The sequence below is a fragment of the Boleophthalmus pectinirostris genome, unplaced genomic scaffold, assembly GCF_026225935.1.
Source record: "Boleophthalmus pectinirostris isolate CB_2022bp ecotype Guang Dong unplaced genomic scaffold, ASM2622593v1 HiC_scaffold_23, whole genome shotgun sequence".
Classification (NCBI taxonomy): Eukaryota; Metazoa; Chordata; class Actinopteri; order Gobiiformes; family Gobiidae; genus Boleophthalmus; species Boleophthalmus pectinirostris.
The window spans coordinates 8054377-8126465 of NW_026571207.1; positions in this window are offsets into that span (position 1 = coordinate 8054377).

Sequence of the window (72089 nt, forward strand, 5' to 3'; positions counted from 1 at the left end):
CTCTGGAGGAACCTGTCAACCGTCTCCAGATCTTGATCCATGATTGTTGAAAGGAGTACACAGCTGCAGCCTTCCGTAGAGTATTAAAGGTGCTATACCTGATTTTTAGAGTCTTACAAATGTGAAAGACAGAACTAGTTCATTTTAAAATGGTTTTGCAGCTGTCCAAACTTGTTACTCTCTTTACATTCCTAGCATCCAGTCCCAGCACCGTAATTAACTCACTGCAAGCTTTTCTCAACTTTCAGACACCAGAGCAGAGTTTTGTCATTAGGGTTATGCTAACAACAACAACTAGCATGCCCAAAATGCACTTCCTGGTTCACAAACAACAAACAACGAAAACAAAAAAAAGATGCAGACAGTGCACAGTGGTCTCATTTTGATCCCAAGAGCTGTTTCTCCAATATAGCTGTACTGGGGCAAAAACAAATTATGTCATCTTTTATTATTATTCATTAATAGCCACTGTATGTAATATTTAGCCAAAAAAAAAAAAAGTTTTTTTTTCCCATTTTTGTTGTGTTTATTGCACTGAAATACATGCATTGTTGCTATAAGCAGGCTTGCATCTCCTTTGGAAGTGCAAATGGAAAAGTTGTTGTTATGGCTATAAAATTGTAGACTGATTCATCAGCTGGTTTCACTGTCTGACCTCGCAGCATTAGGATTCGTTCGCTCGACGGTAGGTGGGTACGTTTTGATTTAACCAATCGCTGCTATTTGGTCGTGACGTATGTAATGCACCAAATCCCGTAGGAAGAAGGGCAATAACGTGTTTCCCCTTGATAAAATTCACCAAACATTCTCTTTGTTCCAGCTTTAAATCCTCGATCTCGTGAATAGTTGCCAGCACAGAATGTATGGCTCTTCACTGATTGGCTGGTGCCCAGACTCACACTTCCGGGGTCCTTGCAAACCATCTAGTGTATTCCGATTCCTGACCTAGTTGCTGGAGAGAAATTAAATTGAGCGGAGGCACTAGGTGGTGCCAGCCTGGCTAATAATATTCCACAATATAAAAGTTAGAAAAATATTAATAAGTATGGTTTTAACTCTCTATTTCCATGGAATCATGCAGGTGATGTCCCACATCCAGAAAGTTACTGTACCTAATTTATTATATAATTATGTTTATTTATTTATACTGGAAAAACATCATGTACAACCCGTTTAAGATGGACATAGCAGTATTCCCTTTTAACATCTGATGATCCTCCAAAGAAAAGACCAACTCCCAGATCGGCTCACCGCAGGTGGCACTCTTCTAAGCTTGGGTCTGTGTACCTGTACATGAAGGGCTTCAAGCTGAGGGTGGGGGCCCCGGGTGTAACGTCCCCCAAGGGCCCATGCCTCTCCCTCTGCTGTGTTCGCTCCCCATCGTACGGCTGGCCCCACAGCGTAATACATGCTCAGTCATTTATAATTCAGACCACGGCAATCGGCAGGAGGAGGAGAGGATTACACACGGTGAGAAAGTAGAGCCGCAAGAACCTGGAAAACTATGAAATCTCTGGAAAGAGGAGCGCAAGAACGGAATATGTGGACCTTATTATGTTTGCTGGTTTTGGTTTCGCTGGTTGACTATTACAGAGGGATGTCACAATATCCAAATCTGTCGATATTTTCACGACATACATCTCATCATTTATTGTGATATTTTGTGGTGGCTAATAAAACTGTGAATATGACAAGAGTTAACCCAAAGAACTTAGACTTAAAATTGCGTAAAACAGTTATTTCTTCATGTAGTCTGCACTGAAATGGAGCAAAGGATCATGGTCTATGTAGTTCCCTCTATCTGTATTAGCTATTGTTGCACCATAACAATTAATTTAAGCTACGAGAGTTGTAATTCGATATATTGTGGTGGCCCACGATATTACTGTGAGACCTTTGATGATACGATATCACGATTATTGTTACATCCCTATTATTAAATGGTGAAAATCCAATATGTTTACATAAAGAATTTTAGATTTGATTTATTAACAACATTACATGCTTATCTTGAATAGCACTACATCTGAAAGAGACAAAACATTATAATCACGCAACGACTAACAATAAAACACAAGGATAAAACATAAGGATTTGACTTAAGAGTAAAACAAAAAAGATCAATTTCATCTACATTTAACCAAACACAAGTACCTGTACCTTATGAAGTATAATGTAACATCCAATAACACAAATACGAACTCTTTACAATGTACTTTCAAGTTCAAAAGTTGTAACAATATACAATATGTACAATAAGGCACAATCGGCTTTGAGGGTCGAGGCTGCGGGTGCTCTTACCTGGCGTTCCGTGGCGCTGCGCTGGTGGACTATTTAAGTGCTCCCTTCTCAGTCATTCCCCCTTTTGCTCACACGCTCTTCCGGGCCTCTCCTTGTGGCTGCTCTGTCCTTCAGCTCAGGTAATTTCCATTCGTAAGCTCCCATGCACGTTATATCCAAATTTACAATCACGTCTCCTTTTAGTGCCGCTGCTTGGCCGCTGCTCTGCACCGCATCAGTCCCTCGCTCCTCCAAATCACGGAGCACCTAGTGTGCGCTTTCATCTCTGCCGACAAGGTAATGCACACCCGGTACTCCTCCACTCATTCATCCACACCCAAATTCTTACCGGTGTCTCTCCTTAGCTCCACGGGTGAGCCGAGTGAGTCCCTCGCCCTATTGCGCTTGGCTGTGCGCCACTGTGTCCCCTAAATCACGGCGGCAGGTAACCAAAACTCTACTACAACATGCTACCTGTGCCAACCAACCTTCTAAAGTGTTATGTTTATAGCGTGTGCTGGTCCACATTGTTTGGACCACGTCTGGACGCAGTAGTTCTGCGTAGAGTTGCCTTTTGATACAGCCTCTGTTTGCGCACTGTCTCTTCCAACCGCGGTATGTTATGTAGCCCAGAATCTTGTACTGGAGGCTCAGTTTTTAATTCTAACAATTAACTTTTTAGGTGTCAGTGGGGGCCTGCAGCGGCGTAAGCACACCGCCTCTGCTGTTTTGTTTCACTGCTGTTTTGTTTTGCCTCACTGTTTTTGCTTTGTTTTACTTTGCTTTGCTTTATTTTTGTTTTGTTTCCATTTCGTTTTGTTTCTGGTTTTGGGGTTTTGCTCTATTCTGTTTCAACATTTTGTACAGATTTTTCCCACTGTTGGGTTTTACTGTTTTGCCTATTTTTTTATGGATGTAGCTACTTTTAAACAACCTAAAACTGCCTTTTAAAATAGGAAAAAATAAAGACTGTATAAATGATGGACCCTGGCTCTCTCCCTCATTGATATGCTTACCTGTGTGCCTTACATTTAGACTCTATTTCCCCAAACTAGATTTGGGGTGGTGCTGTTGCAACAATTTATTATAGAATTTAACATACCCAAGTGTTAACCCCTCGCGTTGCCACACTTGTATCTATGGCTCATTTTGACACCCTTCTGAAAGACCTGGAAAAGCAATCATTGGCCTTTTACTGTACCATTTTTGTATTTTATTGTTTTATATGAATTGTGTTGTCTGTGGGTTGTGGTATTGATGCCTCTTGGCCAGGACTCCCTTGAAAAAAAGCTCTTTGAGACTATTTTGTTCCAATATTGTTGGTTCAATTGAATGTTAAGAAAAAGAAATGAGCTGCATGTTAAGTCCAAATAGGCAACTTATCGACACCTTTATTAGCCTGATTCACCACAGCATTAGAATTCACTGGCTCTACTGTAGGTCGGTAGTTTTTTTTATTTAACCAATCGCTGCTATTTGGTCGTGACATTTGTAGTGCACCCTTGACAAAATTCACCAAAGATTCTCTTTGTTCTGGCTTTAAATCCTTGATCTCAGGAATTGTTGCCAACACAGAATATATGGCTCCTTGCTGTTTGGCTGGTGCCCGAACTTGCATTTCTGGGGTTTTTGTGAACCGTCTAGTAGTGTATTCTCATTCTTGACCTAGTCACTGGAGAGAAATGAAATTGAGCGGAGGCACTAGGTGGCGCCAGCCTGGCTAACCTTTTAGTGCTGGTTCAGTTACTGTTTTTCATTGTTTAAAACTTGAGTAATACTAATTGTTCAGAGAGACACGACCTCATTAATGTTCAATAATGGTCAAATCTACCTTTATTTTGTGATTTATCAATATTGTCTATTGACTTGGGTCGTGAAGGTTTGTGACTTTTAAAATATGGGTCCCCAGAAAAAAAGTTTGGGGAACACTGCTCTGACCTACTTGTCTCCCTCGTAAAATAAAGGTTTAATCTAGCTGGTGGTGGCCCCTCGACTGGAAATGTTACGCAGTGCACCTTTTAATTGAGATGGGCGGGGTGAGTCACTACCATGGGAACGTAAACCAAAACCCAACTGACATAGACCCATTAATGTACACAATCTACATGATGTCATTTTATTTACTGTCACTCTGAAATCCATCTTGGGAGCATATTTGATTTGCAGGATTGTGTGGCCCTCTGTATCAGTCTGACGGGAAGCACGCGAATCTGTTTACACCTCGCGCCGTCCCCACGTGCCCCTCTCCTTTTCGCACTTTGGTTCTTTTGGCTTGGGGCACTGTCACGGCTCTTTCCTCCAGCCAAATCCCAACGCCAATACAATGAGCCACTGCTGCCGCCTGTTCCTTAGCTCTTATTTCACTCGGGGAGCTGCTCTGGAGTGGATCTGGGCACGGGCCAAGTGTCGCCGTCTTAATAAAGGGCTAAAGGTACAAGAGTAATGCTGCGCGAGGCTAGTCTGTGTTTACAACATACACTTATGTACACTCCAATAAAACCACAGGCTGTTCAGCTGAGTAAAGAACACCATGGGCTGCTGGATGATTTTTTTTTAAACACAAATGACCTTCAGTACAAATTGCACATTTCCATTTTCCTCTGTATTTGAGCATAATTTGTCTTGCCCCATTACTTATATGTGGTATAAGCAGCTCTTGAGGTCAAATACTTGTTTCTATGGATATGCTATTGGTCTACCTTTAATTTCCACAGTATGACTTTAAACAATTTATTCAGTTACAGGTGAGCGGGGTTGCCTTTCCACAGATCTGACCTGTAACTTGGTCCAATACTTTCGACAGTCCTACAACATAGGCTACGCAGGCTCTTTATTTTTCGTCATCAAATTTCAGGATAAAAGAATGATGCTTAGGGTATTTTTTCTACGACCCGAACAGTATGTAAGGGTTAAAAACTGTCCCACATTTCCTTCCATCCGCCCCACAAGGCTAAGGTAAACAGGTGGGTCTTGAGATTACTATCTGTGACATAATTATTTTTTTTACAACTATCTGGAATCTGGGACACCAACTATCTGGAACTAGTACACAGAAAAAAAAAAAAAAAAAACCCTGAGCAACATCAGCACATACAGTACAACAAAAACACAGTGCAGACATAACGACAAGACTAGTAACAGGGGAGGAGAGGGAAGTGGAGTCAACCCCAAAATACAGACAGGCAGCCTCTAGATGCCGCAGCCAGGGGGCGCTGGGTACAACAGACCCGCCCGCCAATTCAGAGTGAGGCAAAAGCTGTGAAAGCGTAGAGAATGTTGGGGAAAGTTGGGGAGCAGGAGAGCCCCTCTGCCTGCTAGTCCATTAGTCACCACATAGCTGATTATCCCTGAGCAATCTTTCAAACTTTTTTTTGTTTCATAAAGTCTTAAGCGCCACTGTAAAGCATTTTAATGTCCGATAATCAGGACGTGCACGTGTGTGAATGCTAGTTGCTGTTTGCTTTACTGTGGTGGCCAAAGTCTAACCTGGTCTGTGAAAGTGGCAAAGACGAACTTGCAAATTGTTTAAAAAGAATTGCATCAAGTTTTTATTTATCCCAGGTAAAAGAAGTTATATATTTATTTCTGAAAGATTTGAGAATTTAAGAAGAGAGGTCTTTCCGCATTCTAGATACAAATTAACAACTGCGATGCCAAATAGGCTGGTTGGGAGTGGAAGGGCATCCAGAGTAAAAAAAAAAAAAAAAAATCACAATATGGCAGGTTGGAGTGACGCAAATATATTTCCCAGAGCCTAAACGGAGGTGTTGGTGAAGGAGATGGAGAAAATGGAGAGGCAGCCTGATAGTTCAATATTTCAGGGCTGTGCAATTTGTAATTTCTGACCATTCAAATTGTAATTTTAAATTTCAATCCATTTTGATTTGATTGCGGTTCATTTAAAATACTGCAGTGATTCAGGTGAAAATGATTGCTTTAGTGATCAGCTCTCAGTGATTAGTTCTTGGATAAATTGTTATCAGACTAGACTGTTTTATAAATGCATGCGTCTCGATGCCTTCTAAAAATGGCGTAGCAGCAAAGCGGTTTAAAAACAACAGTTGCCTTAGTGATTAACAAGACAATTTAAGTAAAGGAGAATGAACTTTATTATATGCATGACACGTTAGACTACACGTTTCACTAAAACATAGTTAAGACCATTATATTGAAGAATTTATTTAGAATCTTGCCTTGTCTAAACTTTGGCTAAGTTTATAGTTTTCTGGTTAGAAAAGGGCAGCAATTATGACATGTGTAGAGGTAATTCCATAATTTACGTAACAACTGTAATGTTAACATGGGCCATAAGCAAAATTACACAATAGTTATTAAGATTTGACAAAATAAATTGCAACACCTTGACAATATTTTGATATTGTGTGCAATTTGTCGCTGCATTTTGAATGGAATTGATGACATGGGCAGAAGTATTCGATTTGAGAATTCACTGCTACTTCCTGTATTTTCCAACTTTTTGCTTTCCATTTTTCTGAGTTGAGGCATCCAAGAGGCATCTGTTGCCTTTTGGATGCCTCAACTCATGAAGTGTTTTGGGTGCGTCCCATCGGAAGGAGGCCCCGGGGAAGACCCAGGACACGCTGGAGGGACTATATCTCTCAACTGGCCTGGGAACGCCTCGAGGTGCTCCCAGAGCAGCTGGAGGAAGTGTTCAGGGTGAGGGAAGTCGGGAGTCCCTGCTTGGACTGCTGACCCAGCCCCCGGATAAGAAAATGGATGGATATTAATCTGTCAGAAGCACTTTAAAAAGACAATTTCTGGAGTAGAAAGCAGCACCTCACCATGTTAGCGAGTAAATTTGAGGGTCAAGCTCTTCAGATTAGGTAGGTTTACTCATACATGAATGAAACAAAACTACATGAGAATACATTTATAAATACAAACTTCGGTTGTGTGAACTTTTATGTTGTTACTGTTGTTGTCTTTTGTGTCATTCACACATGTTTGAGTAACCCTTTATTGTTAGTCTGTCTACATCTCCAAAGCTGAAAATGCTCTATTGCACCTGACAGTTTTCACATTAGCTCTTTTTATCTTTAGTTCCCTGTAGACTGGCAATTCAAGGACTGAAATGATCCAGATTATTGTAATGAAGGTGTACTGAGTGGAGCATTTGTTGTATTCATCTTGTGATGTCATGTGGTAATACAAGGAGTTTTCAATTTGAGAATAGAAAGAGCTTATATTGTGAAAAAAAATTCTACTAAATCCACTGATTTTATTTTATTTTTTTTACCATCTTCAAAAGGTGAAAAACAGCACTAGTTCATTCTAAACGGTTTGCATCCTAAGCAGTCATGGTAAAGCTAAGAAACATTTACATGCTGACAGCGCACTTCCTGATTCTAGGCTGACAAAACACTTTATAATATATTATTGCATCTAATTATAATCATTGCCCTGCCCTAGCTGTGTTACCCTGGGGTCAGACTAACTCCTGAAGTCTGCTGCAGCACAGGAACTACCCCGCACCCACCGTGACCAGAGCCAACGTGGAGAGAGACGGCGCGTAGCCTAGGTCACATCTGCAGTTTCTCATCCGAACACAAAGATTAACGAGTATACATGTAGCACACAGGCTGATGACAATGCAAAATCTACTGTATATTTATAAAGCGTGTTTGGGGGCTTGGGGATTACTGGTGAGGCATGAAGTGTGAACTGCAGGCTGGCAGAATTCAGCTCAAACAAAAGACCTTCACATGTTGTTGGTGTCCTAAAATCTATTGTGTTGCCAAGCTTTACCAAGAATATTCCATAGTAAAGCAGTAAACATATTTATTTTCATGGAGACAAACAGGATGCGCCACCAGGACGAGTTACATGTCAGATCAGTGGAGAGGCAACGCTGCTCACAGTAAGAATGCATGTTTTTGAACATATCCAATCAGAAATGAAAACACCTGTAATTGAATAAATGCAGCCTAGTAGTTGTCACAATACAAAAATAGAACTTGATTTCAATACTAAGGAATAGACTCCATACTCAAAACCAGTTCTAATACTATGATGATAATATATATAATATAATAATACTCTTTCTTTAGACAATAGAATGTCATTTTCAACATTAAATAAGTGTTTTTCTTTTTATATTCCCATGTGGTCTTACACTTGTTTTGACACAGCTCAAGATCATTCTAAAGATATTCAGGAATGCTTCATTTCTGTCCAGTGAATGTGACTTTTTTAGTATCGATTCCCACTCAAGTGAGTGTCTAGTTTTGTTACTAGTTTCAGTATCGATGAGTTTCTGATTTTCAATACTTTAGACAATCCTACAACATAGGCTGTGTTCAGACTGCAGGGCTTAATGCTAAATTCAGATTGTTTTTTTGTGAAATCAGACTTTTTTTTGCGAGGTCGTTCACATTTCCAATTAAATGTGATTGTATGTATGCTCAGTTTTTATAATAGTTGCCTAAACACTGGGCTTGTCTCCCAAAATATGATCCAGTTCTTTGTAAAATGAACAGGTTACACATCCACAGCCGCTTCGTTTGTTTGAGTCTTTAGCCTCCTTGTGTTTGGCTCGCAGGCTTTTTATTTTTTGTTGACATTGGAGCCAGGACCGCCTGTAGCTGCGCTTGGCCATTTCTTTGGCAATCATTTAAAAAATGGCCGGTTTCGATAAGATCCCTCCAATTTGGCCTGAATACAGCGATCCCCCTCAATATTAATTAACTCAGTTTTAGGAGCACATATCCAAGTGTCCTGGGTCGCATTTGAAGAAAACTATATCTGTGTAAAACTATATCTGTATATCAGTCTGCAGTCTGAACATAGCCATATATTAGTTTAATGCCACACTAAGGTAAATAATTAGACCCAAAATAAAAAGACATTACATCTAGACAATATTTTAAATATCTATTTGTTTTAGATCAGGATACTTTGATGCAAGCTGGCTTTTAAATTTTTTTTTATCTTGACACAAACTGGTATGAAGGTGAATGTACTTTAAAAGCCTGAGGAGCACTTCCTGGTTCACCACAGAATGACATCACAAGGTAGAATTGTTTTTAGCTTTGGAAAGGAATATGGCCCATGTAAACATTCAAGGATTACTCAAATTTAAATGAGAGATCAGAAGGGCTGTTGGTTTGAATCCTGCTCTCACCATGAAAACACCACTGGTTGAGCAGTCAGATCCACTAACCCACATGTTGGCGGTGCAATTCCAGCTCCCACAGATGGTTGCTGTCGTCTCGTTGGACAAGACACTTAACCCACCTTACTCCCAGTGTCTGTGTACATTGGTGTATGAATGTGTGTAAATGTGTGATTGGTTCCTTGTTGTAAAATGCTTTGAGTACCTTGAAGGTGGAAAAGTGTTATATAAAAATGTGACCATTTACATTACTCAATTTAAACCTCTTCCGGGTTAGTTGGAATACTGGCAATAGCGTCGTCGTACTCGAGACCGGTCTTGGTCGTTTGGTAAATGTGCAGAGGCTGGTCAGTATCGCCACGAAATCAATAAGAGAATGAAACTCCAGTTAGGATCTTGAAAAAACAGGTTTAAAAATCGGACCCACTTTCATCACTTTGTTCACAGTTTTCTGTAAAGTGCCGGTGGAAGTTCTCTTAAAGAAGGGATTCTCAAAACTGTGAGTGAGGATCCAAAAAGCGGGCACAGAGTGTTTCAGTGCAGTACAGTTGGCTCATTTTAAGCTTAAATGAACATTTATCAGATAAAATGGAGATAGATGAAATATGTGTGCAAAAATGACTGTAAAATACAAATAAATGTTCAAAATTACAAAGATGGTCTCAGTTTGGTCTCGATGTGCCGCAGTCTCGGTCTAGTCACAGTCTCGACCTTTAAAAGTCTTGGTCTTGTCTTGGTCTCTGCCTTTAAAAGTATTTTTCTTGTCTCGGTCTCGACTGTCAGAGGTGTTGGTCTTGTCTTGGTCTCGGCCTTTAAAAATCTTGGTCTTGTCTCGGTCTCGGCCTTTAAAAGTCTTTTTCTTGTCTCAGTCTCGACTGTCAGATGTCTTGGTCTTGTCTTGGTCTCAGCCTTTAAAAATCTTGGTCTTGTCTCGGTCTCGGCCTTTAAAAGTCTTGGTCTTGTCTTGGTCTCGATTCTTAGAAGTCTTGGTCTTGTCTCGGTCTTGGGACCCTCTGGTCTCGGACTGGTCTTGGTCTCGATTAGTACAGTCTTGACTACAACACTAATTGATGATCATAAAAAATGTGTCATTTTTTTGTCCTTTTTTTTTTTTTTTTTTACAAAGAGTAGTCATATTTTAGATTTAGTAAATAATCAAATATTTATGTTATAACATAGCTAGCTAAAACTCACAAACAGTAAATTTTACAAAATGTAAAACGTACCAGGCTAGCTGGGATTTTTGTGGCCCATTCGACGTTTACATATATTACAACTGCTGTACGTGGCAGTTCCAAACATAATCCATTCCTCACTTCAAATCTAACCAATAAATAATGAAAACAAATTATTAATCACCGCATATTTGCTTTCTGCTCGCCCCATATATTTATACAACCCGGGCTAGCTGCCATGTAAAATTAAGAATTCCCGTTTCTCTGCGCGCCGTACACGCCCAACACTTCATGATTAATCGTCCAATTTTGCGTCTTGTTCCAAATAGGCACTACGGCGAAAAAGTCAATAGAATACTACGTGGTGGGGTCCTGCGCTAGAATAGAGGTACAAAGTCACGGGGAGGACAGGCAAAAGTGGCTGAGGGAGGCAGAAATGAAATAGATGGTTCAACAAAAGCCCTCCCGACTACACAATCCTGGATTAATCTTCTGCGGCTATTAGGCTCCGGACAGGTTATTCTACGCTGTGAATATTTAATGGGGCTTAATTAGGCCCGGGCTGTAATGGGACGTAAGTGGTGTGGGGTGATTGGTCTCGCTTCCTCCTGTAAACGGAAATAGAAGCGAGGAGACGGTTTAGGGTAGGTCTCTTGAAGGTCCAGAATTACGTAAATTTGAGTCTCGTGAGCTTTAGGGGGTAAAACTGGAAGTGAAATGTCAGCATGCTAGTTGTGGTTAGTGTTATCCTGACAGTTTATAAACTCATTGTGGTGGTAGGATGCTCAAAATGTGTAAGACAAGTGAGGAAAAACTGCTAATGGTTTAAAATGAACCAGAACTAGCACTTTTAAGAGCATATTTTGACTGTCTTACTGTAAAATAATATGAATCAAGACAAGTCTACAAAAGTAAAAGACCTTAACTCGCAAGAGTGTGAAACTGAGACTGAACCAGGAGGACTAAACCAGGACTGAACTAGGACTAAAACAGGACTAGGAGTCTTAGGAGTGTCGGGAAGGCTCCGGAGATGTGCCCACGTGAACTGTCGGGTAACCACAGGCAAAAGGACCATGGCTAAGCACAGTCGTTGTCCATTGTCCATTGTCTAATCTTGGACTCTCAATTCCAAGATAAGTCCAGGCTTAGACCTGGTTTAAACCAGCGTCAGTCCTGGTTAGACCTGGTTTAGTTCTGGTTTAGTCCTGGTTCAGTAGTCCTGGTTCAGCAGTCCTGGTTCAGTCCTGGTTTAGTCCTCCTGGTTTAGTCCTGGTTCAGTCCTGGTTCAACCCTGGTTCTGTCCTGGTTTAGTCCTTCTGGTTTAGTCCTCCAGGTTTAGTCCTCCTGGTTTAGACCTTGTTTAGTCCTGGTTTAGTCCTCCTGGTTTAGTCCTGATTCAGTAGTCCTGGTTTAGTCCTCCTGGTTTAGTCCTGGTTCAACCCTGGTTCTGTCCTGGTTTAGTCCTTCTGGTTTAGTCCTCCAGGTTTAGTCCACCTGGTTTAGTCCTCCTGGTTTAGTCCTGATTCAGTCTTGGTTTATTCCTGGTTCAGTCCTGGTTCAGTCTTGGTTTAGTCCTGGTTCAATCCTCCTGGTTCAGTCCTGGTTTAGTCCTTCTGGTTTAGTCCTCCTGGTTTAGTCCTGATTCAGTCTTGGTTTATTCCTGGTTCAGTCCTGGTTCAGTCCTGGTTCAGTCTTGGTTTATTCCTGGTTCAGTCCTGGTTCAGTCTTGGTTTAGTCCTGGTTCAATCCTCCTGGTTCAGTCCTGGTTTAGTCCTGGTTTAGTTCTGGTTCTGTCCTGGTTTAGTCCTTCTGGTTTAGTCCTCCAGGTTTAGTCCACCTGGTTTAGTCCTCCTGGTTTAGACCTTGTTTAGTCCTGGTTTAGTCCTCCTGGTTTAGTCCTGATTCAGTCTTGGTTTATTCCTGGTTCAGTCCTCGTGGTTCAGTCCTGGTTCAGTCCTGGTTCAGTCTTGGTTTAGTCCTGGTTCAATCCTCCTGGTTCAATCCTGGTTTAGTCCTGGTTTAGTTCTGGTTCAGTCCTGGTTTAGTCCTGGTTCAGTCCATATTCATTTAAACACAAAATTAAAAACTGAAAAAGCAAATCATTATCTGTTTTTTTTTTTTTTTTTTTTTCACTTTGGTTTTGGAGACAAATAATGAAGAAATGTGTTTTTTTCATTTTCTTATTTTTAGTTTTATTTAGAACAAAACAAATGAACAAATGACATGCAAATTTATAAGGTCCCTCAGTGTCTCCTGGTCTCCTCCTTCCTAAAGTCAGGTACGGGAGACAGTCTTGTGCTGAACGGCGCAGTCTCACAGTGCAGCGTTAAAATGAGGACACAGCAGGAGGCGGCCAATCACACTCACAGCTCTGTTTAGCTCCACTGCTGAGAAAAAGCCTAAATTTAACATTCACAACACAACGCCTTTTATTGGGCTTTCATGCATTTGCGACGTGAGTCAAACGCATCAAATGGACCAAATACCTTGTCTTCTTCTCTCTCTCTCTCTTTTTTTCTTTTTTTCTGTCTGTGTTTTTGTCGATAAATGGCATTTTTGAACTTGTAAAATGGATCCAATTCTGTTATGTGACTGCCATTTAAGAAACAACTGAAAAGCTTTGTTTGAATAAAAGTTCAAGCATTATGAAAGGTTCAAGGGCAACATCAGACTGAAAATAGTTTTATTACGTTCAATTAAAGGCCATGCATATCGAATTAACCAGTATCATGGAGCCGATGCCAGATCCAGAATATTTTCCTGCAGATTTCTGTTGTGATACAGACCATCATAGTTGGATATTCAACTTTTGGGGTTTTCATTTTGTATATTCATTGCCATACTCTTCAAATACTAGTGTTGTAGTCAAGACCGTACTAATCGAGATCAAGACCTCTGACAGTTGAGACCGAGACAAGACTTTTAAAGGTCAAGGCTGAGGCAAGACCAAGACCAAGGCCCATCGAGACCAAATCAAGACCATGTTATGTCATTTACAAAGTATTTAGATGTATTTGTATTTTAATGTTATTTTGGCGCAAATATATCAATGTTTCTGTAATGTTTTTATAAATCTATCTCCATTTTATCTGATTAATGTTAATTTAGGCCTAACATAAACCACTGAAACACTCTGTGCCCCTTTTTGGACCCTCACCCACAGTTTGAGAACCCCTCCTTTAAGAGAACTTCCACTGCACTTTACAAAAAGCAACTTCGTTAAGTGAATCAAGTGGGTTTATTCAAGTTTATAACATTCACAGTTACATTATTTTACTGGTTTTGCAGTGATATTTCACAGCCTTTGTACATTTACCAGCCATAATAAAATATGATGGCACTCGTCAAGTGTCAGATCTCGAGTCCTAGAAAAAAACGAGACCAAGCTCCTTCAAGACTGAGACAAGACCAAGTCCAAATGCACTCGAGTCCGAGACGAGACCAAGACTGTAGTCGTAGTACTCGAGGCCAAGAACGATGTCAAATATTACTACTAAATGATACTAAAACTAGTGTAACAAGATGGATTATAATGGGTTGTTTAGGTGCTAAGTTCCCCTCACCCCTCTCTCCGTCTCTGTCCCCCACACATCTGTCTTCTTGTTTGAGTGGGCTGTGTCCACAGGTTGCACATTGTCCTCTTCTGGGTGAGCTCCAGACTTAACTTAATTCAGATGTTCATAATCAACATAGCAAACCCTAATGTACATTATCTATAGTGCCGCCATGAAGCAAAGAGCCAAGCGATTCGCCACAGTGCCCTTCCACGTTGTGTTTCGGCCGCCAGCAGTCCTGGGGTCCTTCACTGCAGCCATTGGTCTGGTTGGTTATGTCCCCCACTGGAGTCCCTCATTGAAGTTGGGTACTGGGCTGGTCAGTCAGCGAGTGTCTTGGTCCACTGGGCTTGTGGTTTATTTTCTTCTCGAGTTTATTACTAGATATGGTTTTGAATTATTTGACTAACTCTTTCTTTGCTCTACCTCTGTCTTGTCTTGGAAATAATGTTTTTGTTTTAATCTTGATGTAATGAAGAACGTATGTCATGAACTCTGATTTAAATGGAAAATGTTGGAATGTACTCTATTGCTGGAGCTTTGAACAAAACATGTTTTACTGTAATCGGTCTGAAACAAACCAATTTCAAGCATTTTCCAACACAATAAATGCTAATACATTTATTTAAAAATTTTGCCTCTTGCATCATTCAGTGATCTTACCTATACATTTATTTTTCTGGATTAATTTCCAGTAGCTCTTGTTGGTTTATTTTAGTTTACTATAATAAGTCATTTGTTATATTTACTTTCATCTACCACTTGAATGCCACAATAGTATTGAAACTAGGTATCATATCATATCAGAATCGGTATTGAGTATCGAGTCTAATTTTGTATCGTGACAACACTAGCCCAGATTGTGCAAATGTTTTGGTTTAAGGTCCATCGCCTAATTGTTTCCATGGAGATGTTATTTCTTTATCGGGAATGTTCCATGGTATGGCATTTAATGTATTTATCTCCATGGAGACAAGCAGGTGACCATCAGACCAAGTCACATGCCAGATCTATGAAAAGGCGACATCATTAATAATAGTAATGCATGTGTTTTATGTTATTTTTATGTATTTATTTTGGTTTAATGTTATTTCTGCAAACATATGTAACTGAATAAAAGCAAGAGAGCAATGTTTAAGGCCATACTGTGGAACATTCCAGGCAAAGCGCTAACATCTCCATGGAGACAAGGAGGTATCTGACCCCTAAATAAAACCCACCCCCTTTAACCTTTTTTTTTTAACCCAGAACAAAAACTGTTCGTATCTCTTCTCTCCCTCCATGACACCTCACTGTGACTAACTCTCCTTCTTCACACAAACAGAGAGAAGTGCGCCCAAAGGTGTCATGACACTCATTTACACCAGCGTCGTGTCTAGTAAGGTTGCGCGTCAGAGTGACCATTGTGGGAGGTGGATGGGTGTTGCTCCTTTCTCACAGGTGGGAGCTCGCACTTATCTATCATGTTTCTATTTTGCATATGAAGTGAATGAATAAGCCAAGTGGGGTGCTAAAGTGTCCATTATAGGAGCTGTATGTCGCCTGCGCTGTTACACTTTTATGAAAGGTATTACAGTCAACCTGAACCTGGGCTGCCATGTCTTAACCTGCAGACAGAGGACACTAGGTTTGTCAAAAGTATCAAAAATCAGATACTAATCAATATTAAAACTAGCATAAAAACTAGATACTCATTTAGTATTTTACTAAACAGTATTTTTATCATTGTGGTATTATATATTATAATATAATTTCCACAAGACAAGACAAAAATCAAGACTGGGTCCACAAGATTGAGTCAAGATGGGATTTTGACTATGTATAGTAGATAAATTGCGGGGCTTGATCAGTATCATCTTTTAAGTCACTTCTTAAGACTCTTTTTTTTATCATCTGACCTTCCTTTAACTGGTTTTAGCTTGATTTTATTCCTTATTTATTTTTATTATATTTCCTTTTTTTTTTATTATTATTATTATCATTTATTAGATTTTTTGCATGATATGTTTGTTATTTTGTATTGTTCTTTGCTGCTTGTACAGTACTTTGTAAACCGTCTTTTTAAAAGTGCTTTATAAATTAAGATTTATTTATTATTATTATTATTATTATTATTATTATTATTATTATTATTATTATTATTATTATAGCTCAGTTCACAATTTGTATTTACTTTAATACTTTTGCTGTCATTTTAGCACTGCCATTTGGAACTAAAGCTTATAGGAGGTGTAACTCGCCAGCACTTTTTGTCCAATCAAAATATAAACACGTGAAGGAAAAAACTTTCATAATGTCATTTTTTCCTTTTGAGGTAAATTTGTCTCATGAGGTCTTGTCCTCTATCAGGTTTTTCTCATTCTCAGACCATGCCTCACGTGAAGCTCAAAACCTCCAGAATTCACTCAGTGAGCTGCAGATGCTGCACTAGCACAGATTCCAGATTGGCAGAAGGATCAGAGAGTCCTGTTAGGTTCAAGAGGCTTTCAGCATTGAAGCTGGCAACCCAGCTGAGACTTGTTTGATTTGAAAATGTCCCATAATAACTTATTTTTACCTATCATTTCCTTTATATTGCATTATTCAGTACTTTTGGACACCTTAGAAATTAAATTCTTTATTCATTTTATTTATTGTGAACTGCATAAAGCATTTGATTTGGGTTGAAAACATATGTAAACTGCAAATTCCACCATAGCATTCTGACGTGTCCTCCGGCTTAGTTTTAGTCAATGTTCAGCAGTTACCATAGTGACACAATGCGCACATTAGCAAACACAGCCTGATACGTTTTTAGACTGTCTGAAAACTCAAGATGTGAAAAAGGTAAGAGAGAGACTTGTTTACCAGTACAAATCTGCTCTCGTGCTGTAGTCCAACTGAACCAGATTAAACTCTAACAAAGCCTCAGACAGAGCAGTGCTTACAGTTAGCATCAGCCGCAACTATTGGGATTCTAAAATACTGTGATGTCTCGTAACCGCAGGCTATTTCTATCAGCTCTCCTCACATCCTCTCTATATATATGTGCGGTCATCATGCCCAACGCTCTCCATCCCACTCCAATATGGCCCCCGTTCTGTCGTCCAATCAGAGCGGCCTTTTCCTGCGGAGCCCCGATGATTACACTCCCATTCTTCTTCTCTGCTCTTTGAACAATGGCACAATGATGACTCAGCATTTTCCATCACTGCCACAGCTGTACGAGCATATTGTGTTTCGCTCCTTTGGGGGAAACAGGGGTCCCGTGACAGCTCCCCCCGGTGGACAGAACTAATCGTGGAAAAACGTGACAAAATTACTAAAATTGCTTACATTTTCTTTGACTAAAACTGTGACTAAGCAATACTTTTTTAAGCAATAAAAAATAAACATAAATGACTGAAAGAAGCGAGAGGAGATCAGATCTTAGTTCCCACTCTAGTGCTGCAAGATTAATCGAAATCGAATCGAAATTGCAATTTTCAAAGTGCACTGTGTAACTTTTCTGGTGGAGGGTCCATCAAAAGCTTTTCTCCTTGGAGATGTTATTGCTTCATCTGGAAAGTTTCGCTGTGTGGTATTCAACCTTTCTATCTTCACAGACACCAGACCAAATTACAGGTCAGATCTGTGGAGAGGCGACCCCACTCACAGTCAGAATGCACATTTTTCTAGTTATTTTTGAGCTATAAATTGTAATTGAATAACTGTAAGGCAGAGCTGCTTAATGTCATACTGTGGAACATTTGTGGCGGAGCAACAACATCTCCATAGAAACAAGCAGGTGAGAGACACTGAACTAAAATGTACATAGTTAAATTGTAATGTATGCAATTCACAAAGCCGAGTTTAGATCTGTACAAACATGTTTTGAAATGTGATTCTTGTATTAGTTTGTCAGTTCATCTTTCAGTTGTTTTATCAATTCTTCTGGACACATTTCAAATGCGACCTTTGAACAGAATTTTATTATTAAAATTGCAAATCTAATCGCAATTCTTGTCACAAAAATAGATAAATAAATAAATAATAAATAAATAAATAGATAAAAAATTATCACAAAGACCGTAAACAAAGTGTATGTCCGAGAACATAACTGTAAATGTCCCATTAGGCAACCACATACTATTTATTTAAGAGTTAAATTAAATATATTTTTGCTTTTAAAACTATTACGAATATACCAGTAGTTGAGTAAATGAGCAAGATATTTTATCAGCTAAAACGTATTACACTAAATCTTGAATGGAACAAAATGAATAAAAATATTTTTTTTTGAGCTTATGTCATTCATGCATGTTTGAATAATCTTGTGATCTCTCCCGGGCTCTGTTCGAAACATCCTTATGGTTAGCAGCGCAATCCTGTTCAAGATACCGCCCATAAGCCTATGTCACCCTAGCCAGGCTGGCATCACCTAGTGCCTCCTCTCAATTTCATCTCTCTCTAGCGACTACGTCAGGAATCGAAATGCACTAGACGGTTTGGAAGAAGCCCAGAAGTTGTAGACTATGCACCGACCAATCAGTGAAGAGCTGTGAAGCCAGGATGTCAAACTCAAGCGTCTGTCTGGGTCCCTTTTGTGGTACAACACAACAGTAAACAAAGCGGTCGAGATGGATGTAGACAAAGACAGACATTCTGTGTTGGCAATGATTCCCGAGATCGAGGATTTGAAACTGGGACAAGGAGAATGTTTGGTGAATTTTATCAAGGGGAAAGACGTTATTGCCCTTCTTCCTACGGGATTTGGGAAAAGCTTAATATACCAGTTAGCCTTGTTAATATGTCACGACCAAATAGCAGCGATTGATTAAATAAAATAAAAAAGCACCCGCCCACCATCGAGTGAATGAATCCTAATGCTGTGAGGTCAGACGGTTTCCATGGAGTGAAACCGGCTGATGAATCAAGCTAACGTCACCCCTGTTCTCACACAGCAATTATCTATGAATACACAAAAGCGTGACACAAAACAATACACTACAACTTCACAAACTTGTTGTGATGTGCAGTAGTGACTTAGCACTGGGAGCAAAAGGAAGGGAAACTCAGAGCATCAAAAACAAAACTAAAACTATTTACACATTTTTATCCATTGTGTTTGGCGAATGTAGCACTTTTAAAACACTAAAAGGTAACACGGTGATCGGGGACAGTAGCACAAAGATGACTCAGCGTTTTCCATCCCGCCCCAGCTGTACGAGCATATTGTGTTTCGCTTCATCGGGGAATCAGGGGTCCCATGACAGCGCCCCCGATGGTGACCCGGGTCCGCGCGGGATGGGGTCTGCTCAGAGACAGCTGGTGGTCTATAGGCTGCAGATGTGTGCAGATCGGTGCCGGTCTGATAATGTGGCGCGTAATTACAGTAAATTACCCCGGAAGATGGCCTGGGAATGATGGGAAAACTTGATGACATGAGGGTTTTAAATGATATGCACACAGGCTAAGTAACTCTTCCATGAGAAAACATTTTCTACTGAATACATTTGCATAATTACATTTAGAGGCCATTTTCTTGTGCCAGTCAAACCGTCCTGTTGATCTATTTATTTGCCATTCATGCACTTTTAAAATTCATGTGACAGGTGAAACTACACATTTCATAGTCAACATGATTTAAGTTAAGATATTTCTTGTTTGTTGTTTTCGTTAGTTAGACAAGTTCATATTTTTACATCTTGGTTTCTGGATGGGCAGCAGATGAGACATGTAGAAGTTAGATTTTAGAGGGTTGTGTTAGCCTCAGAGCTAACAAACACATAATAAACATCTTAAATCTACAACATGCAACAATCAAACAGTGGGCCACAGCAGTTTTGCAGTACATGTCCATTTTATTTCACGTTGCAACTTGCCTTCCAAGTCCAGATGAGTCTGGTCCCCACTCCACTGCGCTTTGAGCCAGAACTAAGCATGGCCTGTATTTTTTTTTTTTAACAAATCAAACTTCTCTCACCTCAGATTAAAAGAGTGTAATGCTTTGCTATTTTGTTTTTCATATTTAGCTACTATATTTTTCAGACTATAAAGCGCACTGGATTATAAGGCACAATATCAATAATATCGTCATAGGTTGTATCCGTGATCGTGACCGAAAGGACAAGATCGCGGATACAAGGGCTCGAAATGGGTTTCCTCCGCAGGGTGCCTGGGCGCTCCCTTAGAGATAGGGTGAGGAGCTCAGTCACACGGGAGGAGCTCGGAGTAGAGCCGCTGCTCCTCCACGTCGAGAGGAGCCAGTTGAGGTGGCTCGGGCATCTGTTCCGGATGCCTCCTGGGCGCCTCCCTCAGGAGGTGTTCCGGGCATGTCCCACCGGGAGGAGGCCCCGGGGAAGACCCAGGACACGCTGGAGGGACTGTGTTTCTCGGCTGGCCTGGGAACGCCTCGGGGTCCCCCCGGAGGAGCTGGAGGACGTGTCTGGGGTGAAGGAAGTCTGGGAGTCCCTGCTTAGGCTGCTGCCCCCGCGACCCGGCCCCGGATAAGCGGACGAAAATGGATGGATGGATGGATGGATATCAATAATATTGAATTCTCTTGTCTATTTTCATACATAAGGCACACCGGATTCTAAGGTGCATTGAGCGAAACAAATGGACGACACTTGAAACTGATCCCTTAGCCCAGGCGTCCATGATCCATTGGCAGATCGTGGTGTGACTCACCTGGCGTTGCCTCCCTGTCTTGGTGAATGTGTTTTATGAATTGGAATGTGGGTGGATTATTTAAATTTGTTGATAAGGTTTGTTTTGTTTGTTTCTTACGAGGAGGACTCAAACATACTTTGAGTAATAATATGTTTAATGCAGCTTTGTGCACATTTGTTTACGTTTTACAGAAACAAAATTAAAAACTATAAGCGCTGAAAAAAAACAAAAAAACAAAAACAAAAAAAACACCTCACTCCTGGTGCCTTAATGCGGTCATCTTTTGTTAGACTAAAAGGCATGACTCAGTCGAATGTGAGTGTTCTTTCTGTGACAGAGGATGTGCTGCTGATGGTGAGTCTGTTCTGTGCTTCTATCACGTTGGAGATGGTTCATGTGAAACTTTTCAGATTTTATAAATCTACAGGTCATACACATAGACTGTATTTATGAATGGACATATATTCTCAGTAGTGCAGACACAGAACTATACTTCACCCATTTACTCTGCGAGGCTCCTGACTTCGGTAGCCGTAATGCTCCAACAATCCGTCAAGCGGTGTGGTTTCATAGCTTACCAAAGTCATACTAAAACATTTCGACAAATTTTTGAGCGCTGTGTACCACATAAAATCAGTTCAAGATTAATACAAAAGGCGCACCGGATTATAAGGCACTGTTGATTTTTGAGAAAATTAAAGGACTTTTACTGAGACTTACAGCCTGAAAAATACAGTATATTTAGTTTTGATACAGATGCGTGCATGTGCCTCATTGGTTAATCTTCCTGTCACTTAACAAACGTGAGTCTAGTCAACAGTGAATTTCTCTGTTTTCAGATGGGCGTGATTGACAGGTGGATTAGTCCCTTTATATAAAAAAATACAGAGATATATTTCTAGATTTAGATACATACAACAACAATCTGTTTGGCGTGATCTACAAACATCAAAATTACTGTTTTTATTTTTCTATCCTATTAAAATTATGGAATACAACTTTATTATCAAGCCCATTCCACACTAGTACATATTTGAGTCATTTTCATTGCGGATGCAGTGTTCGTCCACACTAATCGGATTGAAAATGGCTCCAGAGACGGAACGATCTGGTGCCGCCAGCTCCTACAAATTCATTTGAGTACAGATCTGATCCAGCACCATGTGGACACCTGAAAACGCTGATACGCTGTTCTAGTTCTATGAGCCACAAAGTAATTCACTGCCAAAACGTTAAGAGGCTAGAATATATGTCCATTCATATAAACGGTCTATGCCTATGATTGTACGTGTAGTGCATATTATCTCTGAAAAGTTTAACATGAACAGTGTAGAGAAGGTGACTTTTAAAATGTATTCCCCTACAGATTACAGATTACACACCCCAAAATGTAGTTTGCAACGTAATTCATTAAATTACTTTAGGTGAGTAACGTAATCTAAATACTTTGGATCACTTGATTTGCTGTAGAGAAGCAAAGACGAGGAAATCTTCACATAAGAAGTTTTGTCTGATAAAAGAAAATGACAAGCCCAGACTTTACTGAACCGTATTAAAAATATTATTGATAGAAGACGAGCAGACATGTCCATGCAGCATGATTTGTTTTAGTCTTGGTTTAGACCTGGTTAAGTCCTTGTTTAGATGTGGTTTAGTCTTGGTTTAGTCCTGGTTTAGATCTGGTTTAGACCTGGTTGTAGACCTGATTTAGACATAGTTTGGACCTGGTTTAGGCCTGGTTTAGACCCGGTTTAGACCTGGTTTGGACCTGGTTAAGACCTGGTTTAGTCCTAGTTCAGACCTAGTTTAGACCTGGTTTTAGACCTGGTTTAGACCTGGGTTAGACCTGGTTTAGACCTGATTTAGTCCTGGTTTTAGACCTGATTTAGACCTGGTTTTAGACCTTGTTTAGACCTGGTTTAGACCTAGGTTTAGACCTTGTTTAGACCTGGTTTAGACCTGGGTTTAGACCTGGTTTAGACCTGGTTTTAGACCTGGTTTAGACCTGATTTAGTAAAAAAAAAAAAAGAAAAAAAAAAAGAAGGGCATATAGCCCAAAATGTGAAAACAGGAAAATACCGCTGTGTAATCCAATTTATTTCAACAAAGTAACTGTAATCCAATTACCACTCACTGAAACAGTAACTGTAACTGAATACAGTTACTCATAATTTGTACTCTGATTACGTAACTCCAGTACATGTAATCTGTTACTCCCCTACACTGAACATGAACTATCTCCAATGCAATAGAAGCACAGAACCAGTGTTACGCTAAGTAACAACTGAACCGTGTCGTTGGTCCATGAAAAGACTGTTTTTACACTTGTCATCTCCCTTGGCTCAAAATCAGCTGCTGCAACTTCAGACTTCCTTGTTTTTACCGCTCACGTGACCAGCCTATCACATGACTAGCGTTTCAGGTGGATTTGCGTCACTGTGTGGACAGGGAAGGCTTTGATTGCGGATACAAAAACAACGTGTCTGGACGCAGATCGTTTCAGATACGGCGATACGCGGATTGGTTTCAGTGTAAACAGGGTCTCAGTGACAGGTGACAATTCAAAACCCACCGTGGAACAGTCTATCAATGGGATTCAGAATGATAACGAATAAGATCATTACCTTAGCAATTAACAATTCAAGACTAAACATTATATCTTGAATGGACCTCAAAATGGCGCCAAAACAAGAAGCACAAAGCCCCAATACGCTAAAGTGTTGGCTGCAATTGTTCCAGACACCTAAACACCACATATATCTCTGGCCTTTGAGTTATCGGAGAGATTCGGCGTGTCTAGTTCAGCTGTGTTAGCACCAAGCAAATTCCAGTCTCTTTCTCTTCTGAATTTGATATTAACAGAACGTATTCCCAACCGGACCCAAAGGTCAAACGGAGCAGAAAGCTGGAGAGTCTCATTGTTTGGGCGAGTGATCATTGATTTCTCTGTGTTCTTAATGGAGAAGCTAAAAATACCGTTCAGTGCTGCAGGGTGCGTCTCTCTCTCCCTCTGATAATGAAAGTGTTTTATGTACCTGTCCTCTAAAAACAAATGTGGGAACTTTTTACAGTACAGTGAAATCATTCTGTTATCTGTTATCACGGATTAAACGGGCTGTGGCTGATTTTTACAGTCTTCAAACGTGAAGAACGTAGCTACTACATTTAACAGTTTGCAGTGATCCAAAGTTATTCCTCACTTTACTTTATGCATTTCAAACATTCTAATTATTCACCGCAATGAGCTGTTTTTTTTAAGTGGGGGTACGCAGTTCGTGAAGTCATCCACCTCCACCCCAAAAGCCAGATACTCAACTTGGCCGAAATACAAACACATACAGTTGTCATGTAGTTTTTTTTTAAAATAAACAAATCCTCAATTTCAGTACTAACATAAAGGCTCCAGTCCAGTAAAAATTGGTTATATTTGATTTATTTTTTTTTTTACTCAAAATGATGTCCTGGTTCAGTCCTGGTTCAGTCCTCCTGTTTTAGTCCTGTTTTAGTCTTGGTTCAGTCCTGGTTTAGTCCCATTTCAGTCCTGGTTCAGTCATGGTTTAGACCTGTTTTAGTCCTGGTTCAGTCCTGGTTTAATCCACGTTTAGTCCTGGTTTATTCCTGTTTTAGTCCTGGTTTAGTCCTCCTGTTTTGGTCCTGGTTTAGTCCTGGTTCAGTCCTGGTTTAGACCTGGTTCAGTCCTGCTTTAGTCCTGGTTTAGTCCTGGTTTAGACCTGTTTTAGTCCTGGTTCAGTCCTGGTTTAGTCCTGTTTAATCCTGTTTTAGTCCTGTTTTAGTCCTGGTTTAGTCCTGGTTTAGTCCTGGTTCAGTCCTGGTTTAGTCCTGGTTTAGACCTGGTTGAGACGTGGTTCAGTCCTGGTTTAGTCCTGGTTTAGTCCTGTTTAATCCTGTTTTAGTCCTGTTTTAGTCCTGGTTTAGTCCTGGTTTAGAGCTGGTTTAGAGCTGGTTTAGACTTACTTCAGTCCTAGTTTAGTCCTGGTTTAGACCTGGTTGAGACGTGGTTCAGTCCCGGTTTAGTCCTGGTTTAGTCCTGGTTTAGACGTGGTTTAGTCCCAGTTTAGTCCTGGTTTAGTCCTGGTTTAGACGTGGTTCAGTCCCGGTTTAGTCCTGATTTAGACCTGGTTTAGTCCTGGTTCAGTCCTGGTTTAGTCCTGGTTTAGACCTGGTTGAGACGTGGTTCAGTCCTGGTTTAGTCCTGTTTAGTCCTGTTTTAGTCCTGTTTTAGTCCTGGTTTAGTCCTGGTTTAGAGCTGGTTTAGAGCTGGTTTAGACTTACTTCAGTCCTAGTTTAGTCCTGGTTTAGACCTGGTTGAGACGTGGTTCAGTCCTGGTTTAGTCCTGGTTTAGTCCTGGTTTAGTCCTGATTTAGACCTGGTTTAGACGTGGTTCAGTCCCAGTTTAGTCCTGATTTAGACCTGGTTTAGACGTGGTTTAGTCCTGGGATCAGTCTTGGTCCCTCATATCTCAGGTCACTATAGGACAGTACTGCAGATATCATGAGCCTATGCAATTTGTTTTCACCACTGCCAAATAGCTCCGGTTTGACATTTAAGTTGTAGCTATTTTATATTTGATATTTTTTTATAATTCATGTTGGGAGAAGTACCACGCTCACTACACCCCTGGCGATGAGTTTATAAGCGACTTTCACGACTTTATTGCGTACTGAGTGTAAATATAAAGACTAAATTTAACACTTCTATCCTTCTTCTTCTTCTGTGTCTTTCACCTGCAGCAGAAAATGTACAATACTGTAACATAATATGAATGTCACAAGTCACTTTACACAGCCATTTATGCATTCTGTTCAGAAGCTGCACTGTACATTATCGCAGTCGTGGCCACACATGACTGAATAAAAGACTCAGGTCACTTAATCTGCTCTTTATTCCTGTCCATATGCTGCACTGTACTCACTCACAGCCAGAGCCTCTTATTGTGCAAAATATTGTAGCCTTACAGCTTTTCTCTGATCGTGTTATGTGCTGTGAATCTTTATAGTACAGTTTATTTTGATTTTATGTTCCTATTTTCCTGCTGTGCTTGACCTTTGTGTTGCAACAATGTATTTTCCCCATATAAATGTTCATTTTCTTCTATAAAGCACTCATTTTCATAAGATGGTTGGATAATACTCAGTAAGTTTGGATACTGAACTGAATATACACCTACGTATTTAAGTTAATTGTATATTTTAAGTACTAAAGGTGCATTGTGTGACTTTTCTGATGGATCATATGCTTTTCTCCGTCGAGATGTCGTTGCTTTGTCTTGAATGTTTCACAGTATGGCATTAAACCGTTCTATTTTCACAGAGACCAAACCAGACCAAGTTACAGGTCAGGTCTGTGGAGAGGTGACCCCGCTCACAGTCAGAATGCCTGTTTTTCTAGGCATTTTTGAGCTATAAAACCACATGTATTTCAATAAATGCGAGGTAGAGCTGTTTAAAGTCATACTATGGAGCATTTAAGGCAGAGCAAGCAGGTGAGGGACCCTCAACCAAAAAGTTACATAGTGCACCTTTAAGTATTAGTGGAGCAAATTAGTATCTCTGACCTCTTTTTACCTAACTTGCATAATATTATACATTTCAAATTACTTTCTGAGATGTTTTTGGACACAAGAGGATACAAAAATACACTTCAGTATCACACATTTGCCGCATTTTGAGCAGAAGTAATGCAACACTGCATTTTCTAAGTTGTTTAATAAAAACAAAGAATGACCAAACACAAAAATCCTAACAGACGTGAAATTGATAATGACAAATAGACTAACAAGGGGCAAAGGAGAACACAGGGTATATAAGCACACAAACAAATGAGACACAAGAGAGACACATCAGGGCGGGGAAAACAATCAATACAGCAGGAAGTAAAATTCAAAACACACACACACACAGCTAGAGAAGTACAAAATAACAAACGCAAACAGGGTCAAGAATAAAATAATTCAATGAAAATTAACATCATGACAATATTATAAAATTCATAATTAGAGTGTATATTATTATATTTCTTTGTATAGTACCAGCACCATCAAAGCTGACATCTTACTCATTACATAATGTTTTATTTTTTTAATTTTAATTTTTTTTACCGAATTAACTGTTCTGAATTAAATAGTCTGGAATTAATGTATTCTCCTTCGAGTTTACATGGAAATAATAATTCCAAATTGAGGTTTACATGGAAAATGTCAACGTCTGGGGGTGGGGAAGGCTTCTGACTGGACAGAGACACAAACGTATTTACACCTACCAGAAGAAAAAACACTTCAGTTGGATACTATGTCGGTTTGTCGTTATGCCACGGACAAAAACACGATACAAACAGTTTTCGTAGTCGTTCTGATGATAATTGTGCAGCAGCTGGAGAATTCCCTCATCACCCTTTACGTCTGTCAACTGAGAAGGAGAAGGGAGGAAGAAGACAAACTGAGTCAACGGCTGCTCTACCTCAGCCCACTCCCACATCCCGCTCACAAATCCAAAGAGACGCGGATGAAAGTCCGAAGCCAGGACTGGTGGAGCCGAATCATACGAATTGGGTCAGAAGGGCCAGAGGTGAAGCTACCATTAGGCTAAACTATGCGGCCGTCAAGGGGCCCCAAACCTGGAGGGGCCCCCATCCATTTTCCCTCAGTGTTTCAGGGCAATTTGATTTTCTCTCAGTATGATATTAAATTAGAGTAGTTTTCTTTTAAACAATATTAATAAAAAATAATAATCATCATCATATGGAATGGATGTAAACAAAAATGTAATTGTACTAGCAAAAAAAAAAAATCTACTTCCAGTTCTGGTTATCTAGTTGGCTTTCTAATGAATAAGATAAGTTTCCAATCCACCATAATTGAAATAAATAGAGATGTGCATGTCTCAAGAACAATGGGCGAAAAAGACAATAAATATATAAAAAAATAAAAATAAAAAACAGAAAAATGGTGCATTATAGTGAGGGCCCCAAACTTAATTTCTATTCCGGTCGTTCAATGAGAATGCACCAAACAACCAGAATTATTTTGAAGAAGAAGCGTTTACATGATCGAGGAATAAATTCCTTTGGCTTTAAAATCAGAATAAACCACTCATTTTCTTCAGAATTAAGTTTAATTCCGAATAATCATTTGTATTAGGAATTAAGTGTTTACATGGTCTTTTTAAAGCTGAATTATTTTTTATTCGTAATTAAAGCTCTCATGTAAACGTGGCAATTGTCATCAGACAGCACACTTACACTTCCATTTGAATAGGCCGGCCAGCTGACCCACATCTCCCATCAGTCACCGTAACTATAATTAAAAATAAAGTTTCTGAATGTGAAAAAGGCACCTCAGTGACACGAGCGATCACATGATGTACGAGCTGTCGGAGCACGTGCGTCAAATCTGAGCCGTCCACCTGTCATCGGCGCTCCTAATCTACAGCGCCAATACATCACGCCACACGCTTTTAATGATAGAGAGAGTTAGCTGTGACGGCGGCGACTCCCTGCTGAATATGAGGACGGAGAGATCAAGTCTGAGAGAGAAGGTGAGAGAGAGAGATGCGAGGGGAAGAGAGGGGAGGAGAGAAAGCGTGTGTGAGGGAGAGTAGAGAGGAGTGGGGTGAGAGAAAATGTCGGTTGGAGAGGGAGAGCGGCGAGTAGGAGATGAGAAAATGAGAGCGAGAGGTGGGGTGGGCAAGACGGGGAGTGAGAAGGAGTAGAGGCAGAGACAGCTTGGGAGAAAGACAGAGCGGATGAAGAAAGAGAAGAAAAGAAGAGATAGAGAAAGAGACAAAAAAAAGGGAGAGAAGAAAAGAGTGAGGGAGAGCGACAGTGCAGTCCAGTTGCTGATTCACTCCACACTCTGGGCTAATTCTGTAGTAGCTCTGCAAATGGAGGGTTTTGTCTACAACTGCTGTTTCATTAGGAGTGAATGGAGAAGTGACGCGGCGCTGAAACAAGCTGGTAAAATGGGCTCCAGAACTGTGCTGAGCTGCGAAGAGCGGGGATAATTCTGTTTGGAAAGTTATTTTGAGGATTAAAATGCATTTCTCTGACACCGTCTATTAGAGTAATCCATGTTTTTGATGAGCGAAAACCAGTGTTGCATAAAGAATGTAATATGCAGAAACATAAGACTGGGAACTAAACCCCCAAGCTCTTGTTATGATCTTAAAACGTCTAGTTGCAGTCTGATTAGTGTTGTCACAATATAAAAATGTCAAAGTTCATTTCAATACTAAGTAGTGTCGTAGTATTCATGGACTCGAGTGCATTTGGACTCAGTCTTGTAGGCGCTTGGTCTTGGTCTTGTCTCGGACTCGAAGCCTGACACTCCTGATGAGTGCGATCATGTTTCATTACAGCTGGTAAATGTACAGAGGCTGCTAGATATCTCTACCCAGGCTGGGTATTTCTCTCAAGTGACTACTTCAGCAATCGGAATACACTAGACGGTTTGGAAGAACCCCGGAAGTTGTAGACCGTGCACCGGCCAATCAGCAAAGAGCTGTGAAGCCATGACGTCAAATTCAAGTGCCTGTCTGGGTCCCTTTTGTGGTACAACACAACAGTAAACAAAGTGGTTGAGATGGATGTAGACAAAGACAGACATTCTGTGTTGGCAACGATTCCTGAGATCGAGGATTTAAAGCTGGAACAAAGAGAATGTTTGGTGAATTTTATCAAGGGGAAAGACATTATTGTCCTTTTTCCTATGGGATTTGGTGCATTACATATGTCACGACCAAATAGCAGAGATTGGTTAAATAAAAAAATACCCACCTACCATTGAGCGGTCAGACGGTTTCCACAAAGTGAAACCGGCTGATGAATCAGGCTAAAATATCACTGCAAAACAAGATAATGTAACTGTAAATGTCAACATTAAATGGTAGTACTTTCTTATTATATGTCACCTTATATTTGTGTAATCCTTCAGTGGTCCAAGTAGGTTCCACAGTGATCCATGGGCGTATATGAGTCTATGGGCTCTTTTACTTGTTTTGATTCAGCTCAAGATCATTCTAAAGATATTCAGGAAAGATTGTTAGTGTCGATACCTGTTTCGATGCTAGTTTTAGAATCTATAAGTATCTGATTTTAAATTTTCTGATTTATTTTATTTTTTCCCTAAATCTGATCATAAAAAAAAAAGTTGGAATGATTTAAGTCTGTACCTATCAATGGAATATTTTAGTTTGAAAAATGGAAAGCTACTAATCAATTTTCTCTACGCCATCTAGTAGTTACCAGTCTCCAGTTCTCAAGTATATAAGCTTTGTCGGGTAGCTCAAGGACTCCCAAACTCACATACTATTCTCAAATAATGTTTCTCTTCAAAGTCACCCCTCTAAAAAACATTTTCTGAGTTTCACAATTTACCAGCCTTCTAGCAAACAGCCAAGGAGAAACCCATGTCTGTGGTCTTTCCACTTCTCAGAGCCATTAATCATGTTATATTTTTTTCCTTCTTGACATTGTATTTGTGCATGTTTGAGTGATTTTATTTTATTTTTCTTTAATCCTTTATTTCAAAACATTATATTGTCAATCAACCCCACTCTTTCACTGCCACCTGTACACACCCACTGCTCTGTATTTAACTTACTTTGTTTTCCAGTTGTATTTTCTTGATAAGCACAGGATTTGGCAGCGTTGTATAGTCATTTTTGTACAAATGAAAGACCAGTGTGATCTGCATTTATCCTCTCAAGGTCTCTTTGTTGTGACGACGTTTACCGAGACATCAGCTCCCACTGGACACTGCATTTTTTTATGTGGAATTCGGCAGAGTTATTTCTTTTATTGAGCTGTTTTAGATGAATAGAGTAAATGATAACATAATGATCCAATGAGCAAATCTGAAGCACAATATGTCTTCTTCAGGTATGTCTTGTATTCTTAAAGTATGTGCGGTTTTGTATTATACTACTATGAGTTATCAACTGCTAACACAACATATTTAAAGCACCATTTCCCTTTTGTCCTTTTGAAAATGCTGTATATATTTACTGAAAACAACATATAAAATTGCCCATACTCTATTCACTCTCCTATTAACTGGTGATCCTGCAGTTGTTTTCCATTTGCACCACAGAACATGCCTCCATGTCTGTTCAATACTGCAGATGTACTGTATGGGAATGCTGTGATGTTTTCTGAAACCCATTGACAGTAGCCTGATACCGTGTGCATAGGCTGTTAGCTTGCATCCCTGGGTCAATTGCAGATTCAATAGGCAGATGGTCTTCACCACTTAGCATCAGATAATCAATTTCCCAGAATCCTACACAAGAGTTTAGCACTACCGCATAAGCCAATGCAATGCTCAAATTTAATTAGCAGGAACAAATGCATTGCAAATTGTTAATATTGTAATTAAACTTATATAGAAGTCTTTTGATTATCATTGTACAAAAAAAAAAATCATAAATTAGCACAAACACAACATAAAGGCTCCCAATTTCTTTCCAGCTTCTTTTGTAAAAGCTCTTTAAAAAGCTCCAATTCCGATTCTGATTCTGACACTAGTTTTAAGCAGGGGTCACCAAACTTTTTTCTCTGGGGGGGCCACATTTTTGCTCCTGACTGTATTGGGGGCCGGGTCGGGTTGGCTGTATAACAGAATTGTATGACCCTGGCGATGCAGATTATATTCTTTGAAAACCGCCACAGTTTCTTTACATATCAGACAAACACAGTCCTTACACTGAATAAAAAAATAATCGGTCATCCACCCTGCGGTCTCTGTCGACTTTTCGTATTTTAACACAAGCCATTTTGCTTTCCTTAACTGCACTACAAAACTCTCCGCGTTTGTTGACTGTCACCGTTTGATCTCGTCTTGTCAGGTGATTTTTTTAAATTGAATCAACAAAATACAAGATGCCAATGTGTTATTATTTGCCGAAAAGGAATTAAGAAAAACAGGCCATGACAACTTTTGAGGATCACCTCATAGGGCCAATTGGTGGGGGGCTGGTCAAAGAGGCATGGCGGGACGGAGTTGGTCCGCGGGCCTTAGTTTGCTGACCCCTGGTTTAAGCATATGCTGATACAAATCAAAACCACTGCAGAGACTGAAAACAACTGATCCAAATGTTATGTAGTTCTTATTTGCCTCTGAACTAACTACAGAACAACTTTGTATAGATACAGAAACATTACCTGTATAAAGTCTAATTACATGTATTTCTATGTTTTATCACGATAACGCCTGAATCTATATTTAGAAGCCGATATCCAATACAGAAAATGTTTCCGTATCGGTGCCGATATCCCATACCAGTATCGAATTTGTGCATCCCAAACTCCATTGTCCAGTTTTCCGAAGGTGGTCAGTTAGCAAGTTTGCACTGAATCCCTTTAAATCCAAGCTCATAGTCTTGCGAACACTATAAAAATTGCATTAAGTTTCATAGACAGGTTTTTAGATTCCATATTAGCTGATGACACGCCCAATTATGGGGTTAAGGTGGGGCACTTCCACCCAGGTAAGAGCAAGACAACCGTTCTTTCACCCTTAGTCATTGTCAGTTTGAAATGACATAGCTCCCCAATACATCCACAATTCGAAGAACAAAACAAAACAAAACAAAAATCAACCATTAACAACATTATAGCACGAAGAAAACCTTACACAGAATCGTGCCGAAAAAGCAAGCTCAGAATTGAACCCACACGCTTTTTCCATCATCCTAAAATCACCATAGCCACCTCTACTCTCTCCCTTCCATACTTCCCATGCTCCATCCCTCCACCTCCACAGATAAGGGGATTATGAAAACACTGCCGACCACAAACGCTACACCCTTGCACCAATCCATCAGCCTATTCTTTACCATATCCATCTGGTATGGCAAATTCCATTCACGGCGTTGCAAACTCACACTTCCATACATGTTCAGGCGGGAGCAAAGCCTGTCTTTAGACCTTCCCTTTACGCACGCCGCTCCGTATCAAAGGCATTGCGTCAATGTTGGCATGGTTAAGGCTCAATAAAACATCAAAAGGGATAGAGATCTCCGGACACATGCACAACCACTGAATCTACTTCGAAAATCCCCTTTTTTAAGCTACACATCTCTTAGTTCGTAATCCTGCGTGACATAGCGTAAAATAAGCATTCGGAAAATGGCAGGTGAACAACATTGCAGAGTATGGAAGTTACATAAAAGTCAGGAGAGCATGGAGAACCAGCATAACCACATAGAAGGAACTGTCAACAGCATCCCATCAGCCCCCACTTCCCCCTAGTGGGTATTCCGCTAGAGGAGAGAGACGCGACTATTGAAAATTTCATGTTCAAATGCTAAGCCATTTAGCAATGTTTTTTTTTTTTTTTCCTCCTCTTCATCCTGTCATGTTAGGGACATTATAGCATCCAGACAGGTCAGTGCACAAGCTACCGAGAAGCTATTTATATTTAAATTATTGTTAATATTTCAAAGCTGGACAGGATACGACTCATGAATATTTCAGGTGAGGGAGGGCAGCCTTGCCTTTGACTCGTATTGATCAAAAGGGCAGAACAAGCAGTCTGGGTGAAAAAAGGTTGAATAATTGTTACGTTTCTTGTTAGATTGCAATGATTAGAACTTGTATGTACATGTCCATGGAAGAAGTCTGACATACAGTAGTGGACATGGACACGTTTGTAACTATGCAACATCCAAAGCAAAAGTAAATTCATATCTTGTGAGCAATTGGATGAAAAACTGTGATTCCAATTACGCTGCTACCACAATCTTTCTCCCCCAGTGATAGACGCTACGTGGTTACAGATAGATTTGCATGCACAGTCCATACAGCTCCATCTATGACATGGCTGGAATGCAATTAAGAATTCTATTTAACTTTGTCCAACTATCCAGGATTGTGCATCGCTCCCTGCCTCTGCAACCATATATATATATATATATATATATATCTATATATATATATATCTCTATCTATCTATCTATCTATCTATCTATATATATATATATATATATATATATATATATATATATATATATATATATATATATATATATTATATATATAAATATAGCATGCAAACCAGGACACAAAAGCATACACACGTAGAGCTTACCTTGGAAAAAAAGAAATCCAAAACGTTCTGTATAGTCCACCGGATAATCTACGCTGTTCCGCAACAAAAAGACAATCCTGCTCTCCTAAATCCTTCCAAGTCTGTGGGTTTTTCAATTCAAAGCTGATCACAACTTCTTAAACAGGATGTCCTTCAGTGCTTGTAATCCATTCTTTCAATTGGAGCCCACTTATTTTCAGGCTGGACAATCTTCTCCGTTCTCGGGTTTTCCAAGTGTGGTATTCAGCTTTGGCAACGGTGAAATATTCTTTCTGAAAAAGCCAACGGATTGTAAGTGCGCGCAACCAGCAACCAGCAACCAGCAACCAGCAAGTCTATCCGAGCTCCCTCCCTGATGCTCCCGTCGCCGGCACTGCCTATAGGAATCAAAATCAGCATCCAATCTTCCAGAGTGGAGGTGGATAAACTTTGCCTATAGGCAAAGGTAGCCCATACAGGCAGCCAAGCCAGCTCCGTGTCAGTGGTAGTTCCTCGATGTTTGATCCCTTCCAGAAAAAAAAAAAAAAAAGAAAAGATTATAATGTACGGTACATCCAATTTGCCTGCTCTCCGCGCTGTCCTCTCCGGAATGGATGCTGAGAAAACCGCGAGAGGAACGGGTAGGCTCTGTCTCTCCCTCCCTCCCTCCCTTTGCTTGCTCGCTCTCTCACTTGCAAGCGCACCCACCCTTCCTCTCCTACTCCTCTTCCTCTCTCTCTCCTATTCCTCTCCTCGCCGCGTTGAAACATAGATACACAGTGCTCTCTATAGCTCGGGCTTTTGGCAATTACCGGCGTGTCATTTTCTTGCCGTGTTGCTCCTCGGAGAAACAAATAAAGGTTGATAAATATGTAAAATTAAAAAAAGATATGAAGTGCCCGCGCAGTGAGCCAGGAGGCGATCTCATCTGCATTCTCTTTCAACCGTGCTAACAGATAGATATCAGCGTCTGGGGAGAGGTCTATGCCGTGTAAAGAGGACAGGATGATAAGAGGATATGCGATAAGTGAAAAAGGTAAGTAAGAACGCACTGGAAGAATTTAGCAAAGCAGCATTGAAGTTGAGTTTATTTTGTCTAGATCGCCAAAGCTCAAAATTTCTGTTATATCTTGAGACGTCACGATGTTTCCACATGACATCACAAGGTGGAGTGGTTTCCTTCTGAGAGAAGATTTCAGAATAAATCTGGAGGATTTGTGTGTTAAACATGTGAATGAAACTAAACACAACTCTAGGTATGTTTGTGATGAGGAAAAAGCATTATAACAGATCAGAAAATAGCATAATATGGGCCCTTTAAATTGTGGCAGAGTGCTTTGTAAAGGTAGCCTGATTCATCAGCCGGTTTCACTTCGTGGAAACCGTCTGACCTCGAAGCATTATGATTCGTTCGCTTTCATTTAACCAATCGCTGTTATCTGGTCGTGACATATGTAATGCGCCAAATCCCGTAGGAAGAAGAGCAATAACGTCTTTCCCCTTGATAAAATTCAAACATTCTCTTTGTTCCGGCTTTAAATCCTCGATCTCGGGGTCTTGTAAACCGTCTTGTGTATTTTGAATCCTGACCTACTCCCTGGAGAGAAATGAAATTAAGCAGAGGCACTAGGTGGCACCAGCCTGGCTATTGTAAAGGTGTTATATTGTTAAAATAGTCCAAAATAAATCTTATTCACAAATTTTTGAATAATTCACACTATTTTATTGCTCATTCAGAACATTTGGTGAATTTATATGTCAAGTAAAATCCAAATATCGGTATTGAATTTATGGATTTTTATAGCAACTTTTGTATTTGGAGAACAAGTTTTTTTTTGTTTTTTTTTTCCCCTCTTTTTTACAGTTATAATATTATTTAAATGACAGGTGTAAAATGTAAATGCAAAAAGCAAAATCATCTAATCTCTTTCTGATCCAGTCAGAGCTTTCTTCCTTCTAAGAGTGATGTGGGGGCCTTGTATATGTTGCTGAAGTGTTTTTTAGATTGATTTGGCATTTTTTAACAAATTGCATCGTATTTCTGCCACCCTCCCACGTGACAACGAACTAAAGCTGCTACAACGATGATGCGGCAGATACACCTATGACACGTTTGACGTAGCAGAAAGCACTTCACTACCGCCCCCCTCCCCCGCTCCACTGCCTCCTCCCCACCTCCACCCCACATCAGCTGACAATTCCCACATGAACACCTAAACAAAAGCGACAGCATTAGCTCATTGTTCTACACTGCAGTATACATGATGTAATAAATTTATCTACTAGTGTTTATTAATACTTTACCTATCAGTAATGTTCAGCTGATGTCGACGTGGTGCTTGTGCTTCGTGCACCTCCAAGTCCTCGTCCAATTCCGGGTCCAACACATGCAGCTGCCATGATGCCATGATGAATAAAAGTTTATTCCTACGGTTATCAGGGTGCACGTCTGTCTCCCCATCCCTCCCTGTGATGGGTGGAGGAAGGGCGGCTCACTCAGAGCCTACATCACGTTTGGAGGGCGGAGCCTGTGCTTTCTCAGGACGGGCAGGGGGTGAGCAATAGTCGGCCTTTCATAGTTCCTGGTCTGTGACTGTCTCCAAGAAATCAGTAAGATTTCATAACTATTGTCTAATGGATGTTCCAAAATCCAAATTGTGCTTGTATATGTGCAGAAGATACAATGTGAAAAGAGTTATTTTGCATGAGATGGGCCCTTTAAAGATTGTGGCAATTTATAGAGATTATTTGAGATGTTCCAGTAGTGGTTACTTTTCAGCTAGCATTAACCATTTAATTGTCTGTATAGTAACTTTAATGGACACCATTTATTTAGCTGCCTTCTAAATACGTCTTTGTATTTTTGTGTCATTGCAGTTTCCCACTTTTTTGCATTAATTCCTGGTCAAACACAACACCTGCCTGTTCCTTGGAGCAAATAAAGCAAGAGAAAGTCGAGCTGGCTCTGAATCTCAATTAGGACACGGGGTCACGTTGGGTGCAACAGTACGGTTAGAGTTGTTTAATGTCAGGCAAAGCAATGACATATCCATAGAAACAAAGAGATGACAGATCCCCAACCAAAAAGTTTCAGAGTGCCACTTTAAGCAATATTTTTGGGTCAAATTGGCCATCTCACTCTAGAAGTTTCAAAATACTCAGTTCTACCAGTTCACCTTCACTGAACCAGCCCTTCAGCTATCAAATATCCCTTTGTACATTCCATTTCCTGCTATCAACTCATCTCAGTGCTAGCAGTTATTGATTTTGGCCTCATTTAAACAGATTTTTCATCCCCTTACGCCATTTTTTTACGTATTATGAGCACCGGACTCCTTATTTCCACACATAAATGTTATTTTAAGTTCTGCTGTGTTGTCCAAAAAGCCTACAAAAAGCATAATATGGGAGCTTTAATATCTTCTTTCATATTGTATTGACTTGCACTCTTTGGCCTTTTGTGTTGAAGGAAGTGAAATGAGACAGACATAGAAGAGTGATATAGTGCTACTGAAGGATGGAGCTTAACCATACTGCATTTTTGTATTGATCGAGATCCAAGTAAACACATGGACGCCATCTGCTCTACCTCCATCAATATAATACTAAATGTAATACTGTGTGTTTTTAAAGTAATTATATCTCAATCTTTTGTTTAGTTTTTCTTTTTTCATATTTGGAACAGTAAAGTGGTTAAAGGGCACACTATATTTCTGATCTATGTTATAATGTTGTTTTCTTATCAAAAACATATAAATAGACCACATGTACTCTTCTTTACTGTTGTGAGGAAATATTGATTGTTGTTACCTCATGAAAAACATATCCAGAGTTGTGTTGTTTCATTCACACATGTTTAACACACAAACCATGCATGTTTAAACTGGGTTCTTCTCTCAAACTATCTAGATTAAACAAATGGCAAAAGCAGGAGTGTAGTGGGCATGGTACGCGGGGGTTCGCCGTCCACCCACTTCTCCCGATGTGAGATTAAAAAAACAAAAACAAATATAAAATAGTCTACAACTTAAATGTCAAACCAGAGCTATTGGCAGTGGTGAAAACAAACTGCAAAGGCTCAGGATATTTACACTGCTGTCCTATAGTGACCTGAGATATGAGGGACCAGGACTGAACCAGGACTGAGTATGGAGGCAGGCCCAGCGGTGCCCAGATGTTGGGTGACCACAGGAGAAAGGACCAGTGCAGAGCTCCACGCCACACAATCGCGCTTTGCAGAAACCCTGCTCCACTATTCCTGCTCCTCCTGCTCTGGTTCTCACTCTCAAGTCCAAGATTTGTCCTGGTTTAGAACTGGTTTAGACTTGGTTTAGTCCTGGTTCAGTCCTGGTTTAGTCCTGGTTTAATCCTGGTTTAGACCTAGTTTAAACCTGGTTTAGACCTGGTTAGACCTGGTTTAGACCTGTTTCAACCTTGGTTTAGTCCTGGTTTAGTCCTGGTTCAGTCCTGGTTCAGTCTTGGTTCGTTTGTTATAGCCTATGATTTTTGTTCTGTAGGTAATTATGAATGCGGTAAATGGTAATAACATGACATCACCATTTTCTCACTATTAAAACAGGTGGTACATGCTTTTTTCCCCCCCTTTTTTTTTATCTCCCTTTATCTCAGTGTAAGAGTTTATGAAAAAGGTAAAGAATGCTCCGTACCTACTTTCTACTGTTAGATATATGAATGAGGTTTGCTATTATTTTGGGTTTTTTTGAGCTTTTGACCATGTTGTAACATTGTTCCCTCATTAAAAACATGCTTGAAGAGGTTTTATATGCCATCCATGCATGTTTGAGTAATCTAGCAATCTCTCCTAAGCTCACAAGTACATCACCCATCCTCCCACACAACAATTCACCATAAATATACAAAAGCAGGATACAAAACGGTACGCAGCAACTTCACAAACCTGATGTGATGTTGTTTCAAAGAGAGGAAAGATCAGAGCATCAAAAACAAAAGTGAAAATTATAAAGCAGAGTTATGCGTTGTTTTCGGTGAATATAGCATTTTGAAAACAATAAAAGGTAACATAGTGATCTAAATATGCAAATGCGTTCACAGTTAATACCACATAGAAGTAAAATACCCCGTCTTTAAGGTTTCTTTGTGAGCCTGCCAGAAAATTGTTCAGGCTACATTGTCACCGTGATTCAGAGGGAAGAGAGAGATCTTTAATAACTGTAGTTTCCAAACATGTGAGGCTGGGACTCCCAAAATAAAAAATACAGCTGACTTGAGACCTCAGCTGTGAAATGAAATCGAAAGCAACAGTAATGGTGGTGTAATGTTGTTGTGTTCTGCAATAAAGTTTGTTGTGTAATTGGACCTTTAAGTGACCTCCAGTTCACTGCCGAAGGTTCCAAATCCCACACTAACTCTACACTGGAAATAAAAAATATAAAATAAAATATGTTCTGTATTATAATTTATGTTATTTGGTTAATTTTTCAGACCAAGAGTTTGTTTTCATACCTGATAGTTTCGACTGCTCACTAGCGCTCTTCCTCAGAGTCGTCATGTGATTTGTACAAGTTTTGGTGCTGTTTTCGTACCAGTGGAGGCAGGACGACAGCGCCATCTGCAGGCCAACTTCCTCAGGACAGTATCCTGCAAGCAGTCGAAAAGGTCAGGTGTCAAAACAAACTCCTAGACTAAAAAAAGAACCTAATAACAAATTATCAGAAGACTAAATGAACCCTTTTGGACTATATTATAATGCTGTTTGTGGAGTTGTATTTAGTTTCATACACATTTAAAACACAATCCCTGCATATTTTTTTTTTTTTTCTCTCAAACTAAAAACACTTTCCTAATACCTTATGAAGTGCTCCACTGTGTTTTTAAACTCCACAAACCATACACCTTCACTAGAATCATTTGGATAATTTCAACCTTGGAATTGCCAATCTCTACTTAACTAAAGGTAAAAGGTTGTTGTTAACTTGAAAACTACCAATCCATGACATCACAAGGTGGAACAGAGCATTTTGAGCTTTGGAGATGTAGACAAGCTAATAACGCAGACTTACTCAAACATATATGATTGCAACAAAACACAACTCCAGGTATGTTTTGAGGTAACAACATAACGACTTAAAGAGTCAGTGTTGCGTAATATTTGTAGTAGTAGTTTTATTCAGTGATTTTGCAGCACTACAAAACAAAACAAACTACTACCTCCTGGATCATGACTGAAAGGGTTTAGGCTGAAGTAGAAGGTACGTATAAAGCCAAATCCTATTAAACAATGACAGAATTCCAAGAAAGAAAGCAGCATATGGACAGCAAGTCATATTTACAATTTCACTTATGCATTAAATGTAGTTTGTTTTAATTTATATTTTGTCTGTTATATTTACAGTGAGTCGTAATTCATTCCAGAGCTCTAGAGCTTTCAAAACATAATGCTTTATACTCTTAAAGGTTTCTACAGTGTTAGGCTATGTTTACAATGAAATGAATCACCGTATCACTGTATTTGAAAAGATCTGCATCCAGACATGTTGTTTCTGTGTCTGCAAGACTTCCCTATCCATACAGCTTTGTGCATATTTGTTTATGTTTTACAGAAACAAAACTTAAAACCGTATGGCTAATTTGCATAAACTAAGCCTCAAAAAAGCAGCTCGATATTGTGCGTTGTTGCGGTTCAACTTCTGTCAGGCTAAAGGACATGACTTACTGGAATATGAGTGTTCTCTCTGTGACAGAGGGATGTTCTGCTGATGATGAGTCTGTTCTGTGCTTCTATCAGGTTGGAGGTGGTTCATGTGAAACTTTTCAGAGATTATACATCTGCAGGTCGTACGCATAGACCGTTTATATGAATGGACATATATTCTAGCCTCTTTGGGATTTGGCGGTGAATTACTTCCTTGTGCGGCGCATAGACCTACATCAGCGTGTCAGTGTTACAGAGTGCCGGGTCAGATCCGTACTCAAATGAATTCGTAGGAGCTGGCGGCACCGTTCCCTCTCTGGAGCCGTTTTGTGTGGACTAAAACTGCATCCACAACGAAAACAACTCAAATACGTACTAGTGTGGATAGGGCCTTAGACTTTTTAAAAATCACTCAGATTATTTCATATGCTAACCCCTCGAACAGAAATACCATTACTTTTTTTTTTTTTTTTTTAATAGTTCTTACCTTCATTTTTTAAAGATGCCAGTTTTGTTTTCGTTTATGGTCGCACAAACTAATAATAATGATAAAGAAGGCACAAAATGTATTGTTTATGACCGTATCAAAATAAAAGGTAATGTTAAAGAAAAGCATGTAGTTAATAGTCATGGTTTACTTGTGAGGACAATATAATATAATAAAATAATATAGTACCTTTAACAGAATCACTACAATATCACTACAATATCCATAAGACAACTGCCTGTGAACACAACTTACAGCACATCACATAATCTTACTTATTCCCAACACCGGCTATGTGGTCCCGTCAGTATCTATAGGTGGTCAGGTATATTCAGGCCAAAACGGGTCCATTTACAGCAGTCTGTAAACCCGCTGTAACCCGTGGGCCTCGGATAATCATGTTTTTAAAATGGCTCCAAATTTCTTCTTGCACGAACAAATACGACCCACAGATATGATCAAGAGCCCTGAGGTAATACACTGTGGCAATAACATGATTCCTCCCACACGTACTGTACCCTGGCTCCCCGCGTTTGTTTACTGAAAAATACGCTCCGAGCTGGCTCAATTTGTCATTTTCTAAGAACAGCGTGACAACTGTACATGCTGCGTGCACACTGCATCGAGCACGGATAGCTTAAAAGACCCAAGCCCGCTGTAATCGCACTAAAGATCCTCTTTCTGCAGTTCAGCAGAGATGGTTGGTTTTCTGCTCTGAGAGTATAGGTTGAGGTAGAAGGAAAATGCAAATTCTGTAACTGAAATGACAATTAATTAATTTATTTATTTATTTATTTATTTGAGACAGGCACAGCGCACAATTTTTGCATTAACCTTAACAGAGGAGATGCATTGTACATCAGGTTGTAGTATCAGTGCTAATTTCCGCCTGTCGTCCATGGGCAGGTTCATTAATTGATTGTATTTAACTGACCTTGACTATCAACTGTTCTTGGAGACCTGTAGCATGTTTGGGTTGATGGGGAAAACCAGAGCACCCAGAGGAAACCCATCCAGACACGGCGAGAAACATGCAAACTCCACTAGAAAGGCCAAGGCGACCCGGAGATAGAACCCAGAACCTTCTTGCTGTGAAGCATGAGTGCTAGCCACTCAGGCACCATGCCGGTAGTTTGTTATTATATTTCATAATTCGACTTAGATGTAGAGGTGCATTGTGTATTTTTCAGTTTCTGGTGGAGGATCCGTCACCTGCTTGTTTCTACGGATATGTCATTGCTCTGCCTGGAATGTTCTACAGCAGCGGTTTTCAGTATGCGAGGCCCGCCTCCCTTGGGGGGCGCCAAAGAGCTACTGGGAAGGAGCTACACACATGCAAAGAAAAGATAACGGTCCACATCTGTACACATCTCGAGCAGTATTGGTAATTGTGCGTGAATATTAGCTGTAGAATTATGTCGCCATTCTGACAACCGACTCAGAGTTTGAAGCGTCACCTTTTTTTTGCCTCATATATGCTGTGTGGGCCTCTAAACGAGAACTAAAACCAGGACTAAACCAGAACTAAAAGCAGGACTAAACCAGGACTAAAACCAGGTCTAAAATCAGGACTAAATCCATTTTTAAACCAGGTCTAAACCATGCTGCACGGACCAGGTCTCCTCCCATACACCACCAGTACGTGAAAACATTATCCTGAAAACAGCACCTTAATAACTTAATAATTACCTTGTGTGTCGGAATGGCAGAATGTTGCAAAAATTGTTTATGAATGCACTATCATCATATCAGTGTCATCAGTTGTTATTGAAACTCATCATTACCAGGAACACAGAAAATGCATTTACTTCAAAAGTCTGTGTGGGGTTAGGCAGGCGGAGGGGATTGTGGGGGGGTCTCTGTTTTACAGTTTGACATTAAATGATGATCCTTAGTTTTATTCAGTTTTACAGGTGTTTTTTTATAATGTAATACCTAGTGAAACAGGCGTTTTTTTGCCTTATGGTCATTTCCAAGCATGGTTTTCTGTATGTTAGCTAAACATATGACAATAAATTGGCAGTTTTACTCTTACCACTGGTCAATAATAGGGACACCTGGGTCATTTCTTGTATAAAACTGGAACAAATCACTGGTTTAGGATAAATCTGCCGGGACATAGATACATCTGATCACCCCAAGTCTATGTGGAGAAATATTTCACTGCCTGACAAATTCACAATATCTCTGTATTTCTTTTACAGCCTAGGGATATGAGTCTGGTTTGACACACTCTGTCGCCTCGTGACCCACAACAAAACATAATGGTGTGATCCGATATGTCTCATCGGTCAAATATCATTTACAAACAAAATCATATTTCCCTCACCTCAGATGAAGAGAGTTAAGTGCTTTCCACATTGATTCTTAACCAACACTCTCATAGCCCAACACTTACTCACCACTTCTTCATGACACCCCGACACAGATTACATGTGATTCAGTCATGACAGTTTCACATTTAATCTGTGTTGGGGTGTTTCACCCTGGTGTTGTCATGAAGAAGCCAGAATTGTCTTGTTTGAAATAAAAGCTAAAAGCTGCCCTCTTCAGTCTAACTTTGTCACAGAGAATTTTGTATTATATAGTGCTCAAAAAATTAAAGGAACACTTTGAAAATACATCAGATCTCAATGTGGGAAAAAATAAATAAATTGCATATCTATACAAATATGGACAGGACAATGTCTTAGGAACAAAAGGACACCACCTCTTTTAATGGAAATAAACAACAGGTGCAGAAGAGCGACAACAATGAGACAACCCCTAAAACATGACTGTGGAGATCATTTCAAGTTTCTCCCTCTTGGTCTTTTTTGACTGTTTTTTTTTCATTAGTGCTGCTTTGGCTAGAGTGATTATCACTGGGAGTATGAGACCGTTCCTTAACTCTACAGAAGTTACAGATTGTCCAGCTTTTCCAGGATGGCATTCCACTTTGAGATCTGATGTGTTTTCAAAGTGTCCCTTTAATTTTCTGGGGAAGTGTATATTATAAAGTTATAACTCATCTATGCTGCTTCATAACTACAACTGCCCACAGCACTGCTGTGTTTACTGTGTATGAAACTGGACCCTCACACCGACACAGCAGAGTTTTGCATTTTAGAAAGTATTTTGAGATCCAGATCAGTCCCTTTGACTTTGATCTTGTCAGTGGATCATTATTTATCAGCCTGGACAATCATTTTACTAACAATAAAGGCTCTCACCACTGATGAGTCCCGCTGATATTGGGACTGTTGGCAACCCTCTTGATTCTGCAGAAATCCCAGATGTTTTTCAGTGATATTTTTCTTTTGTTTTTCCTTGTAAGCAGTCATATTTCTCTTGATACAAACAAACCATGCATGTCCCTGATTTGCTAAACCACCTGTCAGTCACACCCTTCTGAACCGAAGCAGACCAGACTTGCGGGCTCTTGCTGCTTGTCCACTGATCACTAACATTAGCGACTGTTAACTTACTTTCATATATCATCTTCTGGCTGCATGTTTTCTCTACCACAGACAATCTAGTGAACACTACTGCCAAGTATCGAAAATGTTTTGTCTACCCAAACCAAAAGTCTAAACAGAAAAGTGTTTAGCCTAAGGACATGACAAAATTGAACTGCCAAACATCTTGCTAGTAGGCTAATGAATCTACTTAATGAGGGATACCATCATTTATCTAATACTGTTTTAAACCAACTGTGAAAACAAAGTGTTTGGCCTGTGGACACAAAAACGGGAAATTCAACTGCCAACCATGTCGTGAATGGGATAATAGCTTAACCTTGTGAGCTGCAGCAGCATCTATCTCAGTGTGTTTTGTCTGGCTGAGAGATGGACACCAGCTGATACTTCATTATGTCATAACACTTTGATGGCTTTGTAATCATGAGGCTGGCCATTTGAACAGTTGCGCAGGACAAATAGTGATTATGTCTGGTTTGATTGGTACCTAACGGGACTTTAACCTTGATATTATGAAAAGCAAGGTTACATCTCATCAGCACCTTGTCACCGGAACAGGGAGCAAATGTCCAAGAGCCTCTGGCAGGGTCAGACGCCGACTGTAGTTCATCCATCACCGCACTCACCCCACCAGACATGTCAGCCACGTCACCACATTTCACCTGAAGAAAAGACTCAAAGGGTGTGAGGAGCAGAGGACACGGTTACAAAGGAGATCTTTTATAAATTATAATAGAGCTGTTAAATTAGATGTACTTTTGATTATAGCGTGGAGCATGATAATAAAGGGCTCATATTACATCATTTTCTGATCTATGTTAGAATGTTTCCTCTCTCTGTTCCACGTTGTGATGTCGTGGTAGGCTTTAGGCTTATTTATCTCCACAGATAATGCTGCAAAGTTTGACTTTAACTTTTATTTTAATGGAGACACACAATTCAAAAAATCACACGTGGTGCTTCTTTAAATATGAACTTCTACTGCAATGATTCAGTAGAACAAAAGGTCATTTAATCAGACTGAGCTTCTGAGCCAGGCATAACATACAGTCATTAGTCAAGTGTTGGCTACTTCATTTGTATGGTCACTCTAACAAGTTTCTATGCATTTGTGAGCCCAACCTGGACTGCATGTACCATCACTGTTCATAGCAAATCACATGATCTGCTTTGCAGGCAAAGTGGCATTTCACATGCAAGCATCAGATTGTGGTTGATTTTTGTGTCTATGCAATTTTTTTGTTTTTATTTATTTTTATGGCTCCTCAGGATAGAGAAAAGCAGGACAAGGCTTCTCAAGAACACCACTGATGAAGAGAAGGCCTCCTTAGATACATGCGAGGAACACATTAAGGACCTACCATGTGGAAAAAGAGCTCCTGATTCCTGTAAAAAGAGGGAGGTTGGATTGCTGTGATGAAACTTTGCTATATGAAATCCTCAAAGCTAGACTGTAACTTCAGTGTGTTTGATAGAGTCTATTGTACATTATTTTATGAAAATGTATTCAACAAAAGGGTTTGGGCAACCTGCAGGGCGATCCACTGTCAGCCAGCACACACAGTGTGGAATGAAACCCCTGTGGAGGAGACAGTGCAATGTGTGTCTTATTATTTTTTAGAGAATAGTATGTATACAAATGCAATTAAAGATGCGCTTTATTTTTGCTAATCCATCTGCACTTCAAGTCTCTACAAGCTGTTCAAAAATGATTTTTGTACCCTTTACATTTATCATGGAAGAATGTGCAAGGCACTGCTGATATTAATTTTAAAGTTCTTGTGTAGTTAATACAAGTAAGAAAATGTTTTTGTTTTTTTCAGTATGTTATGTTTTCATATAAAAATAAGGTATTTTATCTGTCAAAATGGCCAAAAAGGAAACACCAAATGAGCCAGGTTTAAATTTCTTTTTCTTTTCTTTTCTTTTTGTTGACAGATTAAATACTTTAAAAATATACAGAGGGGATTTTGGAGTTCTTATTCAGTATTTGAGGAAACTTGTTCTGACTAAAAATGTGCCTAAAACTTCAATTTTTTCCCAGTTTTTTTAGTTAAAATGAAACATAAGTACATAAATAAGTAAATAAAAAATCAGAACTGAAATAAAAAAAAAATAAAAAAATCTTTCTGGACATTTCATCAAATCTTGTAAAGTACGACAAACTAAATTTTGGTGTCTGATGGCGCAAATTTAAGGAATAATTCTTATGTTCCTTTGGGGTGACAATACATGCAAATTGGTAACTGAAATATTAATTATTATTGTTGTTTCCCCATGAAACTTTTATGTCAAGAGACCAAACTGACCATACAAGCTAAACATAAAAAAAAAAAAAGTTTTGCTGGTTTCACTTTCCTCTTAAACAAGAACTGTGTAATATTCCACAGTTTCTGAGAACTCACAACTCAAATGCAGGACAACACATGTGACATATATAGAGATGACTGTTACTTTCAAAGTGTGATTGTGAGCCTATGTCAGAAGAAAGAACCTGTCAAAGCACATCAGTTCAGAAATAGAGCAGCATAGATGTCCTGTTCCATCCATGGATTCACATGCCCGGCTCCGCTTGTACGTGCTGCAGTAAGCACTTGTACTGAAAAGGCCAAGTAAACAATAATTAAAAAGGTTGAAAAGGTGCAAATTCAAATGAATGTCCCCCATCAGCAGATTAACATGGCAAGCACGGCATGGTAAGAACATTCATGGCTGTGCCAATGGACCGTGCAAACAGAACATGTGGAGATGAATGAATGAATGAATGTGAACAAAATGTACAGCAAGTTGTGTGATGTGCTGCCCACTGCTCCTGAAAAGGATGGGTGAAAGGATACAGAAGAGAATATAATAAAAATTATGACAAAAAAAAAAAAAAGAAAGAAAGAAAGAAAGAAAAATAGCAATGAATGTTTTACTTTGACACGATGGTCCACTTATTTTCACACAAAAAACTGCAATGGTTGTGAATGACAAACTTTTTCTGTTTCATGAACTTCTTTGGCAATGTCACAAACCATATTTCCTTCACTATGGTTAGGTGAGTAAAAGGCCACTTTTGTTCTATAGCCTCAAAGGTCACACAGCAACAAGGAAGACATGGGAGAGTGATGAAAATTGAGTTTGATCAGAGCAAAATTTTAAAAAAAGGAACTTAATGGTACAGCACAAAACCTAAACCATGTGACAGATTACTCAAGTTTTCAGCCATCTTAATCATGGTTGCTTTGTTACACCATGTTCATTTCAGTGGGGTCAGTTCTATGTTCCAATGTTTGTTAGAACCCTTCTGGCAAAGTTCTCTATGTTCTCACAGCTCTCTGTTGACACTTTATTGGGTTGTAGGGTTAAGGTTAGGGCCTGAGGGCTTCAAGGCACTCAAAGCCCTTTACATCAAGGAACTACTCACCCATTCACATACACACTCATACACCACTGTATATAGACACTAGGGGTGAGGTGGCTGAAGTGTTTTGCCCAAGGACACAATAATTCATTTACATTAATTTGTGGGAACTGGAATCACACCACCAACCTTTAGGAACATAGGGCTGCAGGAACATAGGGACACTCCCATTTCAAGTGCTTAGTCCCCTGTGCTGAAGGACATACAGGGGACATACGATTTTTAAGTCATCTGAAGGATTGTGAGCTGAGAAAAAGTGTATGATCTAAAAATAGGTAAAAATCGCCACAAAATCTGACATTTTTGAAAGTTGAAGGTGCCCTGTCAGCCAAACACGAGCAATTTCTCTATGAGAAAAATCTTCTCTCGGCCCATGGGATTTTTTCTGCTGTAGTACCAGTGAGTGGCCACGACGTCAATTCGAGGCAGCTACAGACTAGCAATACTGTATCCAGTTACTTTAATAGATCCATGGGATAAGTATAATTGATTTTACTCACAATTACTTAAATAAATGCACATCTACCATTTACTTCTTTTTATTTATTTATTTTTTTTTTTACAGGTCACTTCACTGAAGCATTTTTAATCAATTACTCAATAAACATTTAAAACCTCACAAGTTTCTGTCATTACTATCACTTGTTAGCTCGCACAAGAAAGACCTTTGTAATGGACTAGCTGCATTAGACTTAACCTAAATAGGTCCATGTTAAAAGGCTGCATTGTGTTCACATTTCCTGGTTCCTGACTTCCTGGTTTGAGTCTGGTTTAGTCCTGTTTTTTCTTGGTTTAGTCCTGGTCTAGTCTAGGCTGAGTTCCAGGTTCAGTATATTTTGTGACTCAGACAGTTTACAACAACGCCTAATTGCATTTGTACTTGATTTTCATATTCTGTGCTTCATTGTATCATAATACTGACTGTTGACTACTATTTTTCATCGTGACTGTCTAATCCAGCAGTGTCATTCCTGCTCTCTCGTGGTGCAGCTTGTGGATGAGGCCGGGTAAGCCCTCTGGCTCAGGCACCCACACGCGCCTCTGCTGAATCTAATTACTGAGGGAGCACTGTCTCCAGCCAACTGTCCGCAGCTCGGCTCTCCTCACTTCCACACTTCCAGCAGAGCATTTGCATTCCACCATCACTGCCTCCACTGGCACCTGCTCAAGCCCTCTCCCCAACATATGTAATCCATATTTGGCTCGCTTTGAAGAGATGCAAGCTCACCAGATGATAAAAACACATGGTTGGCAGAAATGGTGTTTGAGTTTCTTGAAGTTACTTTTGTAAGGGTTATGTAGCTAACAGAGCTTTGTCACATTTTTAAACTTCAGAACCTTCACGTTTCTGCTAAACTGACCCATGCCATGTAGTATACAATAGTACAAGTTGACTTTATACTGGTCACATTTTTATATAGTGTTTTTTCCACCTTCTACTTACTCAAAGTTTTTTACATCAAGAAATCACTCACCTATTGGCACACCAAGATACGCAGACACCAAAGCAAGTTAAGTGGCTTAAGAGTCTTGCCCAATGACACAGTAAGAGCATCCATCTGTGGGGGCTGGAATCGTACTACCAGCCTGTGGGTCAGTGGATCTGACCGCTCAACCAATGATCTTTCCAATGTGTTTGCCAGTCTTCAGATCAGAGAATGAACATGCTCCCAACTGAGTACAGCACTTATGAACACAGTTGCCCTGCAGAGGACCTCTTATGAACAAATATTCTGTATTTATAATGTTACTGACCTTTGAACATGCTCTGGAGTACCTTTGCTTTGGCATCGGATCTGAGGTTATGATGTCAGTCAGACAAAATGTGAATTAACCCTGACACTGTAACATTCCAATTTATAAATCAAAGTTTGAAAGCTTTATTAAGGCCAAATCCACTAAGTAGGAGCTTGCCCACTGTTATCACATGGACAGTAATGAACAATTAAAGGGAATCCCTGTATAATTCATTCATTTGTTTTTCAAAATAAAACCAAAAATATGAAAAAAACAAAACAAAAAACAAAACAAACAAAAACTATATATTTTATTCATTATTTGTCTCCAAAACCAAAATGAAAAAAAACAAAAACGGATAACGATTCAGTCCTGGTCTGGGCCCAGTCTTAGTTTCAGTCCCAGTCCCAGTCCTGATCGCCCAACAGTCTATGCGCACCTCTGGGTCCGTCCCAACACTCAGTCCTGGTTCAGTCCTTGGTTCAGTCCTGGTTCAGTCCTGGTTCAGTCCTGGTTCAGTCCTGGTTCAGTCCTGGTTCAGTCCTGGCAGTTTAAGTCACGGAAACTGGAAATGGCCATTATGCACTTTTTCCATTATTAGTGTAAACACAAAATGAAAAACTAAAAAAACTAATTATCTGTTTTTTTTTGTTTTGTTTTTTTTTCATTTTGGAGACAAATAATGAAGAAAATAGCTGTTATATTTGTTTTATTAAATAAAAAAAAAATGAATGAAGGAATGATATATAGATTAAAGGGGATACCCTGATTTACCTTCCACATGATTTTCACAACAAAATAGTCCATATTGAAGAAATGTCTCGGGAATTGTTGACAACACAGAATATATGGCTTTCGCTGATTGGCTGGTGCGCGAACTTGCACTTCCAGGGTTTCTGCGAACCGTCTTTTGTATTTTGATTCCTGACCTAGTCGCTGGAGAGAAATGAAAGTGAGTGGAGGCACTAGGTGGCACCAGCCTGGCTAATAGTATCCTATCTCAGTGCAAAATTAAGCTGGAAGTGGCCCATCAGTCTAGGGTAGCTTTATAGTTTATACACACTACCTCTGCCCCTCTGGTTTGTATTTAATTGCTCGGAACAGATCTGTACAGGAGCGCAGTGCCTCTTGCGGCCGATCTTGGCATGATCTGAATATGCATGTGCACATTGTAGTCTGGTCTCCTCTCTGCCAAACAAGATCCCAGTGTGAAGCCAGAAAAACCCGCTGTGAAATACCAACCCAACGACAGCTATCCTGCATGTTTTTTTTTTCTCCATAAATAATTGCGCTATCAAATTTAATGTGTGACTCACAGCTTTGACCACTGCCAGTATTACGGCTACATTTCGCATGGCTTGTTACTAATACCATCATTATTTTAGCATTTCTGTGCCATTGCATTTTCAGTCTGAGATTTTTCTGTCCAAGAAATGACTAACAGGAATAATGATGCTGTGGTTTTAAATGTGACTTTCAAACGTTTTAAATTGTATTGTCGTTTTACTCACTCTCTGAAATCAAAAGATACTTCTGAAGTCATAGCAGCTCTGGGACTGATAGAAAAGTGTAGGCCAAGTTTTGACAATGGTTTCTTCAAACGTTGCCAACTCACCATCACCAGGTCAGACATACTGTATACTCGAGGTGACTCCACTACTGTAAGGTAAATAGATGTTGACTTAATTTGACCAATCCTTAAAGGCTAGTGGGGCAACCAGTCAGGAGCAATTGCTGCCCACAGTGCATTATCCAGGATCTCGGTTAGGGGCACCTCTTCCTGTGTGTTTTGGGTTGGATATAGATGTTGAAAATTGAGGTAAACAAAACCTCAAAACCTTTGCTAATTGTACCAAGAACCTTTTTGGTGTGAGTGGAAACAACAATGCCCCCGCTGTATTCATATTTCAGTTTCAAGCATGGTTAAATAAACTATAGGTTGCAGGAATGACACTGCCATATTAAGCTGACTGTATATGCTAACCAATCAATTATCACCAGTGTTGTATCAGATTAATCAAATAAAACTCACTTTATTTTTCTCCGATGTGCAATTCAAGCACATAGAGCTGTAAAACACATAAACAGTACAAAAACTCAAACAAAAGTGCAGCTCAATAGGTCATCAGATCCAGTGTCAGGGCAGTTTGAAGAAGAGTAGTAGCCATATTTAGTTTACAAAGCCCGTGGCATTGTTTTTAGTATTTTGGAGCTAGCAGGTCAGCATTGTATCTTCAAGAAGGTCTCCATGGATATAAGAAAAAAACAAACTGCTCAAATCGCCCTTAACTTATGTCCTTTGAACTGTCCAAGCTGCAATTCTTAGTTGGTCCCTAAATATTAAGTAAAACATGTAACATAAACATAAGAAAAAAAAAAAAAACAAAACTGCCCAGTCAGCCACAAAAGCATGAGTTAAAATTTTGAAAATCCCCTTCTGAACCTGTCTGTGTCACCAGATTAAAGGTTCAAATAATTTACTGTATAATTGCAATTGCGTTTTTTTTAATTACAAAAAGAACATTGATATAAGCAAAGATATATTGTAAGAAATAAAACTAAGTCCTCTCTGCAACTAATGAAGTATTTTATTGTCAAATAATCAGGAAGTGCACTGTTAGCATGCAAGTTATTGTTAGCTTTATGGTTTGTGTGGTGAACAGGATCCTCGGAATACATAAGGTAAGTGAGGAATAATTATGAACTGATTTCGTTTTTTTTGTGTGATTTAGTGTTTCGTGTTTCCCAAACTTTTTTTCTGGAGACCCATATTTTAAAAGTCACAAACCTTCGAGACCCAAGTCAATAGACATTATTCGTAAATCACAAAATAGTCAATAAAAAAATTAGAAAAAGATTAGAAATTATTACTTAATATTACTTCAACAGTTCTAATGAGATAGGTGGGCCTGTCTGTGTTTTTGTAGTGCTTTTCGGTCTGTGGTACAGGAGGAGAACACAACACGCAGATCAGACGCAACATTCAGTCTGTTTCTGTGCTTTGTCTTCATTTGTGTGAGCACAGAAAATATCCTGTCAGAACTGTATATTGCTGACCTACATGCAGGTCGTGACAAGGCAGAGGTGAGGATTTGCAAGTCCTGACCTGGACTCGAGTCGGACTTGAGCCACTATTTTTAAGACTTGAAACTTGACTTGATAAAATGGACTTGGGACTCGACTTGGACTTGAGGCCTGTGACTTGAGAAGACTTGATGCTTCCCCTGAAAAAAGTATGTTTTTAGAAATGAATTTGATAGGAACAAACTGGAACAAGTCCCTCCCACTTCTCTATTTGTTACTTTGGATTTAACTGAAGTTCTGTGACGTGAATCCTTAAATGTACTGAACATGATCCTTCCATTTCTGAGCAGATTACATGACAAAGTTATTATCATTTAGCACTTTTAAATCTGAATTATTTTTTGTTCTGGCCGTAACACTAAGATTTTGTCAAGACATTTAAAAAGGACAAATTTGCATTTCTACGACTCTTGTATAAATAATAATATCTAAATATACTGTGACTTTTTAAGTACAATTTAGTTTAAAACTCATATAAATTGCAGAAATCCAAGCTATATTTGGTTCTCTGATTTAAAGACTTGAAATGACTTGAAGCTCAAAGCAGACGACTTGGGCCAGTGACTTCAGACTTGACTTGGACTTACCTGTATTTGACTTGGGACTTGATTTGGATGTGAGATCAAAGACTTGAGACTTACATCTTGAGACTTGCAAAACAATAACTTGGTGCCACCTCTGTGACAAGGCAAAAAAACCCTCTTGTGACCTAGTCTTTGGGAAACAATGATTTAAACAGTAAACAAAATCAGGTACAGCACCTTTAACGGGGTAGATACACTCACATGTTAACACGCCATTTCTAATCTATAAGCATCAAATCTGTCTGAACTTTGATATCAACATTCAGTCATGCAGAGGCAATGCTTTTTTTCATGCTTGCAAGCCTTCAAAGCCTCCCATCGCTGTATTTGGTGAGGCCCGGCTTTTGTATTCACAGTACAGTCTTTGTTGGGTTAAGCTCCCATCTCCAAACTTCATCCCTGGGGTTCCTTTTAGATCCGGCCGCTTCGACTCTTGGTTCTTGTGCGCCCGTGCGTCTTGGGAATGCCCTAAAATGGTGCGCGTCACGTTTTTAGCCTCGAGGTAAACGGCGAGCCTGTGTGCAGCTCATTGATCAACAGTGGGACGGGGCTCTCTGACATGTTAAAGCAGGATTAATTAGGGCAGAGCATACCTCATTAAAACCCATTAAAAGTGCGATCAGAGACGCCCATCCCATCCCCGGCAACGCTTAACTTTTATCAGCCCCGCTAATAACATCGTAAATCTTCGGCTGATTGAGATATATTTACACTGCAAAAATGGGAAGATCTGTCTTGAATGGGGAATATTATCCAGAGGAATAATTACGATTTTGACACGTTGAGATAGCTCATTCATTCTTTCATTCTTTATATTCCAGTCTAAATGATCTGTCAGTGGAGTTAGGTTCTTCACGCTGATTTTTGTTTGGATTTGCGTCATTATATTACGTACCTTAACGATATTTTAGGAGAAATATTTAACACCAATATCATAAATAAGTTGCATGTTAGAAGTCCTGTATTACACAAAACGGATTCTTGTAAGCTTCAGGCCATGTTGTTCCCTCCTCAAAAACATGCCTGGAGTTGTGTTTTGTTTCATTCACACATGTCTGAGTAACCCTGTATTACTGCGCTGTCGACATCTCCAAAGCTAAAAATGTTGTTGTGTTGTGTCTCGAGTTGCTGTTTCATTGCAAAAACAAATTTGTTATCTACAATCTGACAAATCTAACATATATATTTAGTCTGTCATGTTACTTGTTATTGTTTTGGAAATGTTATATTTGCAGAAAACGACATATTCCTGCTTGAATTAAGAAAAACACACTTATTCCATTGGTAAATAATTTTATTTGTCAAGTTCAGTGTACTCACATAAAGTAAAATGTTCTCAATTTTCTCAATTTAAGTCATTTAAATTTAGCTAGACATGTTTTTTTGTTTGTTTGTTGTTTTCCAGTGTGAGGTTTGTGAAGTTGTAGTGTATAGTTTTGTATCCTGCTTTTGTGTATTTACATAGGCTTATGGGATGAACCTTGTACACACAAGGCGTGGACTTGTACTTTGAACCATACGGAGGGCTCAAATACAGCTCAGGCCCACGTATGGATGACATATAAAACATTATAACATGGTAGAAAGTAGTGTTGTAATCAAGACCAAGACCAGTCTGAGAGCACAGGGTCCCGAGACCGAGACAAGACCAAGACCACGGCCCATCGAGACCAAATCAAGACCATCTGTTGTCTTTTTCTACATTTGTATTTTTGTTATTTTGGCACAAATATATCAATGTTGTTTTTTTTTTGTTTTTTTTTTAAATAAATCTATCTTCATTTGGTCTGGTTAATGTTCATTTAAGCTTAAAATAGGCCAAGCAGACTGTACTGCACTTAAACACTTTGTACCCCTTGTTTGGACCCTCACCCACAGTTTGAGAACCCCTTTAAGAGAACTTGCACTGGCACTGTACAGAAAACAACTTCAAAGTTAATAAAGTGTTGTTTTGGTTTTTTTTTCCGTAACATTTACAGTTACAATATCTTACTGGTTTTGTAGTGATATTTAGCAGCAGACTGCACATTTACCGACCATAATGAAATATGATTGCACTCGTCAAGTGTCAAACCATGAGTCTGAGACAAGACCGAGACCAAGCGCCCTCAAGACCATGTCCAAATGCTCTCAAGTCCGAAATGAGACCAAGACCGTAAAAAAGCGGTCTCGAGTACTATGACACTAGTAGAAAGTTGCAGAAAGTCAATTTTGCATAATGCCTTCTCTTTAAAGTTTGTAGAGAAACAGTGGCTCAGTGGTTAGAACGTCTGCCCACCAGCCCACAGGTCACTGGTTTGATCTCGGCTCTGTCATTTTATCCTTGGACAGGGCACTTCACCCATGATGGAGGTCGAATGGTAATGATGCACAGAGACAGCCTCGCTTCTCTCAGGCTCCTCCAGAGCAGCTGTGGCTACAGGTGTCACTTACCATAACCATGTGTGGCAAGGGGTTTTGTCCAAAGACACCAGTATGTGCTATTGGTTAGAGAACAGGAGCTGAACCTAATTTGTTCCTAAACCTTCCAGTTGCAGTGCATTGCAACACCTCAGCTGAATTGAAGTGGATGGCATGGATTAGATATATTCCAAATCAAATTTTACAAAAAAGTCTATAAGGCACACTTCTAGCCCCATAACAAATAAGCAGCAGGAGTCTTTTGGAGTTGTATAATTAGGATGAGTCATTCAGGGCTCTACTGTAAATGCAGGTGTAATTATCAACTTAATGGAATGATAAACCATGCAGTTCCATCTCTGCAGCTTTCTCTGGGCGAGCATTAGCATCATTTATGGTTTCACTTCAGACCTAAAGATGTCTTATGCTTATTGCATTGCAGAGTAATACATCTTGTTTAATATAATTTGCATAAACTTATCAAGTTACGCTGGCCAAACTTCAAATTAATGGCCCATTCAACCCACTTCTCAAACTGAGTTGTTATGGCAACAACAATTTGACCAAGCAGTTAGAATCTCTCCTGAGCTGTGTTAGAATATTAACATCTTATTGTATTTATCAGTGTTGCCCTAAATCACTCACCACCACCAAATGTAATTAAGGTTTTATTTTCTTCACTTGTTGGTAGAATTGTCTATGCATTTTCACATAATATGACATTTTGGTTTAAGAGGCAGTATTTTAATTTCATTGAGTGTTACCTGCAAGCACATAACATATTTAGATCACCAGGTTATTACCAAAGCCAAAACAACGTATTAACATGTTTACGATTGCTCTGCTCCCCGCCTTTGCTCTCTGCTCTACATCACTTCCCCTTCAGATCGCTAATGAATCTACTACTATCAGATTTGAGAAGTTGAAGTGCATCGTTTTGGAGCATGCGTTGAGAGAATTGAGTGACGTAGGATTGTGGGCAGAGCATTGGACAGGATCACACTGCCAACCTTGAGGAGGGTTTGATTACAGCCCAGGAGAGGTCGCTAATTACATGGATGACTTATGAACGTTTGATGAGGGAACAACATTATATCCACGGGTGTAGTGGGCGTGGTACGCGGGGGTTCTCCATAAACCCATTTCTCCCGAAGTGAGATATATAAAAAAATAACAAATATAAAATATAGTCTACAAATTAAATGTCAAACTGGAGCTATTTGCAATGGTGAAAACTACCTGCATAGGCCCATACCTCCAGTACTGTCTTATAGTGACCTGGGACATGATGGACCAGAACTGAACCAGGACTCAACCAGGTCTAAACCAGGTCTAAATCAGGATTAAACCACAACTAAGCCAGGACTGAGTGTCAGGACGGTGCGCCCGTGTAGACTGTCAGGTGACTGCAGGTGAAAGGACCGGTGCAGAGCTTCATGCCCCATGGGGCTAAGCGCAGCCGTTGCCCAATCACGCTTTGTGGACACCCTGCTCCACGGGTTCAGGGCTCTCTCTGTTGCTCTCAAGTCCAAGATTAGTCCTGGTTTAAGTCCTGGTTTAGACCTGGTTTAGTCCTATTTTGGACCAGGTTTAGTCCTGTTTTACTGCTGGTTTAGACCTCATTTAGTCCTGTTTTAGTCCTGGTTCAGTCCTGGTTTAGTCCTGGTTTAGACTTCGTTTAGTCCTGATTTAGTCCTGGTTCCTTTCTGGTTTAGACCAGGTTTAGTCCTGGTGTAGTCCTGGTTTAGTCTTGGTTTAGACCTGGTTCACTTCTGGTTTACTTCAAGTTCAGTCCTGGTTTAATCCTCCTGGTTTAGACCTGGTTCAGTCCTGGTTCAGTTCTGGTTTAGTCCTAGTTTAGTCCTGTTTTAGTCCTGGTTCAGTCCTGGTGTAGTCCTGGTGTAATCCTGGTTCAAGTTCTGGTTTACACCTGGTTCATGTGTTGTTGTCTGTGATTTATGTTCTGTAGGTGATTATAAACGGCATCATTTTGAGTAAAATAATAATAAACATCAAATATTACTCATTTTTACTGGGCTGGAGGAGCCTTTATGTTTGTACTAAAAGTGATTTTTTTCTTTCTTTTTTTTTTTTTTTTAAATAAACAAACAATATAAAGTGACACCTGTGTGTATTTCGGCATGTCAAGTAGAGTATCTGATTTTGGGGTGGATGTTGCAACTCAAGCAACACCAAAAAACTGCTTGAGTTGCATTTTACCCACTCTTTAACCCCACTGCATGCTGTTGTTGTATCCTTGGGCAAGACACTCTGCTTATCCAAGATACATTATAATATACCATTACAGCTTAGACTCGGAGCCACAAATATCCGCCTCCTACTGTATATTGACTTCCTCTCTTCTTTCCCATATGCACTTAATTATGAAAAGCAAACAATTCCTCTTTTTGGCTCTCATTAAGACAGAGACTTGGGACTCACAGATGGTGCCAAGTTGAAATCACAACTCTTATTTTACACTGTGCGGTGTCAATGAGTAGAGCTGGGTGAAAGTAAACAGCCATATGTTGTGCTTTTTAGCTGCCTTATTTCAGAGGCATTCTCAATTCAAGCCACTATATTCTGCTTGAGATGTAAATGATGTAAATAATCCAACTAAATATTTCTACTTATGTTTTCTCTAAACTGAGTATTGGGATTGCATGTAATAATAATATGTTTTTAAAAGTAGGATTATGTCCACAACGCGCATTGTAAACAACTCTAGGCACATTCATTTTTATCTACATAATTGCAGCCTTTGCGATGTGATAATTGCAATGTCATTTCAAAGCCATTTCTGTATATTATGTAGCTCTAGTTCATAAATGAAGTGATCCCATCTAAAGAGACACCTGTTCATGCATGGGTCTGACACAGCAGCCATGTTCACATTAATCTCTTGCTCTGTTTGCTGCTTCTTTTTTTTAATTTATTATTACCATTTATATTTTTGCTCTTTGTTATTATATTATATTGTGATGTGTGAGATACTGTGTCCAAATAATTTCACTTGCGGGTCAATAAGTTTTGTTTAGACTGAAACGAGCAGGTTTTAACGTTCTAACGGCGGTTTTAACGGCGGGTACTGATTACACACTGACAGGTCAGGAGAATCAAATGAACGACAAACAGGAGAAAAATACTTGCCCTGGAAACAAGTGCCATTTCCCGGTCTTTTCCCAAAACCATGACTGACCAGGCTGAGAGAGACTTTGGTGTATTTATTGTATAAAACCATCAGCAAAGGAGATCGGCTCAGCAGCTGCGCTCCTGATTTAGTCCTGGTTTAGACCTGGTTTAGTCCTGGTTTAGTCCTGGTTTAGACCTGGTTTAGTCCTGGTTTAGTCCTGGTTTAGTCCTGGTTTAGTCCTGGTTTAGACCTGGTTTAGTCCTGGTTTAGACCTGGTTTAGTCCTGGTTTAGACCTGGTTTTGTCCTGGTTTAGACCTGGTTAAGTCCTAGTTTAGACCGGGTTTAATCCTGGTTTAGACCTGGTTAAGTCCTAGTTTAGACCGGGTTTAATCCTGGTTTAGACCTGGTTAAGTCCTAGTTTAGACCTGGTTTCATCCTGGTTTAGTCTTGGTTAAGTCCTGGTTCAGTCCTGGTTTAGTCCTGGTTCAGTCATGGTTTAGTCCTGGTTTTGTCCTGGTTTAGACCTGGTTAAATCCTAGTTTAGACCAGGTTAAATTCTGGTTTAGTCCTGGTCCAGTCCTGGTTTAGTCCTGGTTTAGACCTGGTTAGGTCCTGGTTCAGTCTTGGTTCAGTCCTGGTTCAGTTCTGGTTTAGACCTGGTTAAGTTCTACTTTAGACCTGGTTAAGTTCTGGTTTAGTCCTGGTTAGGTCCTGGTTCAGTCCTGGTTTAGTCCTGGTTTAGATCTGGTTAAGTCCTAAATTAGATCTGGTCTAGTCCCAATTCAGTCCTGGTGATCGGCTCTGCGTTTGCGGCATGTATATATTTATAATCCAGTAATGACATGGCATAGGTTTAGTCCTGATTTAGTCCTGGTTTAGTCCTGGTTTAGTCCTGAACTATTAGATTTAACTTTGATATAATCACGGGTTAACGGACGGGTGTGGTGCTGTACTGCGCAGGTGCCGGTGTCCAAAAACGAACCCGCTCACGTTTCTTCGCTACCCATAGGCCGCGTCTCATTTCTCTTTCCTCGCTTCCTTCTCCTCGATTCCTTTCCTCGATCCTCCATTTTCAGCCGTCAATCAGGCCTGTCATATTAAGTGTTGTCCCAAAGAAAACCACAGAAGAAAGGAGTAAACCTGAGGGAGGCTTCAGGAGCAGACGTCAGATAAAAGAATCAAACTTTATTGGTGTCAGTGAGGAGTTTCGATCCTCTCTCCTCCCTGTGTCTCCTCTGTGGGTGGGACTCCCTGAACCAGAAGCACCTGCAGAATCAAGGAAAAAAAATAAAAATAAAATTAGGAAAGAGAAATGCAATGCAGCTCTCGTGTTTGGCTCCAAAGGCTAGCAGTTATTTCAGCTAATTTTGGGCTGCGTATCTTAGGAGCCAAAGAGCGAGAGTCATGAAAGTAATGCCTCTTTCTGCACACTTAGCAATGTCGTCACTCAAACCTTTTGCTGATGCTTACAGGGCTCATGGGTCCGTTATCAATGCTCATGTCTTGATTTATGGACAAAACAGTGAAATAGAGTGGGTTAAAATAAATATTTAACGCCAAAAACTTCTGGTTAAATCATGCTGCCATTCCGACATACTGCTGCTCTGACATTGACGTCTAATTGTTGGAGTGGTGGCATTTCCATTTTTTTTTTTTTTTTTTTTAATCAAATGTCCCTGCACTCCCACTTTTTTTTTCCTTTGGTTGGAGTGGCGGCACTTTAGCCTTTTTTTTTTTTTTTCAACATTCCGCCATTCCGACACACAAGGTATTTATTACGTTGCGGCGGCGCTCTTTTCAGGACCATAATTTCACGGATTGGCGGAGTAGGAGACGCGATCCACATGGCATGGTTTAGTCCTGGTTAAATCCTGGTTTAGACCTGGTTTTAGTCCTGATTTTAGTCCTGATTTAGACCTGGTTTAGATCTGGTTTAGTCCTGGTTTTAGTCCTGATTTAGGCCTGGTTTAGTCCTGGTTTAGACCTGGTTTAGTCCTGGTTTAGTCCTGATTTAGGCCTGGTTTAGTCCTGGTTTAGACCTGGTTTAGATCTGGTTTAGTCCCTGGTTTTAGTCTTGATTTAGTCCTGGTTTTAGTCCCGGTTTTAGTCCTGATTTAGACCTGGTTTAGACCTGGTTTAGTCTTGGATTAGACCTGGTTTAGTGCTGGTTTTAGTCCTGGTTTAGACCTGGTTTAGTCTGGTTTAGACCTGGTTTTAGTCCTGGTTTTAGTCCTGATTTAGACCTGGTTTAGACCTGGTTTAGACCTGGTTTAGTCCTGGTTTTAGTCCTGATTTAGACCTGGTTTAGCCCTGGTTTTAGTCCTGGTTTAGTCCTGGTTTAGACCTGGTTTAGTCCTGGTTTAGACCTGGTTTAGTCCTGGTTTTAGTCTTGGTTTTAGTTCAGATTTAGACCTGGTTTAGACCTGGTTTAGTCCTGGTTTTAGTCCTGGTTTTAGTTCAGATTTAGACCTGATTTAGACCTGGTTTAGACCTGGTTTAGTCCTGGTTTTAGTCTGATTTAGACCTGGTTTAGCCCTGGTTTTAGTCCTGGTTTAGTCCTGGTTTTAGACCTGGTTTAGTCCTGGTTTTAGTCCTGATTTAGACCTGGTTTAGCCCTGGTTTTAGTCTGTTTAGACCTGGTTTAGCCTGGTTTTAGTCCTGGTTTAGTCCTGGTTTAGACCTGGTTTAGTCTTGGATTAGACCTGGTTTAGTGCTGATTTTAGTCCTGGTTTAGACCTGTTTTAGTCCTGGTTTAGACCTGGTTTAGTCTTGGTTTAGACCTGTTTTAGTCCTGGTTTTAGTCCTGATTTAGACCTGGTTTAGACCTGGTTTAGTCCTGGTTTTAGTCCTGATTTAGACCTGGTTTAGCCCTGGTTTTAGTCCTGGTTTAGTCCTGGTTTAGACCTGGTTTAGTCCTGGTTTTAGTCTTGGTTTTAGTTCAGATTTAGACCTGGTTTAGACCTGGTTTAGCCCTGGTTTTAGTCCTGGTTTAGTCCTGGTTTAGACCTGGTTTAGTCCTGGTTTAGACCTGGTTTAGACCTGGTTTTGTCCTGATTTTAGTCTTGGTTTTAGTCCTGGTTTTGATCTGGTTTAGACCTGGTTTAGACCTGGTTTAGACCTGATTTTGTCCTGGTTTTAGTTCTGATTTAGAGTCATAGCCCACGTGGCATATACAAGGCAAAAAAGTGACGCTATAAACTATGAGTAGGTTGTCAGAATTGCGACATCAAAAAGTGTCGGAATGGGGGTATGTAGGAATAATGGTTGTACTTCGTATTTGATGATGATCAGATGATTTTGCTATTTACATGCCATTTAAATAAAGTTAGAACATATAAAAATAATAATAAAATAAAATATAATAATCAGATTGCGTGACTGTCTTTTAGGAATGTCATCTTTCTTAATGTTTGTGTTTATGGCCTTTGTGAAGCTCTTGTGCGCCTTCTCAGCAGTATTTGAAATAGTCCTGTTTTTTTCCACTCTTTTACAGCTCCCTAAAATATAATAACAGAATACGTTTAGTTAATGATGCATGCAGTTATAGTGCTATGATGATGGATACTGTTTGTTTTCAATTATAAAAATAGGAATGATCTTTGGGTTTTCTTCTATTGCTTAGAAAACACATGGATTACGGGAATGATAATTGTCTGTGTTGATGTAAAAACACAATGCAATTTAAAAAAAAAAAAAAAAAAAGTATAACTCCAAAAGATGTGTTGGAAGCCTGGTAATCCTTCATCCTTAGACTAGAAGGTCTGGTGTCATAGAATTAGAAGGTGTTATATTTTACATTATTCAAATGCAACAGAACACACGGGAATCATTAAGAAGTTACCGATATGATACATACCTCAATATAAAAGCCACAGTATGATTCATATCTCGATACAGTGCACTTTTGATTCAGTAGCCACGTTTACATGAGAGCTTCATTTCTGATTAAAAATAATTTTATTTGGAATAAAAATTAATTCCTCTTTAACAAGACCATGTAAATTATTCAGAATGAAACTCGAAATTGAACTTAATTCCAAATTAAGTGGGTGGTTTATTCCGATTTTAAAGCCAATTAATTTATTCCTCGGCCATGTAAACGTTTATTCCTCTTAGAAATAATTCTGGTCGTTCAGGGCATGCGTGTTGGGTCGCCCTTCTGACGCGATGACGCACTGCAAGATGGTGAAAAAAGTTTGTGCCATGTTTGCGTCGGGGTCAGTCTGATGTTCCTCAGTACCTAGGGTGACCAAACGTCCATTTTTCACCGGACATGTCAGTTTTTTGCATCCCGTCCTGGGCGTCCGGCTTATTTTTTTTATTTTTTTTTAAGTGATGGAAATGTTCGGGTTTCCATTACCTTTCATTAGGCCATTAAATTGAGCATCTCTTGTAGCTCTGTGACTCAGAAGGAGCGAGCAAACACAAACAGTTGGACAAGAAATTCTCAGTTTTCCTTCCTGGTCCGGAAAAGTGGGAGGCCATGTGCACAGGTTGCGAGGTGAGAGTAGCTCAATGTCGAGACCCCATCCCCAGTAAGTAGTCCGGGTTTTCACAAACGGAAATATGGTCACCCTACCAGTACCTCCAAATGAAAAAGATACTGATATTCCCTGTACCTCTGTTTCCCAGCACCTATGTTTCCTGGGGGAACAGCGGTACCTTCGATTGCCAATCCCACGTTATAGTCATGAACTCACAAAACAGCAGCATGTAGCCTATAACTTTGTACACAACTCACTGCACATCAGCCTGGAGAAGAAGCGCTGAATTTGGGCAACAGCGCTAAAAACATGGGCGCACTCACCGTAGCGTGCAACCCCTCAAGACACAATCGGGAGTCTGGTCCTTTGTCTTGTGCCATCCTCCGTCTGCGTTGGTGTCGTGTTGTCGACCCCCATGTTCTGGTTCCAGACGGTTCCAGTGTACTGGGTCTGAGCGGTTCCGTGCTGTTCTCTGTGCACTCAATATATGCGGCGAAATTGAGAACGCGCTGTGGATTACAGGTCTGGTGGATTACTCCTGTCCTCCGTGCTCCCCGCAGGTTCAGGAGTCTGGATTTGGACCGCCGTTCGGAATGAAATAAAAAAATAATGGCCAGTATGATATGTTTCAAAACAAGTCGAAGCAGTTAAATCATGGCTGGGATACTAAAAATCTTAGTTAAACCACTATTTACTTCAAGTTAATTAAGAAATACACCCATTTTAATCATCAAAACAGTGAAAATGTCAAACGTGTCGCATAAATAAGTCCCCTAAACAACCAACAAAATTGTAGTAAAACATACTGTACCAAAAAATACTCTTGGCGATATATCGATACAGGGATGTATATGGTAGAAATAGCGATTTTCTGGTATTTTTGCACACTCTTACATGTTACCGCAATGAAAGAAACACAACTCAAGTTCATCGATATTGCTTTGCTGTACTTTTGAGGTACTCTTATTTCCTTCTTTAACAAAAACATCTCCTGTCTTATTCTGTATAAAAACTGCTCACTCTGTAGTTTAGATCTGAAACATAATCTGAAATGTGAATCTTGTATTAATTCTTACTTTCTTATTTCATCTTCTGAACAAAAATGATGCAAAATGGATTCTTGTGAGCTTTGATCCATGTTATAATACTGTTGTCTCATCAAAAACATACCGGGAGTTTGTTTCATTCACACATGTTTGAGTGCTATTATGCGTTACTATGAGTCTGTCTACATATCCAAAGCCCCAGGTACAGTACGTTTTGATGAGGAAACATTATAACATAGATCAGAAAATTGCTTAATTTAGCTTTTAAAACATAAATCACAAATCAGAAAAATCACAATTCAGTGTTTTTTTTTCCAAATCGTTCAGCCTGGTTGGTGTCTGTTGAAACTTGAGAATGCATTAGTCACATTTTGGCCAGATAAACTTCGAGGAGCAAACGTTTGAAAGAGCTCTTTGATTTGAATGAATGTTGAGTGTCTGCAGTCACCAGCGAATGGTCATGGAAAAGATGTAACAAATTAGCTGGTTAGCTTTTCAGACAGGGACCTTAAATCATGATAATGAAACAGATAAAAAACAAGAACGTGTGCCATACGATGTGTGCTATAGTCTTCTGAAGAAAAGATTTAAGAGAGGATCACAGTGGCACATTGGGTTAAGCATTTAAACATTATCCAGGTGCATAATGTTGTTGAGTCCCTTGGGAAAACAGTCTCTATATGTGTGTGACTAGAAGAGCTTCTGATTAGGGGTGTGCAAAAATATCAAAAATATCAATATATAGTATAGTTTAATGTGATTATACAGTATCGATATCGTTAGCTGTTGTATCGATATATCACCAAGAGTATTTTTTGGTATATTTTACTAAATTATTTTGTTACAGAGCTACAGTTTTGTTGCTTGTTGAGAAGAAGGAAACTCATTTATGCAACACATTTGACATTTTCACTGTTTTGATGATTAAAATGTTTGTGTTTCATATAAACTTTGCACAAGAAGTGGTTTAACTATTTTTTTTATTTTTTTTTTAACCGTATCAAATCAATTTGTAATATATCTTATCAAACCAAAAGTGCACTATATCGAGATACATATTGTATCGTGGCCTATGTATCGAGGTATGTATCGTATCGGCAACTTCTTAATGATACCCAGCCCTACGTCAACGTGTGATTGATTTGCTGTGGAAACTCCTGAATTTTTTTCAGTTGATTTAGTTTTTGAAATTTGGTTTAGTTTGATAATTTGGTTCAAACATGAACAGGGGCTCAGGTGCTCACATCATTTGGAACGTTCAAACATAATGGCAAAAATCAATTTGCAAGCACCAAAAACCAAACAGCAAAAGATTCCACACATGCGTCAACAGGAACAAGAAGGATCTCAGCAGTGAGACTGTGTGAATATAGAGGCGACATACACATTTACACACGGTGAGGTCTGTAAATGCCTTGTTTGATTTTCAAGAATACATCACATTACAGTAAAAAAAAGTAGTGGTGATGTATGTTATTCCAATATATTTCAATTCAGTATTCTTTATTAGGGATGAAACGATATCCAAATGTCTCGGTAAATGAAATGGTCAGGATATGCATCTCATGGTACAATATTTATGGTTGCATTTTATAGAGGTTAACGAAATTGTGAATATACTACTTTTTCCTTTAAAAATGCCTTGACAAGACTTTGATTCTGTCATAAACAAAAAGTGCTAAAAAACAAAAAGTTATTTCATCGAGTAAATTGGGCTGAAACGAGCAAAGGATCATGGTCTATGTAGTTTCCTTTGTTTCTTTTATCTATAGCTGCACCATAACAATGAATTTAAGCAAAGACACTTGAGATTCAATATACTGTGATGGCCCATGATATTATTAAGAGACTTTTGGCAATACAATATCATGATATTTTGATTATTCTGCCATTTCTATTCTTTAGCATAAATATTTTCATCAAATACAGCAAAATCAACTCTGTACTTGCTAATGTCGCTAGTATATTTCACATAATAAAACATGCACATGTTTTAAACAAAAAACAAAACAAAGCTTTTCCAGTCCAAAATTCACATGTGTAAAGTATGAATTCCCCTAGAGTCACACTGCACTAAACTAGTGCTTCTCTGAGCCCCTTGGGAGCAGGACTAAAGCTTCTGAGCTGCTCTGTCACATGAAACACACAAAACACATGAGCCCAGTCTGAAGGTGTTGATAGTAAAATTTGCTTTGGGGTAAGATCCATCCATTTTGAATGTAAAACTGCATTCTGCTGAGATTACATTTTGTTTAACAAAATTAAACTTCTTTAACTTCTTGGGTTCTTTTTAACCCTCTCAGGCTCAAATTAAATTTTAGTAACAGGAAAAAATCTGATCTTTTGGTAAATGATCATATGGGGTTGTAATATACAATCCTGACTTTTTGAGAAAGACCTTCACATCCAATGCGTTCTTCGATGTTGCAGATTTGGTCCGGTTTGGTAAATTAACACTGAAGACTGAAAATGATATGAACGCTAAGTTTATGTGTATACCACTTTTCATAACAATGAAAACATAAAGTACAGTGTAACAGTGCTGTACAGTGGCAGAACAACATCACTTTTTCGTGTGGTGCTCCAAGAAACAGTATTTATCCTTTGTAAACAACAGAAGTACTTTGCACTTCTGGCAGGATGTTTGCGTGTAGCCGCTCTTGCACAGTCTGCATCATCCATGTTTATCAGCATGGATGGGAGAAACGGCTCCTGAGTAAAAAAAGCTCATAAAATATGGATTTGGAGTAAGTAGGTAACTGGCATTTAGCTGTTGCAAATTTGCAATGCCTGCCTGGAGAGGGTTAAAGCTAATACAGTAAAGTTTATTTACCTTGACATGTTTCGGCTGCTGCTGCAAGCCATCTTGAGAACTGTCTCTGGTGACAAAATGTTATTGCAATGTCTAGAATGTTCCACAGTACTGCTTAATCCTATAATCCAATCACAATGAAGACAAGCAGGTGACAGCACTATGCTACATTACAATTCAGATCTGTGGAGAGTCACACCTATTCACATAAGGAATCATTGTACACTGCACATTTTTCTGATTTGGCCAAGATTTTAAAACTTTATTCGTGTTGACGTGTTGTATATCAGCTGTTGTTACGTCCTGTAGTTGTGGTCGGCCTGATGGACCTGCAGGTCGCTCAGACTGACCAGGCCTCCTGTCGCCCGGTGTTCTCTGGAGGAGGGTGTCCCAGGTGTGTGAAAGGAGAAACCCTCGGTTTATGCTGTCCGTGCCGCGTTTCATGATTTCACTGTCCTCCCTGATTCAGGATTTGAACTTGAAAATTCTGTCCAAGATTTTGTATGAGCTGTTTTGCAAATGTCAATTTTCAATAGAGAAATGTGCCAAAGCAAAACAACAACAATAACAAAAGAAAACAGTTAACAGTGTACTTAGTAATCTTCCTGTTGTAAGGTCTGCCACACGGAGAGTTTGCTCAGAAAAACGGATCTGTTTACATGGAGGTATGCAGTTAAAGCCACAAGGCCACGTTAACTGTCAGCTCTGTGAAGAGGCATCCAAACTCACCGTAAAAATGCATGTTTTTCAAGGCATCGTTTAGCAATAAAGACACCTGGAATGGAATAAATAATTTGAAACAACAATATAAAACATCCCAGGCAAAGAAATACCATCGCCTTGGAAACAAACAGGAGATGAAAACCCTACCAGAAAAGCTGCAAAATACACTTTTAAGTTCAGTGCAACCACAATGTTTAATATTGTGGTTTTTCTTTTTGTTTTTTTTTGTTTTTTTTTTTCCCCCCATAATTGCATGCATTTATTGAAAACGTTAAATCAGCTGCAGTGTGTATAGCAAATATGTCCTGAAGTCATGCTAATTCGGCATGCACTTACCCGATTAGCAGCACACTGTTTGCTTCCCGTGCACCCTAAACATCCACGAGCTGTATCCACCTCATCCATATGTATGCCGCCATATACACAGTACATACTACACATGCTATAATTGAGTGGCACTTAACATTAGCATAGCAGTATGTTCATTCAAACCCCGTCTTCTGTCCATAAAGCTGCAGGCACACGGTTACTACACTGAACCATTTTAAAACCGTTTAGCTCCGCGAGTGTCTCCACGACCTCCTCACGACCCCTGCATTAACAACCCGACAAAGCCTCTCGCCATCCTTGACTCCTTACTCTTATGTTTTAATATCGATAATGATTTCAAAAACCTTGAGAGGAGCACCGGCGTTCACTTAGATATGAGGTAGTGCCCCGGAGTGTCCACAGTTCCTGATTAAGTTCATTCCCTTCCTGTTTCTTTAATGACGGCGTATCCAGGGAGGCGCGGGCTTCGGAGATAATAAAAGGAATATAATGTGGCGCCTCTTAAGGATTATATGTTTAAAATTGCAAAGAAGTGGAATTGACAAGCCCCAGAGACCTCGGTGCCCTTCAACGCTAACTGCTAACTGCTGACGCTAGCACGGAGATAATCCTTTAAATGGGAACACTCAATTAGCAATATGTATATTTATTTAAACATTGCAAGAGTACAATTTTGGACTTTATAATTAGATAGTGCTTTTACGTTTACTTTTTCCTTTTGGGTTCAACACCGCTATTGTGATGAATCTGAAACAATGACCCAGAAATATGTTTTAACATTTCCTTGTGTTATACTAAACTATCTGTGTGCTGTATTGCTGCATGCCAGAAAAGCCTGCAGATGTAAATTAGCTTGGTTGCTATAATACGGCATATTTACATTTGTTTTATACACATGTTCATTAAAGGTGCACTGTGTGACATTTCTAGTAGAGGGTCCATCACATTAGCCCTTCACTTCGTGGAAATGATCTGACCTCGGAGCATTAACATTCGTTCGCTCGACGGTAGGTGGGAACTTTTTTTATTGAACTAGTCACTGCTATTTGGTCGTGATGTGTGTAATGTGCCGCTAACGGGGCTAACTGGTATATTAAACGTTTCCCAAATCCCGTAGGAAGAAGGACAATAACGTCTTTCCCCTCAATAAAATTCACCAAACATTCTCTTTGTTCCGGCTTTAAATCCTCGATCTCGGGAATCATTGCCAACACAGAATGTCTGTCTTCGTCTACATCCATCTCGACCGCTTTGTTTACTGTTGTGTTGTACCACAAAAGGGACCCAGACAGGCGCTTGAGTATGAAGTCATGGCTTCACAGGTCTTTGCTGATTGGCCGGTGCAAGGTCTACAACTTCCGGGGTTCTTGCAAACCGTCTAGTGTATTCTGATTCCTGACCTAGTCGCTGGAGAGAAATTAAATTGAGCGGAGGCACTAGGTGGCACTGTTGGGCAAGTTACTTTTAAACTGTAGTGCTTTATTTATAGGCAAGGCAAGTTTATTTGTATAGCACAATTCGTACACAAAGTAATTCAAAGTGCTTTACAGAATAAGAAATACATTAAAATCGTAATAAAAACTAATCAAAACATAAATAATCATGAAGATTAAAATAAAAAAAGAGATACATAAATTGGAGAGAAGAGGGAAGACTTGTCACTGTCATTTCAAAGTAATTCATTACATTACAATATTACTGCATTTAAAATGTAAGGCATTACATTATTATTGCAGCACTTTTAAGTTACTCTCACCAAAATAACTGTGAAGATGCTGAACTTTTGCACCATATATGGACTGAACCAGGTATAAATCAAAACTGAACCAGAGCTGCACCCGGACTGAACCAGGACTAAACCAGGTCTAAACCAGGACTGAACCAGAACTAAACCAGGATTAAACTAGGTCTAAACTAGGTCTAGACCAGGACTAATCTAGGACTAAACCAGAGCTAAACAAGGACTGAATCAGGTCTAAACCAGAACTGAACCAGGACTAAACCAGGTCTAAACCAAAACCAAACCAGGACTAATCTTGGACTAGAATTTGGAATCTAGGGACGCCCCTGAGAGAACCCCGAGTCCGTGGAACAGGGTGTCTGCAAAGCACGATCGGGCATCAGCTGTGGTTCGCCTCGTGGATCGCGGAGTTCTTCTTCCTTTTGCTTGCAGTCACCAGACGGTCTACGCGGGCTCATCTCCGGCGTTTCACGCTGCAAATCTCATGGTTATTTTAGCAAATTTGTATGAACAAAAACCCACCACTTCAATTCAGGTTAAAAAAGCATTGTACATCATTACTGACATTTGTACCAAGTAAATTTTTTATTTTTTCCTGTAATGCCGAACATTACTGCGTTACAGAAAAAAGGAATGCATTACAGTAATTTGTTACTTTTATAAGGCATTACTCCCAACACTGCTTGACTCCATGGAAATGTTATTGCATTGTCTAGAATGTTCTACAGTATTGTTTAATCCTATAATCACAATGGAGACAAGCAGGTGACAGCACTATGCTACATTACAATTCAGATCTGTGGAGAGTCACACCTATTCACATAAGGAATCATTGTACACTGTAGATTTCTCTGATCTGGCCAAGATTTTAAAAGTTATATCAGGTTATTTATCTTGTTTTCAGATTTATTATCTACATACTATTTCTGAGATGCTTAATTCTAGTCTGGAGGTAGTTTATTTTAAGATAACTTATCAAGTAAAATTATCTTGCTGCAGGGACAGATCATTTCAGCTTCAAATGATCTTTAAAAGAAATAAAGTTTTTGCTTTCGTGGTACAAAAAACAACAACAAAAAAAAGATTTTAGGTTAAAATTATATTTAGTATGCAGAGGATGTAATTTATTTTGCTAGATAAATATTTGTAAAGTTCTGTGATCAATGTGATCATAAGCAACCATGTCATTTTTGTAACTATGTAATGAACAGGGGTAGGTTAACCCTTCCAGACTGACAGTATCGTATACAATACCGGCGGACATGTTTTACATAACCTCTCATAACTTTTTAACTATAAAATATAGAGACTTACTTTTTCTTTCCTTGTATAGATAAGACCCGTGACTTTCCTGAGCATATTTCCGGCATCATCCTACGTCACACGCACGCTGCGTGGTGATGTAGTGAAAACAGGTGTCCAATAGGAACTTTGCTCTTCGGCGCGTGACGCGCTCCATCCATTTTCATTGGCCCAAACTTTACCAAAGATTGTTGTAAGTCAAGATAGTTTTTCTCCTCTGAGCGTCTGTGCTCATAGCATTTGATACAGCAGGCCTAGGTACCATTATTCCTCAAGTAAATGGCAAATTACGCATCTCGATGTGCGTAATTGCGCATCCCTTTCTATTTTTATTTGAAAAGTTTTTTTCACTTGCAAATAATACATAATACACCCAACAGGACGTAAACAGCCTAGTGCCGAGCAATGAATCGGGTGCGCGCGGGTGTGAGCAGATGCGCGCTTGGCGTAGACCCGGCGCACATTCGTGTGCCAAGGCATTTATTTTTTTGTGCATAGAGGATAAAGAGCTCCGGGAAGTCTATCAGAAAAAAGAAAGAAAGAAAAAACGAAGGAACAGAAATGGCACGCAAAGCGTCACTTTCCTTGCTGGAAGCAGTGGCGATGGTAACGGAGCCTGGACAGTGACGCCGAGTCCGATGTGGACACTTTTTATACAGATGAAGAGTTGGATTACCTGGAGGATCTGGACCCTATTGAAGAGTAAGTAGCATATATTTCATAGTTATTTAGAGCAAACATCATGCAACACTTGTAGTAAACGGGCGTAAATACATAATAGTAGCATGCGTAATGCCTATTTACGCATTGTTTGGATACAGTTTTATTTGAT